The sequence below is a fragment of the Primulina eburnea genome, chromosome 8 (assembly GCF_022965805.1).
Source record: "Primulina eburnea isolate SZY01 chromosome 8, ASM2296580v1, whole genome shotgun sequence".
NCBI classification, from domain to species: domain Eukaryota; kingdom Viridiplantae; phylum Streptophyta; class Magnoliopsida; order Lamiales; family Gesneriaceae; genus Primulina; species Primulina eburnea.
In genome coordinates this window covers 6097192-6167479 of record NC_133108.1, presented here as the reverse complement: position 1 = coordinate 6167479, position 70288 = coordinate 6097192, and the positions used below count along the sequence as shown (strand labels likewise).

Here is a 70288-nt window from a genome sequence, read left to right as displayed (position 1 = left end):
GTAAAAGCCTGAGTAATCTTCATCTCTTTGCACCAGGCTCTGACTTTACTTCCCTGGAATTGCCTGCCATTGTCAGATATAAGCTTCCGGGGAATCCCAAACCTGCAGACAATATTTTTCTATAGAAACTTAAGAACTTCTTCCTCCGTAATCTTGGCCAAGGGCTCGGCTTCCACCCACTTAGAGAAGTAGTCAATCCCTACCAGCAGGAATTTTTTCTGAGCTCGGGCCACAGGAAAAGATCCCACAATATCCAGGCCCCACTGGTCAAAAGGACAAGATGCCCAGATAGGCTTCATAAGGGCAATCGGGTGGTGGTTAACGTTGCTATGCCTTTGGCATCCCTCGCAAGAGCGGACTACCCGGGCAGCATCTTGATGCATGGTAGGCCACCAGAACCCGGCCAGCAAAGCCTTCCTAGCCAGGGAAGTTGCTCCAATATGATCTCCGCAGCAGCCCTCGTGGATCTCCCTTAGAACATAAATGGATTCATCACCGGCGATGCACTTGAGAAGGGGGCCTTGGAAAGATCGCCGGTAAAGACGGTCATCAATCACAACAAACTGAGCTGCCCTCCTCTTGATTTGACTGGCCTCCTTGATATCCTCGGGCAGATAGGATTGGGAGATGTAGTCGAGGATGGGGGTGGTCCAGTTATCCTCCCGGGCGCGAGGAGTCCCGGTATCCACCGAAGATACCAGGTTAGTGTGATAAGATATGCCCGGCTCCTGGAAATCGGAAAGCGAAGCTGCCATCTTCGCCAAGGCATCTGCTTCAGTATTTTCCTATCGGGGAATTTGCTCTATGCTCCAACTTACGAAATGTGTGAATAACTCTTTTGTAGTGACCCGTTCCAGAATCACCTACTAATGAAGAACTAAGCATGCAATTAACTTAATTAATAATAATCAGAGATAACAGCGGAAAAATGGCCAACGACAGTAGTTATACAACCCAATCGAAATCAGAACAACTCAAAATATATATTCGGTACAACCATATCGAAAAGAATAGTACTGAAAACTAAACCAACCAGCCACTCACTGTCCTCCTCCTGCTCTTCCTGAGCCATCCAACCTGAGGTCTGCCCCGTGGGAAATGGGGTGTCCAAGATAAACAAAACCGAGGACGTGAGCGATAAGAACGCCCAGTACAAAAGCATGAGTATACAAGCCTATATGAAATGCACATGCTATGATATGATACCAGGGTAGTCAAGAAACAGGAGTAACAAAGGATCTCAAAATGCTCAGTCTAGAGGCGCCAAGTGGATAGTGCCGCGCGGTACTCCTCTGGGTCACTGCATCCACTACAAGAACAGACGTGGACCTAAAATGTCCCGGATCACCGAAGCCCTCCGGACCCGTCGGCCACTGTGTACTCTCGGTGTCCATGCGTCCACAAGACAAGACAGAACTGAGCGGCCCCACAAGATATAGCTTATCTCGAAAGAGATACAGCTCAACAGTAAAGGCTATCTCGAAGGAGATACGGCTCAACATGAAATGCAACATGCATCATAAAACGTGACATAATAGCACGCATCATATGACATATATCAATGCACCACATAATCATGCAACACATATAAGGATGTATACTCGACCAGGATATCTCGGATAGTACTTTCGTACCTCTATCACAGCAAGCCTAGCCTTACGCAACACCGCTAATCAGGTCTAGAACAAGCCTACGCATCAAAAGCATACCCAATGAACAATACTACCATGCTCGACTAGCAAAACCAGTACTACCAAAAGTTTAGGGTTTACCTTCGTCCGTCGACAGCCCTTTGATGTCGATTGCCTCGTAACTCAGGCGTCACTACGCTACTAATCCTGGCAGCTCTTGGCTAACGCTCGACCGACAAACTAACCCTAGAAACCTTCCAAACCTCTCAAAATGAGACACAACTTCAAGAATTGACAATCCAAAATGAGGAAATCCGAGCACTATTTATAGGCTATGTTCGGATCCACCGAACCCACTTCGGAACGTCCGAACTCCCACGTGTCCATCGGCTCTTGACACCTCATGATCGGATCCACCGAACCTACACTTCGGATCATCCGAACTTGCATGCAAACTGACGTGTCGATCAACTCTTGACACCTCATGATCGGATCCACCGAACCCACTTCGGATCGTCCGAACTCTTCGGTGCTACCGAACCATCTTCGGTCCGTCCGATCATGACCACGGTCAAAATTACACATTAAACCTTCTTAATCACCATTAATCCGTTAATTACCCAATTTGGAATTCGGGCTACTACATTCTCCCCCCCTTAAAAAGATTTCGTCCTCGAAATCAAGTTTATAGGATGAACAAAAACTAAAATAACAACATTGTTATTACATCTCAATTGTTGTTGAATACAACTGATATTTCGATTATAACTGAAAACACAAACATATACAAAGCATAACTCAAAAGAGCTCTGGATGCTCCGAACGCATACGACTTTCTAACTCCCAAGTGGCTTCTTCAGTACCTCTGCGCTGCCACTGAACTAAGACAAGAAGAATGATCTTATTCCGCAATACCTTGTCTTTGCGATCGAGAATCCGCACTGGTCGTTCCACGTAAGACAAATCCGAATTTAGTTGAACTTCAGAGGGATGCAAGATGTGAGACTCATCTGCTATGTATCGTCTCAACAAAGATACGTGGAACACATCCTGAATACTTGATAGGTACGGCGGCAATGCAAGTCTGTAAGCCAAATCTCCCACGCTTTCCAATATTTCAAATGGACCAATAAATCTCGGAGACAGCTTACCCTTGAGACCAAATCTCAAAATCCTGTGAAAAGGCGAAACTCGGAGAAACACTTTCTCACCTGGCTGAAAATAAAGAGGTCGACGTTTGGTGTTCGCATAACTAGCCTGTCGATCCTGAGCGATCTTAATCCGCTTCTTGATTACTGCAACCTTATCAATAGCCTGCTGGACTAACTCCGGTCCCTCAACATGTCGTTCCCCAACTTCATCCCAAAACAATGGAGTACGACAACGTCGCCCATACAACGCCTCAAATGATGCCATACCAATACTACGATGGTAGCTGTTGTTGTACGCGAACTCAATCAAAGGCAAATGATCCTGCCAAGCGGTTCCGAAATCCATAACACAAGCTCGCATCATATCCTCAAGTGTACGGATAGTCCTCTCCGTCTGACCGTCGGTCTCTGGATGATAAGCTGTACTTAAACTTAGGGACGTACCCAATACCGCCTGGAAACTACCCCAAAATCGTGAGGTAAAACGAGGATCTCTGTCACTGACAATACTAACTGGCACCCCATGCAAACGTACAATCTCTTGAATGTACAATCGAGCCATACGATCGAAAGTGAAATCACGGTTATATGGCAGAAAATGAGCAGACTTGGTGAGTCGATCCACCACTACCCAAATAGCATCACTATTCCTCGAAGACAATGGTAAGTGAGTAATGAAGTCCATCGCGATATGCTCCCACTTCCATTCGGGAATAGGTAAGTTCAACAATAATCCTCCCGGTCGACGGTGCTCTGCCTTAACCTGCTGACAAACAAGACACTTGGAAACAAACTGATAAACGCTGCGCTTCATCCCTTTCCACCAAAATCGTGTCCTCAAATCTTTATACATCTTGTTGCTTCCTAGATGGACACTCAACTTGCTTCGATGGGCCTGAGATAAGATCTCTTCCCTCAAAGTATCATCCTCTGGTACCACAACCCGATTAGACAAACACAGAAGACCATTAGACTGATAATGGAAATTGCTATCTCCACCAACCAACCGAGCTAATCTCTGAGTCTTGAGATCAGACATCTGAGCATCTCGAATCCGAGCGAACAAAGCTGGCTCAGATAAAATGGTAGCAACACGAATGCTCTCCATACCTTTCCGATGTTTGAAATTAAAACCCAACGAACAACAATCCTGGATAGTACTAATCATAGCACTGGTCTGAAGTGCAAAGACTCTCACCTTGCGACTAAGAGCATCGGCTGTGAGATTCGCAGAGCCTGGATGGTATTTGATCTCGCAGTCATAATCTTTAAGTAGATCCATCCAACGACGTTGTCTCATGTTCAACTCAGCCTGAGTGAACAGATACTTCAGACTCTTATGATCAGTAAAAATTTCAAACTTAACCCCGTACAAGTAATGACGCCAGATCTTTAGCACAAACACAATAGCAGCTAATTCTAGATCATGAATAGGGTACTTCTCCTCGTGAGGTTTCAACTGTCTGGAAGCATAAGCGATCACATGACCATTCTGCGTCAACACACACCCTAAGCCTTGAAAAGAAGCATCGGTGTAAACACTAAAACCATCAGATCCTGACGGTAACGCCAAAACAGGTGCAGAAGTCAGAAGTCGACGAAGCTCTCTGAAACTATCTTTGCACTCAGATGACCACTCAAATGGAACATCCTTCCGAGTAAGCTGCGTCAATGGTCTAGCTACCTGAGAGAAATTCACGATGAAGCGACGATAATACCCTGCCAGACCTAGAAAACTACGGATCTCAGCCACCGTCGTCGGACGTGACCAATTCAGCACTGCTTCGATCTTGCTGGGATCCACAGAAATTCCTTCCTTGGAAATCACATGACCAAGGAATACTACACGATCAATCCAGAACTCGCACTTACTCAGCTTAGCATACAATTGCTTCTCACGAAGAATCTGCAACACAATCCTCAAGTGCTGGATATGCTCTTCCACACTATGAGAATAAATCAAGATATCATCGATGAAAACCACAACAAACTGATCCAGAAAATCCCGAAAGACTCGGTTCATTAGATCCATGAACACCGCTGGCGCATTCGTCAATCCGAATGGCATAACTAGAAACTCGTAATGCCCATATCGAGTACGAAATGTAGTCTTGGAAATATCATCATCTCTGACTCTCATCTGATGATAACCCGATCGCAAGTCAATCTTGGAGTAAACAGAAGTACCCTGAAGTTGATCGAACAAGTCGTCAATACGAGGTAGCGGATACTTGTTTTTGATCGTCACACGATTCAGCTGGCGATAATCAATGCACAATCGCATAGATCCATCTTTCTTCTTGATAAACAATACTGGAGCTCCCCAAGGTGAAACACTCGGGCGAATATAACCTTTATCAAGAAGATCCTGCAATTGCTGCTTTAATTCTCTCATCTCTGACGGAGCAAGACGATAGGGGGCACGAGAAATCGGTGCAGTCCCTGGCATTAACTCAATGCCAAATTCCACCTCTCTAACCGGAGGAAAACCAGGAATCTCATCTGGGAAAACATCAGGAAATTCACAAACCACTGGAAGATCATCTAGACCAACACTATCTGTGGATGAATCAATCGCATAGATGAGGTAGCCTTCCCCGCCCGCCTCTAAAGCACGACAGGCTTTCAGAGCAGATACCACTGGCATCGGAGGTCGCGCTCCCTCACCATAGAAAAACCAACTAGAGCTCTCAGTCGTACGAAACTGAACAAGCTTCTGGTAACAATCCACAGTAGCTCGGTAAGTAGTCAATAGGTCTATACCTAGAATACAATCAAAATCTTCCATCTCCAGGATCATAAGATTCGCAATCAATTCGTTACCCTCAAAATCTAAGGGACAACCCATCACTAGACGCTTTGCTAACACCGAATGACCCATCGGGGTAGAAACGGAAAGAATGACGTCTACGATCGTCCTGGTCACCCCAACGACCTACACTTCCCTGACTACTCTCATCACCAAAGTGGTCAGCCATCGCTACAAGATAGAATGGGGAAAATGGTAAAATGGTCAACGAAAATCCCAAAACAGAATCTATATCCCAAAATCGTAAGCATGCTCTGATACCATAAATGTAGTGACCCGTTCCAGAATCACCTACTAATGAAGAATTAAGCATGCAATTAACTTAATTAATAATAATCAGAGATAACAGCGGAAAAATGGCCAACGACAGTAGTTATACAACCCAATCGAAATCAGAACAACTCAAAATATATATTCGGTACAACCATATCGAAAAGAATAGTACTGAAAACTAAACCAACCAGCCACTCACTGTCCTCCTCCTGCTCTTCCTGAGCCATCCAACCTGAGGCCTGCCCCGTGGGAAATGGGGTGTCCAAGATAAACAAAACCGAGGACGTGAGCGATAAGAACGCCCAGTACAAAAGCATGAGTATACAAGCCTATATGAAATGCACATGCTATGATATGATACCAGGGTAGTCAAGAAACAGGAGTAACAAAGGATCTCAAAATGCTCAGTCTAGAGGCGCCAAGTGGATAGTGCCGCGCGGTACTCCTCTGGGTCACTGCATCCACTACAAGAACAGACGTGGACCTAAAATGTCCCGGATCACCGAAGCCCTCCGGACCCGTCGGCCACTGTGTACTCTCGGTGTCCATGCGTCCACAAGACAAGACAGAACTGAGCGGCCCCACAAGATATAGCTTATCTCGAAAGAGATACAGCTCAACAGTAAAGGCTATCTCGAAGGAGATACGGCTCAACATGAAATGCAACATGCATCATAAAACGTGACATAATAGCACGCATCATATGACATATATCAATGCACCACATAATCATGCAACACATATAAGGATGTATACTCGACCAGGATATCTCGGATAGTACTTTCGTACCTCTATCACAGCAAGCCTAGCCTTACGCAACACCGCTAATCAGGTCTAGAACAAGCCTACGCATCAAAAGCATACCCAATGAACAATACTACCATGCTCGACTAGCAAAACCAGTACTACCAAAAGTTTAGGGTTTACCTTCGTCCGTCGACAGCCCTTTGATGTCGATTGCCTCGTAACTCAGGCGTCACTACGCTACTAATCCTGGCAGCTCTTGGCTAACGCTCGACCGACAAACTAACCCTAGAAACCTTCCAAACCTCTCAAAATTAGACACAACTTCAAGAATTGACAATCCAAAATGAGGAAATCCGAGCACTATTTATAGGCTATGTTCGGATCCACCGAACCCACTTCGGAACGTCCGAACTCCCACGTGTCCATCGGCTCTTGACACCTCATGATCGGATCCACCGAACCTACACTTCGGATCATCCGAACTTGCATGCAAACTGACGTGTCGATCAACTCTTGACACCTCATGATCGGATCCACCGAACCCACTTCGGATCGTCCGAACTCTTCGGTGCTACCGAACCATCTTCGGTCCGTCCGATCATGACCACGGTCAAAATTACACATTAAACCTTCTTAATCACCATTAATCCGTTAATTACCCAATTTGGAATTCGGGCTACTACATCTTTGATGATAGCTAGATATTTAACAAACTTCTCCTCCCGAACCTCGTACACTCCCTTTACCTGTTGGGCTACCAGCTGTGAATCCGTGTAAATAATGACCTGGTTAGCTTCAACATTACGGGCTGCTTTTATCCCGACGATAACAGCCTCATATTCGGCTTCATTGTTAGAAGCCCGGAAGTCCAACCTAACTGCCAGCCGTATTTTTTCCTCGGTGGGTGATATCAGCCATACTCCCACACCACTGCCGTCTTTGCAGGAAGTCCCGTCTGCAAATATCCTCCAAATCCCCCTGTATCGGGGACAACCATCTCGGTGACAAAATCTGACAAGGCCTGGGCCTTAATGGCCCGCCGAGGCTGGTACTCGATGTCATACTCTCCCAACTCCACAGTCCACTTTACCAACCTTCCCGAGATCTCTGGCTGAGTCATGATTCTCCCGAGAGGGGTATTGGTCAGCACAGTGATGAGATGGGACAAGAATTAGGGGCGAAGTTTTCGTGCTGTGATCACCAGGGCAAGGGCCACCTTCTCTACTTCTGTATATCTGATCTCGGGCCCTTTGAGTGCATGACTCACATAATAGACCGGCCTTTGATCAGTACCTTCTTCTCGGATCAGTACAGAGCTGACAGCATGTTCAGTGGCAGAAAGGTATACCCAAAGCTTCTCCCCGGGTCCGGGCTTCTCAAGGACAAGGAGCCCGGCCAAATGATTCTTCAATTCCTCGAAAGCCTTTTCACATTTTTCATCCCAGCCAAATTTTTGGGCCCTCCTCAGAGCCTGAAAGAAAGGGTAGCTCCGGTGTGCAGATCGGGAAATGAAACGTGACAGGGCGGCGATTTTCCCCGTGAGTCTCTGTACATCCTTGATTGACTTTGGGGATGTCATTTCAGTGATAGACCTGACTTTCTCCGGATTGACTTCAATTCCTATCTCGGTGACCATGTACCCGAGGAACTTGCCACTCTTGACCCCAAATGTGCATTTGGCCGGGTTCAGCTTCACCCCATACTCCCGAAGAGTGGAGAAGGTCTCTTCGAGGTCCGGGATGAAGTCAGGGTGTGCCCGGGATTTCACCAAGATATCATCTACGTAGACTTCGATATTCCGCCCGGCCTGCTTGGCGAATATCCGGTCCATCAACCTTTGGTATGTTGCCCCGGCATTCTTCAAACCAAAGGGCATGACCACATAGCAGAAAGTCCCCCCCGAGGTAATGAAGCTAATTTTCTCCTGGTCTTCCCGGGCCAGGGGGATTTGATGGTACCCCTGGTATGCATCCATGAAACATAACAACTCATACCCTGATGTCGAGTCCACCAGCTGATCAATCCAGGGCAGGGGGTAGCAGTCCTTTGGGCAAGCTTTATTCAGATCCCTGAAGTCAACACACATCCGCCACTTGCCGGCTGACTTGGGAACCAAGACTACGTTGGATAACCAGGTGGGAAACTGTACCTCTCTGATCGGTCTGGCTTTCAATAGCTCTTCCACGTGGCCAGCAATCACCTTGTCCTTTTCGGGACCAAAGTGTCACTTTCTCTGCTTTACCACCCGGGAGCCCGGGATGATGTTTAACCGGTGTTCCGCCACGTGAGGGGAGACCCCTACCAACTCTGATGAAGACCATGCGAAGATGTCCGCATTCTTCTCTAGGCATTGTAGCAGTTGGGCCCGGGTGGCTGGCTCAAGATCCCGGGCTATTTTCGTTGTCTTCATGGGCTGTCCGGGTAAGACGCCTACTTCTTCCTGCTCATCACCTTCCACCATGTGCACCTGTTGGATAGAATGCACCTCCTCCTTCCCTGACCTCCTGCTTTCTCCCTCTCGTCGGGCTCTTTTATTCTCGATCTTGACAGTTTCTGCATAGCACTTGCGGGAGGATGGCTGGTCCCCCGTTACTTCTCCAATTATGTTCCCCACCGGGAACTTTAGCTTCTGGTGGTAAGCCGAGGCCACGGCCCGAAGGGCGTTCATAGCTGGCCTGCCCAAAATGATATTATAAGAGGTAGGGGCATTTACCACGGTGAAAACCGTCGTCACCGTCTTTCTGAGCTCCTCGGCTCCCAGTGTGAGGGGCAGAGTGATTTCCCCTCGAGGATAGACAGTGTGGCCAGCAAATCCGGATAAGGCTGTTTCTACTGGCCGCAACTGATAATCCTCCAAATTCATCTGGTCCAAGACCTCCTGAAAAATAATGTTCACCGAGCTTCCAGAATCGATGAAAACCCGGCGAATATCGTAATTCGCCACTTTTGCCTGGATGACCAAAGCATCGTTGTGTGGGAGGCTGACTCCCTGAAGATCCCGGGGGCCAAAGCTGATAACCGGCCCTTCACTCCTTACTGCATCATCCACTCCAAAACTCTCATGCCGGGAATGTGCTTTCCTGGCCCGGTTGGAGTCTCCATCTGTTGATCCCCCCGAGATCATTTTAATCACTCCAAGGGTTAGTGATCCTCCCCGATCTTTATTCTCCCGGTTCTGAGACGTTTGACCAGGGTTATCCTTCTCTTGCCTGACCGGGCCTTTATCCCCCGGCCGATGCCCCGCCTCTCTATTTACCCACGGTGGTCCCCGGGACTTCTTCTCTGACTGTGCATGTTCCCCAAGGCCCGACTGGGAAGGGGCCCGCTTCAATCTCCGGCACTCACTCGTGCTGTGAGCACACTCTCCATGATAGGAGCACATCTTGGGAGTGTGTGGCAGGCTTGGAGGTGACCGGTATAGCTTGGTTCCCCGATCACCGTCGCAAAGATGGACTCCTTCCCCCCGGTGCGGCTTCATGGGGGCGTATCGAGAGAAACGTCCGAGATTATTTCCCCGGGCGTTGTCATCAACTTTCCCAACTCGGTCACTTCTTTCTCTGCGGGTGGACTCCCTTTTCTGCCGCTGTGCTTCCTCCATGTTTATGTATTTTTCTGCTCGGGACAACAGATCTTCAAAATTCCCGGGCTGCTTCTTCACCAGGGACCTGAAAAAATCTCCTTCCCTGAGTCCTTGCGTGAACGCTGTAGTTTTGGTCTCAGGAGCACAAGCCGGCACCTCCAGGGATGCTTTATTGAACCGGCGAATGTACGCCCGAAGAGACTCATCACCTAATTGCTTTACTTCGAACAGGCTGAAAGCAGTCGGAGAGGCTCATTTACAATCTCCAGGGAGAAGGGGCATCCCTGGGAACCAGCCGGGGTTGAAATATAAGATGACCCGGCCTTGGCTTCCAACTCTTTCACTTTCTTCTTCAAATCTTCTAGCTCCTGGGCCATAGTGAGGGTAGGAGCTTTGGAAAACGCCTGGGAATTCTCCTCTCTGTCTCTCTCTTTCTCGGGAGGAGATTCTCCCATTGCCTCATTTTCCTTTGACTGGCTGGGTTCAGGTAGGGCCCTTTCGGCGAGGGCTTTTTGGACCGCAGCAGCTATTAACTGAGACAACTCCTCTGGGAGGTGACTGGGCGGTGGATTTTCTTGACCTCCTTCAGGATTGTGAGGACCAGAATGGTTCCCGGTAGTTTTACGAGTGGTAACAATATCTACGTCTTTAGCTAAGATTTTCCCACAGACGGTGCCAATGATGTCGACCGGGCAAATTGGGTAGTAGCCGGGTGTGCAATCTGCCAAGTCGGGTGTTTGGGTATGTGTGCGATTTGGATGCTTTATTACAAGTTGTTGGTGGTCTGGGAAGATTGAGTTCCCTGTCGCCTGAGGACTAACGCCCGGGATGACCTGAGTATTAATCCTGAAATCACAGAACGTTAGGGGGCGCCGGAAATTGTTCTGGCGTATCCACTCCGACGCTCAAGTCAGTGATGCACGCACAGGAAGACTTAGAGAGAAAATAAGAATATTTGTGAGTGCTTGTGAGTATCCAGAGAAGAGTTACCTCCTTGTGTAGTACCTACAGGGAGTATTTATAGATGAGTCAAGTAGGTGACTTGCCCGCAAAGTTCGGGTGGTGGCCACGATTCGGGATGGTGGGCCCTATTGTAAAATAGTGGGCCACGTATTAAGTGTTGACCTGGTCATAGAACGTGAGAGGATGGGTTCCGAGATTTCCGGAAGACGTGACGATAAGGGAAAGACTGAGCTTCTTTCCCGGGCGCTTTCCACCCGGGCGCCCCTGAGGTGTTTCTGGGACCGGGAAGCTTTTATCCCGGGTGATGGCTTGCCGGGTAATTCATTGTGAATTCTTCTGACACTTGAGTGCGTAACTCGCCTGGTATTTGAAGATCCGGGATCCTTCTTTCATACCGGCTCTCTGCATGTAGTCGTAATTTGGGATCTCCTCCTTGCTCTCATCTCGCCCGAGTGCAAGTATCCTCCGGGTCGGGAGCTTTACCCGGGCCCGGGTTCCCTTGAGGGCATTACAGATAATCGGAAAAAAGTAAATATACTGACAAATGTGTTTTTGAATACAAAATATTAAAAACTTCAATAAAAAGTTTACAGCAAAAATGCAAGATCGTAATTCTTGCAAATTTATATGCGATGCTTCAAATGTTCACTCAAGCTATTCTGCTACAAATGCTGATTATGAGATTTATAAATTTGTTTTCTGAGAATTCATTCATATATTATTCAATAATTATCATAGAGGTAAAAAGTTTCACAAATACAGTACTGAAAAAGCACATGGAATTCCACAAATAAAGTTGGGTTCGATTCAATTCTTTTTAACCAATTTTTATTACGCTCCAATTTTCGATGAGAGACTAGAAAATTCCGCAATAGCAAGTAAGAAAATCATTGTATGTGATTTGACTTTGGACAAAAACTTGTGTGAGACGGTCTTACGAGTCGTATTTTGTGAGACAAAATCATTGAATATCGATAGAGTTGACCCGTCTCATAGATAAAGATTCGTGAGACCGTCTCACAGAAGAATTATTCTTGACTTTGCTATCACTCTAAAATATATAAATAAAGAATTTATCCATTAATTATCTTGGATGTTACTTATTTCTACTTGATATGAAAAAAGTTAAAAAATACTATGCATGCATCTTTATTTTAACCTTTTGTTATTAGAAAATCTAAGTGGAGTATATTCAATTCAAAGTTTTGATAATTTTTAATGACTTTTTCAAATGATAGATTTTTATGGATTTCATATATTTTTATTGATTTTTACAGAATCTCACATATTTATAAACAGATTTATGTGGATTCATGTAGACTTTTTTGCAAGATTTTTATAGACTTTTGTGAAAAAAATTAATGAAATTTTATAAATTTTGTACTTTAAATTTACTTATTTAAAAGTTGAATAATTTAATCCTTACATGTGTATATATGTGGGTTTGTATGCATATTTGTAAAAATTTTAAAATACATCAATTGATTAATCTGTAATCTTGTTTTTGAATTGATATTATGCATGTGAAAAAAATATTATTTAGTATTATGTGGATATAATTTTGTATAAAAATATCATAGCTTACATATTAATTGAAAATGCTAAAAAAAATTTAAAAAAATCATGGTTCTTGCGAGGTTATTCAATTATTAAGAATTAAAAGATATTTTTTAGATCATCTTTTATTATTATTGAATATTACGATAATTTATATAAATCATAAATTAAAAATCACAAAATCAATTTTAGAATTCAAAATTTCATCTGATATTAAAATAAAAAAATATTAAATGAACAATCAACCAAAAAATGAAAAATTTGAAAAAGAAACATGAAACTATATATAGAGATACACATAAAATTTTGAAAGAGTGATAGAGATATATGAGAAGAGAGAAGATAAGAAGAGAAGTGATGTGAAGCGATAGAGAGAAAAATAAATAGCTTGTGTATAAGTTAGAAGTTTTAAAATACATCCAAATTGTTGATCAAATACAATTTTTTGACAATTTATAGTAGTAACTTAGGCTTTAATATTTGTATGTTAATGAATTTCATGAAATTATTAAAAGTCTATTGAAAATTTGAATATTTATGGACTTTTATAGAGTTTCTAAAAGTCAATGTTGAATACCACTTGACTTTTTAAAACTCTATAAAAGTCTATTTTGAATACCACTATATTTATATAGAATATGTAAAAGTCATAATTGAATACATCTAAACTTTTAAAATCTAACAAAATCATTAAAAATCAATAAATCTCCTAAATTGAATACAACCCTTATTACTTTGTTTTGACACACCAATTACTAGTGAGTACTATAAATTGGTTAAATACTCACTTATAACATTAACTCTAATATCACATGAGAATATATAATATATATATATATATATATCCGTTACTATAATTATCGAAATATTTATGATTAATATAGTACAAACTAAAACCAGTTTAGTATCGATATTTATGATATAAACTGGTTTTGGTTTATACTGTACTACGAGATTTGTTGTTTGACGATTATGTGATTGTTGAATAGCGTCGATGTCGACTAACTTAGGTCTTAGGACATCAGACCAAGTATGGAAAATGACATTTTTGAATTAATAAAGGGGATTACTTACACACATATTAAGAACATGACAGACGAGAGTTTTGACCACTGAGATTGTCCTGTCTGAAGAACGCAATTTCCATGGTCTACTTCGAAGAAATATCAGTCATATACTGCCAGGGATAATACCCGAAATTTGTTTGATAATGAAAATGCATTTATTGTCTTCTTTTCCGTTGATCTTTTGGATGCATGAGAAAAGTCAGAGAGGGCCCCGACCATGATTTGGAATTCATGGTTGTTGGTATTATTATTCAACACAGTTGAGGCGATCCCAACGAGTTTCGAACATCAGATCCGTGTCACTGTATTAATCATGAGGCGATCCAGCCTCACTATTTTCCTTTTTTAGCATTACAACATTGGGTGTGGGGTTTATGGGTTTCGAGCGCGAGATCTGTGTCACTATGTCACTTTGGCCACATAATTGCAGACCGGTTGCTATATGCATGTTTATTTTTTATTTTTTTTGAAAAATAATTTTATCGACAAGCTATGTCGATATTATGCGAGTAGCACTGTTTTTCAGTATGTGTAGCTGATCAAAATATGGTTACAGATTCATAATCTCTAACAGCTCCAGCTCTACATATGTTAGCAATTGCTAGAACCTATAATTTGAGTCAAAACATCAAATCTATCTATACACACAACTAACAGCTAAATCATGATGTGCTTAAGTCAATGAATATCTAGAAACAGAATCAAGTTCTTATCTAAATGTTTTTGGGGACAAATAAACAAGTGAACAATGTAAACATCTAACAGCATCACTGAAGGTCCCACGCGTTGTTAAGTTTATAATATAATATTATACTTTCTGACTCATCTTGATCAGAGTATATAATGTCAGCTTGCATGCATCCGATTTATGAGTTTTAGAGTAACAGGAGATGTCGACTGTTCTTGATCTCCTACTTTCTTTCAGGTACACACTGATCATTTTCCTGTGCATGGAAGCAATATTCATTTCAGGCCAGAGTAATAATCTCCCTGAGGAAGAAAGTAAGTTTCCCTTTCTGATATTTGAAGCACTTCTCTTTTTTAGGTAGCCTCCTTATTTGAGGGTGTGCGTCGATTCATCTTTAATGATATGATCTTGCAGAGATTGCTCTTGTTGAAATAGCTGATCAACTGGGGAAAATGGACTGGGACTTCAACCTTAATCCTTGTGATGGAAACTCGAATTGGACGACGCCACAAAGGGTTGATATGCCGTCGTACAATAATACTGTCATCTGTAATTGTTCATACCCCGATGGAGCATGCCATGTGCAAAATATGTAGGTTTTCCCGGCTGAAGGAAAGATTTTTTTTTTTTCCATTTTTTAACAGTGTTGTTCTGACTTTTGAACTTGAATAGTCACTTTTGACTGTTGAACTGTGTGCAAATCTCATAGAATGCGCTTTCTGATTGGTTGTTTGCTCGACAATCCTAGATAACTATATTTTGCATCTACAGGAATACTTATGAACTTAGGTTAGATATTTCCTCGTGCGTGCAAAATACCATGATTTTTGTGTAATGCATAAAATCATTCACCTTGACATAGTCGTTTACTGAGATAGTCTCTGGCTCTTCCTAACAGATTTCTTAAAGGACAGGATTTAGCTGGTGTCCTCCCTCCTTCCCTGGCAAAGCTACCCTATTTAAAGACAATGTATATCTAGAACTTCCATGTTTATTATTCGACAAAACAATTAGATATTTGTATCGCTGATAAGGACTTCGTCTGATGGTTGCAGCGATCTTACTCGCAATTATCTCAGTGGAACTATCCCTCCAGAATGGGCATCTACCAAATTGGAATATATGTGAGATTCAACAAATTAAGCTTAAATTTTCTCACCCTCTGTTGATATTTAATCTTCGTATTTTCATCAAGAGTGATGCTTCGGCAGGTCTGTCATTGTAAACCGCTTATCCGGCCCCATACCAAAATACTTGGGAAACATTACTACACTTGTATATATGTGAGAAACTTAATCTCATGACATACACAAGGATATTTTGTGTATCACATGTATGTTTAGTTTCATGTCCCTTTCTAGTTTTGAAGCCTATTGAGGTTCTTCAGGAGCCTGGAGAGCAACCGATTTAATGGGACCGTTCCGGCAGAGCTAGGGAAACTGATCAACTTGGCGAACCTGTGAGACATTTTATGTGAGATTGAAAGTTGAATTATTTTTACACAGATGGTGGTATTATGCCTTTCTTATTTTTGGCTAATGCAGCATCCTAAGTGACAATAACCTAACTGGTGAGTTGCCGAAGGAGCTAAATAATCTAAAAAACTTGACAGAACTGTGAGTATTTTAGTTCAATTTCTGTCGAATGAAAAAATAATTATCTTGTATCTTTTTCAATTTATATATTTCATAATACAGTAGGCTAAGCAGCAATAGCTTCACTGGAGAAATACCTAGTTTTCAAAGTTGGACACAGCTCCAAAAGTTGTAAGTTCTGGCTAAACAGAAATATTTCATGATGCCAAATTTATAGACGTTTTCTTAATCGATTGTATCGGTACAAGAGAGATGCAGGCCAGTGGTTTTGAAGGACCAATTCATTCTAGTATTTCAGTTTTGAAGAATTTGACTGAGCTGTGAGTAAAAATATACTACGTATCTTTTACAATTCGGTATAGTTATATTTGTTATTTGTTCTTGTTCACTATCGAACATGAATTGAATAATCTATGCAGAAGAATCAGTGACTTGAATGGAGAAGCTTCCAAGTTTCCATTGCTGAGAGATATGACAGGGATGTATAGATTGTGAGCAAATTAATTATGCCAAAACCATATGGAGATTTTGATAGCTTTCATTCCTGAGAAATATTAATTCAAAAGACATGTATTTTGGCTACAGGATTTTAAGGAGCTGCAATTTATCTGGGGAAATTCCTGGATACTTACAAAATATGTCAGCTTTGAAAGAATTGTAACCTTTCATCCTAGTTCCTATCTGATATCAGTCCATATGTTTTTATTTTGATCTCATTGTTACACTTTTCGCCTTTACTCACTTGCATAATTTTCTTTGTGCTTTTAGATATTTGACTTACAATTCATCTAAAGATGTTCAGGGTCAAAAAATTAAAGTTTTAGTTTTCGATATTATTGTTTCTCATGCATTCTTCTAAAATTCTAGACTCCCCTTTCTGTTCCTGTTACATTAACATTGGCTCATCTTTTTCGTTCATTATGAATTTCACATTAACATTAATAATGTAACTCCTGTAATTTTGATGGCAGGGATCTGAGTTTTAACAGCTTGACAGGAGAGATTCCAGATATTGAAGGCCTAGACAACCTACAAAACACGTAACTGAACACCGTGCCATCTATTATTTCAAACTATAGGACATTTTGTTTAAAAATTTTGTTGTCACAACTCCAAGAAAGGAAAAGCATGGTTAGTTCTTGTGATTTTGATAGAAAAGCTGGGGCACTCCGAACTAAATTCATGGATGTCCAGTTTGCCATAGAATATGTGTTGCTTTCACTGGATCTTATCTGGCATATTTGTATTATCATTACTGATAGTTCTTCTTTAACATTTATGAAATAAATGTATAGATTATTAAGTAAGTTTGATTTGGTGTTACTGGTTAGGTATCTGACGCAAAACTTTCTTACGGGGTCGGTTCCTGAGTGGATGAAGAACAGAGACTCAAGATAGTAAGTTGAATTTGTGCTTTCTGATCCGTGTAATTGATATTTATCCGCATTCCGCATGGTCAAAAAATTGATTGAGATAAACAGTGGCATTCATTTGTGTCATGCTGGTTGCAGCCAGTTTGATCTTTCTTACAATAACTTCACGGAGACCTCTGTGCCCTCAACTTGTCGGGAAACTTTGTGAGCCATTTTCTCTTATACCTTTAAGATATCATTAAGTTTTCCTTATGCTTATTATATTTCCTTGTTCTAAAATAATCAGGAACTTGTTCAGAGGCTATGACGAAGGAAAAACCATGTAAGTTTTGATGTTTCATGTAGTTTTTCATAATAATAACTTTTAACTTTTTTTTGACTCTATATACCCCAACTTCAGAGAGCTTGACAAATGCCTGAGAAGTTCTCCTTGTTCAAAGGGTAATAAACTCTCTCTCATGTTCCTAGTTAAAGTGATTGAATCTTACCCACATACTCTATCTGATAGTTGAATTCTTTTTCACAGATTGGTACTCATTTCATGTTAATTGTGGTGGTGGTGGGATTAAGATTGGAGACACCTTTTTTGAAGGAGATGAAGAATCATCAGGTCCTGCGAAATTCGTCGGCTCTAGAGAAAACTGGGGAACAAGTAGTACAGGAGACTTTTGGGGCCGTAATGCAAGCATTAGTGACTATGTAGCAAAAAATATATCCGTTCTCAGAGTAAATGACTCAGGATTGTACATGACTGCTCGCCTTTCTCCTATATCTCTCACTTATTATGGACGTTGCTTAGCAAATGGAAACTACACTGTTAAACTTCACTTTGCAGAAATAGTTTTCAGGGATAACCGTTCATTTCAAAGTCTAGGTAGAAGGATGTTTGATGTGTATATTCAGGTGCTGAGTGAATAAATTGCGATTTTGTTTTGTTTTTTTTAAGGTGATTTTGGCTCAATTCTGTAATTTGGTGCAGGGTGAACAAAAAATGAAGGATTTTGATATTGAGAAAGAGGCAAATGGAGTTGACAAAACTGTGATACAAACATTTAAGACGACGATAATAAATAAAACTCTGGAGATAAGATTTCATTATGCTGGGAAGGGATCAACAGCTGTACCAAATCGAGGAACTTATGGCCCTATGATATCTGCTATTTCAGTGGAATCTGGTACTTTCTAGCATGTGAATTTTCTAGTACAAAGAAGAAAGGTTTCAGTATGTTTCATTCTGTATTCTTGTGATGTAGATTTCAAGCCCCCATCTAATGAAAGAAAAAAGATTTTAATCGGAATCGGAGCAGCCCTTGTGGCCTTGTTTCTCATTCTCGCAGTTATCTGTTTCTTTTGGTGGAAACGCCGTAGCTACAAGATCTCAAGGGAACAAGGTCATGTGACTACCTCTGTTAAATCTTTCTTACAGTATGTTTGGATGGAGATGCCAAACTTAAAAGGTTTTTAATGCTAAAGATCTCAAACCTTCTCTTTTGCAGAGCTAAGAGGATTAGATTTGCGTACTGGTTTCTTTACTTTTAGGCAAATCAAAGCTGCCACCAACAACTTCAATTCTGAAAACAAAATTGGAGAAGGTGGTTTTGGATCTGTCTACAAGGTATGTGATGTCAAAAGTTTGATTGAAGGTGGAACATATAAGTTAGATAATCTAACTCTCAACTTCAGGGTACGTTATTGGATGGTACATTAATTGCTGTGAAGCAGCTTTCTTCCAAATCAAAGCAAGGGAACCGCGAATTTGTAAACGAAGTGGGGATAATATCTGGTTTACAGCATCCAAATCTTGTCAAACTGTATGGATGCTGCATTGAAGGAAACCAATTACTACTAGTGTATGAATACATGGAGAACAACAGCCTTGCTCGCGCTCTATACGGTAATGGAAGTCTTCAAAACGTTGATACTTGATACCGTAACTGATCAGGAATTTAGGAGATGAAGGGCAAGGTGGAGCAGCTCAAATAAAGTTTAGGTGGTGAAGTTTCCACTAGGAAAATCACATATTAATTTCATTTTTTTCGATCCAGCTGGGACAATCGCCTACCTTGCCCACCGCTAGAACCATTCCTGAATTACCATGTATCTTTTGATGGAAGCATGTAATAATCGCGTCTATCTTATCAAGTATAGGACCAGAAGAATGGCAATTGGATATGGATTGGTCAACGAGACGAAAAATATGCATTGGCATAGCAAAATGCTTGGTTTTTTTGCACGAAGAATCAACTTTGAAAATTGTCCATAGAGATATCAAAGCGAACAACATTCTTCTGGACAAAGATCTAAATCCGAAAATTTCAGATTTTGGATTAGCTAAACTTGAAGAAGATGATAACACTCACATCATCACTAGAGTCGCTGGAACTATGTGAGTTTCTTTCCTTTTCTTTGTGCCGATGTTAGTTTTTCTATTTTTTGGCAACTAATCTGTATCTGTTACTAACCTACAATCTGAAAAGTATATTTTTTTCCTTGGAATAGAAACTTAGCATGAATGTAAAGTACCATTCCCTTCAAAAACTTCACACCTGAAATTCTGAATATAATTCAATGTAGATGACTTTATCCTATTCCACATAATTAGACTTGTACATTTTTATTTGGTTACCAAAGGAAATGCTTTGTGTTGAAGAGAAATAATTATCTATATGATGTGTGTTCGTCTACATGAGCACACCATCAAAATGTGGATGCTCGACGATTTAAAAGATATAAGTAGTCACTGCTAACATTATCTATAATTCTTGTTACAACAGCAAATACCTGTTTTTTTTCACTTGCAGAGGATATATGGCTCCTGAATATGCTCTGTGGGGTCACCTGACCTACAAAGCAGATGTATACAGTTTTGGTATCGTTGCATTGGAAATTGTTGCTGGAATGAACAATACCAGATTTCGTCCCAGTGATGGTTACTTTTGTCTTCTTGACTGGGTAAGAACAAATCAGGTGTTCTAAGAATGGAAAGTTTGAACATTTTCCAAGAATGCTTATGCTAATTCGTGCATCTGTCAGGCTCTTGTTCTACAGAAAAGAGGAAAACTTATGGAGTTAGTGGATCCAAGATTGCTTCCATACATCGATGTGGAAGAAGCAGAGAAGATGATCAGGATCGCACTCTTGTGCACTAGTCCATCACCAGCTCTCAGGCCTACAATGTCTGAGGTAGTTAGCATGTTACAAGGTTATATCAGTATTCAGGAGTTTAACATGGATCCATCCATCTATAGTAGTGAATTGAAGCTTTACGAACTCAGAGAAAAGTACGAGTACATTGATTCAAGCGAAACTGTGGCCCTTGTTCATTCAAATTTGATTGAAGAAAACGCCAGTCCCAGAAATTCTGTCTCTGATCTTCATTCACAGAATTGAACTAATGGAGTACTGCTCGCAAATATGGGTTCACTGGATATTTTTTACTGCAGTTTTCTTGATTGATTTAGGCTTCAGAAATGCAACACTTTGATTATTGTTCTTTCTTGCCATATGACATGTACATTTAAAACAATTGCATCATCGAAAACCACTTGGATAAATAATGTGACAAATGAAATTATTGAATGAATAAAGAACCAAAATTTTATGTTGGTAAAGTCATCCGTTGAGGTTGAATAATTTTTTAAAAAATTGATTTTCAAGAAAAAACTGCATGGTTTGGAGGATTTGTGGCAGTAGCAAAAACATTAAGAGTGAGTCTCATGTGAGACCGTCTCACGGATCTTAATCCGTGAGACGGGTCAACCCTACCCATATTCACAATAAAAAGTAATACTCTTAGCATAAAAAGTGATACTTTTGTATGTGTGACCCAAATAAGAGATCCGTCTCACAAATAAGACCCGTGAGACCGTCTCACACAAGTTTTTGCCAAACATTAAACCTTTAATATTATTCGAGTATATACACAAAAGATAGGGTTTTCGGATATAGTCGCGTCTTTAGTCTTCACTCTCATATTTAGGGCTGTTTTAAAAACTAAATCAAATCGAATCAAACTATAAAATCAAACCAAACCGCATGTTGGATTTGTTTTCAGGTAATTACGGTTTGTATTATTTTAAAATCAACCAAATCGTAAAAATTGGTTTGGCTCTAATTTTGGATGAAAATAAACTAAATAAAAGAGTTGGTCTCATGTGAGACCGTCTCACGGATCCTAATCTGTGAGACTGGTTAACCCTACCTATATTCACAATAAAAAGTAATACTCTTGGCATAAAAAATAATACTTTTTCATGGATAACCCAAATAAGATATCCGTCTCACAAATACGACCCGTGAGACCGTCTCACACAAGTTTTTGTCTAAATAAAATTGATCCAAACTGATTACATTAATATATAAAAAATATTTATTTAATTTTGTGTGATTTTTCTTAGTTATATGAATATTTTATTTAATGTTTATTTCGTATTATATTATTAGCAAGGTTCTAAAAAGCGTGAAGTGCCCCGAAGCGCGGATGTCGACTTCCAAACTTTTCAAGTTTAAGCGAGATTAGCACATGTTTAAGCGTGAAAAAACGTTTTTTACGCTTAGTGTAATTATATTTATCTCAAACCATTAAATAGATAAAATAATACACAAATATGATAAATTTAAGTTTAGTACATTAATTGTCATATTTGTAAAAGAATACAAATATCAAAATTACAATCTTTATTTTTTTTCAACTAGATTACATTAAAAAAATGCTAAATATTTGTCAAATCATTATTAGACATGTTTAATCATAATTAAAATTAAAAAATAAACATCTAAATTATAAAACTAATTTATTATTTTAAAATAAAAAGACATACCTTCAAAATAAATAAAAATTAAAAATAAATATATACGATTAATTGTGCTTAAACACACTTAATTAAACGTCTTAATTACGCTTAATTCAGTCAAACTACCGTTTAACTGTTTTTTTCCGTTTTTCTCCGAACCGAGACGTTTTTGTCGAGCTTCAAGCTTAAGTACGTTTTTTAGAACATTGATTATTAGTGAGCTTTGTAATAGTTCAATTACATCGAGAATTTATTTATTTATGATTTTATCCCAATTTAAAATAACTGCAACTCCAAAAATTTAGTTTTTTTAAGTAAATTTTGTAACATATATAAGTATTTAATATATGATTTTTTTTTTACTTATAATCATTTTAGTCTACAATTAAATAAAATGTTCATTCAACTTTTAAAAACTGTCAATTGCCATTTTTTTTCAGATTATATTCGATTCAGGATAAAATTCGAACCAAACCATAGTGTATGGATTTTACAAAATTTCAAACCAAATCAAACAAAACTATTAATATCTCATGCATTAAATCATTATGAAACATAAAACTTTTAAAAATAGTTATCTGAACTAGACCAAACCAAATCCATTGTATGGTTTGGTTTGGTTATAAAATTTTAGTAGTTTTGTTTGATTTGGTTTGAAATTTTGTAAAATCCATACACTATCGTTTGGTTCGAATTTTATCCTGAATCGAATCAAACTCTAATTGGCACTCTACTCATGAATATTGCACCTAATTTCTAATATAGTGAATTTTACGGTTTTCCATGTAACTTTTTGTGTCTCTTTCATCATAATTGTATCAAATTATTTTTCTTTTATTTTTTATTAAAAAAGGTTATTTTCTTTGAAGCTTGTTGTGCAACAAGAAGTCATCCAAGTTGCTGCATACAAATGAATCCCTCTGAACTGATTTTCAGACGGTTCTTTTGTGAATAGGTCCTATTGAATTTTATGCTTCTAATGACAAGTTCCACCTTGTTTTGCATAAACTAATTATGTCATTTATATTTATCTCTATGTGATTTTAGTTTTTTATGCATTCAAATTTCAGTTTAGTCTGTCTTTTTTATAATTTTGATATTTTTTTCGACATGACGATGATGTGACGTCGAAGTGGTGTTGATCTGATATCAATACTTTTAATGGAAAAGAACTAAAATTGAGTTAAAAGATATAGAATTAAGACTCGCTTTTGGCAACATAAATGATCATAAGTGTAAAAGTTGCAATTTTGCCGTATAAAAATGAAGAACGAGATTACAAGTATTTGGCAACTGCTTAAGTTTACATATTTTGCAATTTTTTGCTGCCATAGTTTGTAAGACTACAAAGTATAATTTTCCGGGTAAAATGAAAGAATACTTATAATATTATTTATCCTGATTTATAACTTATCCGACATCAAAATCTCAAATTCAAGACAAAATATCGGGTTCGAAACTCAATTATAACAAATATTTCATTAACTCAAAAGAAACATCCCATGTTATTTTTAAATGAGCTAAAATTATATGACAAAATTTAAACAACAGATTCTTCTATATATACATCATAACTCAAACCTTTTGCCCCGACAATTTTTACACAAACTTCTTTCAAAAGTAAAGCCCAGCAATTATTTTTAATAACATAAAAAAAAAATCTAGATTTATTTTATTCCTCATGACATTCCAAAAAATCTAAATTATTTCGAAGAGGAGATTGTGCTAAAATCAAATATAATAATTCTTGCTATATTCAAGATTATGCCACATCTAATATCACATAAATATTGTTGGCAAAATATTTAAGCTAAAAATTTAAAACAATACTAATAGCCATCGTTTCCAATCCGGCACTCTGGTAGAGTACTAGCTAGTGTTCAAGTGTTCCCTGAAGCGAACAAAATGAAAATGCATAACGGAATAAAACCACGAAATATTCAAGAGCAAAAGGTTCTAATTTTGAGTCAGGAAGATCATTTTCTGGTTGTCTTTTTGCTCCACAGAAAATGAAGTGCGTCCAAGAAAATGGCTTCTAAATCACAATGATTGGTTTAGTGATGCAGCATATATAACTCACTATATAACTGAGCAGTAGTGATGTTGATGTAATGTTTTTTGTTAACCGAAAATGGCCAAAATATCAAAATCAAAGGGCTTTCAAGAATTTCACATTCGAAAGAGAATGTGTCCGTTGCCGCCTTTTTCCAGTTATCGTCGCCGCTTGTTGACAGTGACAGCAGAATCTACGTCCCAAAGCCGGCAAAATTCCTACATTCTGTACAAGGATATTCGGACAAAATGCATATGTTCATAATTAACTCATTTAAAACGGGTGATCACTGCTCCATAATAACACAACATATTTCTAGCCTTTGCCATTCTTGCTACCTGTATTATTCTGCAAAAGGGTTCAAGAATCACCAATTAGCTAATGGTACTTTCAGTCTGTTCAAACAAATAACATATCCATCAACTTAATTGTAATCTTTCGACTCAGCACTTTTGCCATGTTTCCATCTTATGTTAACTGTACACAGGATAAAGTTGAATTTGTTGAAGGGAAGGTGGATTGGAAAGGAAATACAGCTCGGAAAGACAAACATGGCGGAGCGCGTACCTCCCTGCTCATTCTTGGTACTGTCACACATCTTCTGAATGCGTAACTTTGAAGAAAATTTAATTTCCACTAATCTTGATTATTCTTGAAGGTACATTTGCTTTTGAGAGCATGGCAACTTTAGGTTTGGCGGTTAATCTCGTGACATATATTATGGGGGTGATGCATTTCAGCGTAGCAGATGCAGCCAACAGTCTCACTAATTTCATGGGAACTAGCTACTTAATTACCATTCTTGTGGCCTTTCTAGCAGACACCTACGCTGGCAGGTTCAAAACAGTTCTTTTCGCGATGTCTGTCGAGTTTTTGGTACGTAAATTTAAAAGATAGAAAATTCCTACATCATAATACACAAACTCATCAAACTAATGATTTGTTTAAAAAGGGACTTGTAATGCTGGCGGTACAAGCCCACTTTCCGAAACTGAAGCCACCTATCTGCAACATATACGATCCCAACTCAAATTGTATCAAAGTCACTGGATCAAACGCTACACTCCTCTTTGTGGGACTTTACTTGGTGGGAATTGGGTCGGGAGGCGTAAAAGCTGCATTGCCTTCTCATGGGGCGGATCAGTTCGATGATAAGGACCCAATGGAGGAAAAACAGAAGTCGAGTTTCTTTAATTGGCTACTACTATCATTATGCTTAGGAGGAGCATTTAGTCTCACATTTTTAGTTTGGATCCAAGATCATAAAGGCTGGGATTGGGGTTTTACAGTAAGCACCGTAGCTATGTTCTTTGCGGTGCTAATATTCGCTGCCGGATTACCACACTACCGTATCCATGCTATCAATGGGAAGAGCGCCCTTACTGAAATAGTACAGGTGAGCATAAAAACGTATTCTTTGATTGAGTTTCGGCTGTTTTACATACAAAATCTGTACAAAACAGATGTTTAATTTTTCTCGTAAATAGGTGTATGTTGCGGCTATTCGCAACAGAAAGCTTAAACTTCCTGATGATTCTAAAGATCTATATGAGATCAATCAAGACAGTGAATCTGGAATCCAATCAGAAGTTTTAACTCACACCAATGCTTTCAGGTTTCTTTCTGATTATTTATCTTCAAAAATCACCATATATATCAGATAATTACCGTTTTTGATCATTTGAGGAATTTTTTAATTTTGTTTTCAAGGTTTCTTGATAAAGCAGCAATCCGGGAACCTGATTCAACACAGAACTTTCCAGGGTCAAGTCCTTGGAAACTATGCCGAATAACACAAGTGGAAAATGCAAAAATCATACTTAACATGGTTCCAATCTTCTGTTGCACGTTCATCATGACCCTTTGCCTGGCTCAGCTTCAAACTTTCTCCATCCGGCAGGGTATAACAATGGATGCCAGCATCACCAAAAATTTCAACCTCCCTGCTGCATCTCTCCCAATCCTCCCCGTCATGTTCTTGATTCTCATCGTCCCCTTATATGACCAAATTTTCGTCCCAGTTGCCAGAAAATTTACCGGCATTCCAACAGGCATAACGTACTTGCAGCGAGTAGGCGTCGGCCTGATCCTCTCCTCCTTGTCAATGGCAGTGGCAGCAATCGTGGAAGTTAGGAGAAAACGTGTGGCAAGAGACAACAATATGCTTGATGCGATCCCTTTTCTGCAGCCACCAATACCAATCAGCGTATTTTGGCTGTCGATTCAGTACTTCATATTCGGGATAGCCGACATGTTCACCTATGTCGGATTGCTCCATTTCTTCTATTCCCAGGTGCCAAAAGATCTTAAGTCAATTTCGAGCTGTTTCCTATGGAGTTCAATGGCGGTTGGGTACTTTCTTAGCACCATAACTGTGAAAATAGTTAACAGCGCGACAAAGAATATCACGAGAAGCGAGGGTTGGCTGGCGGGAAATAACATTAACAGGGGCCATTTGAATCTGTTCTACTGGTTGCTTTCCGTGATTAGTTTGTTCAATTTCTGCATTTATCTGTTTGTTTCAAAGAGGTACAAGTACAGGAATGAGAGCCATGAAAGTGCAACGGGTGAGAGTAAATAGACCAAGGAGCTGAAGAATGTTGAAAAGTAGCTGAAAAAGGTTGCATGCATGCATCTCTTGGAGATTCAACCAGCTGTGATTGAATGTAGTTACTGCATTGGTGCTCTCTCGAAAACAAATATATACTGGCTAAATTTTCAAATTTTATTTTCACTGTTTTTCGATCGGATGGCATTGGATTCTAATGCCAGATTGTCGTTTTCAGTTTATGTGGAATGATCCTGCTATTTTATGACAATTTGCATTGAAATATTTGAAGAAAAAAGTAATTCTTGATTCGATCAAGTGCTTTGAAATATGAGTCTGTTAATCTGTATTTTTAATTACATTTTATGTTAGATAACTTGCATATTTTTTTTTTTATCGTACTGTCGATCAATTTACAGTTTTATTTTATTAATTTGTATTTACTTTTCAATTTTAATAATTTTTATTAGAGTACTAAAGAAATATCTGAAAATAATAATGTGACGTCGAAAAATGATGATGTGATGTTCAATATTATTAATGTGTCTGACGTAAAAAAAAGAAAAAAAAATAGAGATGCAAGTTAAGAGAGTAGAAGTGGAATTTTTCCAAAATCTGATCTATTCGGTTCGTTTTCGTTAACAATCATTAGGCGTGTATGTAACGACCCGTATTTTCATACTTAAAATTTACGGAAAAATTAAAAATTTTCTTTAATAGAAACATCTATACGGTCGTCACTCATTATTCATAAAGTATATTTGAAATCAACCATCACAATTAAAATTTGCTAAAAGAAAAAGCTGTCTCAAAATGTATCACAATCCACTCATAAAATCAGAGTATAAATGTTTTCATGCTTAAAATCTTAAAATAAGTAGGCGGTCCTCGGGTCTAGCCTCCCACTCAGTCCAAGCCTTCCCCTTGGTCGCCACCTCCCGTCTCCTCATCAACATAGTCACCTGCATCGATCAAGTCTAGTGAGTCTAAAGACTCAACACGTATAAACTGGGAAGTAACAAGTACTAAATAATAAAGCCACATACAACTTTAAAATAGAACATACATAACTTGAAACTTGAACTTGCGTATTAAAACTTGAACGTACGTACATACATACTTCGACGTGCCATAACTTAAACTTTTCATAAACATGCTGCATATTTGAACATACTTGAACATACATAACTTCATCGTTTTGCGTAGAGGATGTTTCAAAGCAAGTGACCCGTAACATACGGGTCCGTCTAGGTGCGGTGAAGTGATACTCGGAAGGAAGGAGGGACACGGACCCCGTGCCTACCTCCGTGTAGGAGTCCGTGTAGACTCGGGTGAAAGACTCCAGGAAAAAGGGTGGACACGGACCCCGTGCCAGGGTCCGTTTAAGGGTCTGTGCAGACTCTGGAAAGAAAACACTCCGGAAGAACAAAGGCACGGACCCCGTGTCAGGGTCCGTCCCCGGGTCCGTGTACCTGCGGGACCTCGAAGTTACGTAATATTTTGTACATGTTTTGCTCAACTTCCTAGACTCGGTTGCACAGACTATGCAACGACACCCCGAGACCCATCCTAGCACGCTATGACATCAAAACATTATCGTATCAGTTCCCAAAGCGACGACGCTCGCCCTACGACACATACCATTCAAAACGTGGCATTTGACATTAAAACGTTACCTACGACTTCTAGAGTGTACGAGTACCTATCGACACGAAACGACATGTCAAATAACAACCCAACGTCATAACAATCATACCTAGGTGCAACAATGATCGCCCGTCGATCTCCAACGAAGCCTGCAACAAATAAACTCGAGAACACATATTTTCATAAAAGTCGCAGTTTGAGCAGTCCCACGAAAAACGCCATAACTCACTCAATTTTCGTCCAAAAATTTCGAATCATATATCAAATCGAAGGTATCGAAAAGTTCTACAATTTTGTAATTGAAAGTTTTCTCAAACTCTCGACGGAAAAATCGCGGTTTTAAGAAGAACAGCAAAAACGAGTTTTGGATCTAAAAATCTTTCTTCAAAATCGATCCAAACGAATAACCGCTCAAACTACTACACTTCATACATGGTTTTACGCATAAAAACAACGCAACACATATTATGACATGATCGATGCATCAAGAACAGAATATACGTGCCTTTTGATGGTAAATTTACCGAAACGACGATATCGAAGCGGAGACGGCGCGAGGTTTGGTCCGGGACGACGGTGGCTCGATTTTCTTTGAAGGAAACCAACGAAAATCTGCTGGAAATTGCTAGAGGAGGGGCGGCTGCTATGGGGAGAAGAACCCTAGAATTTGCTCTCTCTCAAAATAATACAAATCTGATTTTTAAAACTTGTGTGTGTTGTGTGTGTTTTAGTGTGTGTAAAAACGTGTAAGTGTGTGTGAGTGTGTGTAACGTGTGTGTGTTTTAATTAGGAGAAACTCTAGCTAAATAAACTATTTGAAATACTAATAAAAAGTTAACACACACTAATTTAATCAAACTCTACAATTAAAATAATTACACACCAATTTTAAAGTTTCAAACTCTTAAATCTCTAAATACATAGTAATAATTTAAAAATATTAAAACTTGATAACTTAATAAATTTCCCCATCCTCAACTTAAAATAAAATACCACACTTTAATTTGCCAACACCTTCACCGATCTTTTCCTCGATTCCGCCTCGAATAATCGCCTGAAACATGAAACTCGAAAGGCATTTTAACGTGCATCACATATACATAAATAATTTAAAATAATGCATTTAAATAAATCATGCATCGCTAACACTCATTTAAAATTAATTTAAATGATTTAATAATTAAATAAATGCATGGGTTAATACGTGTATTAAATTTGGACACTACAGTGTATCCCCAACAATTAATCATACTCATATTTATAAATAATTATTTTTTATATAAAAATAATATTTTTTAATCAATAATCAAAATCAAATAAATATTGCATAAAATTAACATATAAAACCATTTCATATAAATTTTTATTTTATTACTTCGACGACGACCGGTCGGGGCTATTTTAAGCGTGGATTTTTAAAATATTTGGATATCTATATTATAAATTAAATGTGATATCTTTAGATTAAATAATTTATAGTGTCTTAGTTTATTTTAATAATTATATATATTAATAAAGTTTTAAAATTTCAATACAAGTCACATGTAATTTTACGGACAAAACATTTGTATTTTAAACTTCAAGTTTTATAGGTAGATTTTCGTTTGACTATAAATCAAATAAATTATAAAAAATATTATTCAAATAAATTAAATAATAAAGTAAATATATATTAAACTTGTTTATAATAAATGAATGGGCAAAACTGTCAAACTCGAAGAAAAGAAATCCGGGAACTCCTTTTAGGATTATTATAAGGGAAACGTGTCCGCCGCGAATGTAGACTACATATATAATCCTCCATGTGTTAACCTCAGAAAGAGTTCTCCTCAATTCTTAGCCACCTCGAAACTCTGCATGTCCACCTGTCATCACCAAATTTCTCCTACTTTATTACGTCAAATCCTTCACGAAGTGGAGCTTCAACAAGAACATTTTTTTTAACAAGAACATTTAGAAGCCAAGGAAATCTAAGCTTTTGTTTTTAATAATTTGGTTAATCCGAATTATGGCTGCAACTGATGGAACTGAGGCGCCTCGGGACCAGGGGGAGCGCATGCCGCCGGGGAAGCCGATGAGCATGGAGCAACACATGCTGGATAAAGGGGCTCAAATGATGCAGTCTTTAAAGCCCGTCAAGCACATGAATCAGCATGTCTGCACTTTTGCGCTGTATAGCCATGACTTGACTCGCCAGATCGAGACTCACCATTATGTTACGCGCAGCAACCAGGATTTCCTCCAGTGTGCTGTTTATGACTCTGATGAATCCACCGCCCGACTTATTGGTCCTCATCAATAATCATCATGAATTAACTTTATATAAATTATTTTCTGGATTAGCCGTACTGTCTAATTAACTGTTTTTCTTCTCTTCTCTCAGTTTTGTATGATTGATATCGTGGCTCGTGCGTGCAGGAGTGGAGTACATAATATCCGATAAAATTTTCGAAACTTTGTCTCCAGATGAACAAAAACTTTGGCATTCCCATGCATACGAGGTCCATTTTAAATCTCAGTATTATTTTTTTTTTTCTAATACCGTTCGTGCAATGGGTATTATCAAGGCCACCATTATTTTACGATTGTATTTTGCGTGAAGCAGGTAAAATCAGGACTTTGGGTCAATCCGCGTGTTCCCGAAATGATAATGAATCAAGAACTTCAAAATATTGCTAAGACCTATGGCAAGTTCTGGTGCACTTGGCAGACTGACAGAGGTAAAATCGATCAACCATCTTCCATTTTCAGCCAGAAAAGTCTTAACAATATACGATCAAGGTGGGATTAATTTATTTTTGCAGGTGATAAGCTTCCGATTGGTCCGCCGGCATTGATGATGTCACCCCAAGCAGTGAATAAGGGGATGGTGAGGCCGGATTTAGTGGCAAAGAGAGATGCCAAATACAACTTATCGAGTGATGCTTTAAAGAAGTCGAGAGTGGAGATTGGGGAACCGGAATGGATAAATCCTCAGGCAGACTATTGGAAGCAGCATGGAAAGGGTTTTGCCATTGACGTGGAGACCACAGAGATGAAGAAAATGGATCCCTCCCCTTGAAAATCAACATGGAATGCATCCTTGGGATCTGTTTTGAACCAATACTACGTACTTTGTAGTATAAATCAGCATCGCAAGGAAATGTATCTGTACATGTTAGTGATCTATGTATGCCGGTTTGCTATGATTTTATACATGATCGGTTTATACATACTACATACGTAGTTTGCTCTGCTATTTCGGACTTTTGTATGTATGCGCGTGATTATTTGCACCTTTATTTTATTTCTCGAATAATGTCATCTTCAGCTCTTGTTTTCTTGAAAATTCAAGAACCCAAGAAAATTTAAAAAAAGGCTATTTTATATTTGAATTTTTTTTTCAGATATAATACAAGCAGATTAAACATAAAAATATTATTAAATTAAAAAATATTTATATTTAAGAAGGGGCCCACTTTAGAAAGCAGCATATTCCTTTTTAGGATGCGTTGCAGCAGACATTTTTTTTATTTGTCCCATTTTACATGATAGTGTGAGGGAACCACAGATGATAAAAATCCGATCTTGAAAGCATTTAGAACTCTTAAATCTCCCAATAAGTTCACCTCATTCGATCCTTCTCCTTTCTTGAGATTCTCGGCGTCTCCCTGTTCACATACCCGCTCTCCATGGAAGCCAGGAAAGATGTTTATTCGGTGTGGGCGCTGCCGCCGGAGGAATCGAGGCCGCGGCTGAAGAAGTTGATGGAGGGTCTCAGATCGGACTTCGGTGGGCCCGAGTTCGAGCCGCACGTGACTGTTGTTGGGTCCATTAGCTTAACGGAGAGCGAGGCGCGTGATAGTTTCACCAAGGCTTGTGAGAGACTCGAGGCATACGATGCCCGCGTGGAGAAAGTTGCCACTGGTACTTTCTTTTACCAGTGTGTTTTTCTTCTGCTTCATCCAACACCTCAGGTAACGTCATAAGTAGTTGTTTATCCCATGCTGAAGATTTAAATCTCGTTTATTTGAATCAAAATTTAATCTTTGGTAGAGAGCATAGACTATGTTTTGGTTCAATGAATTGAAAGTTAGAGCTAGTGGGCTGGGCGGAGGGTCTAATCAAACAGATTATTTAGAATGTTTTGCTTGCTGTAGTATTGAAAAGAGGGATGCTTTGAAGTTTGATTGAAAAAGAAATGGGATTCAAGAAAGGAAAGAGTGTATTTTTCTGATTTTATCAGTTGAATAAAGGCAAAATATTAAGAATGAAATTTAGTGACTATTTCTCTTTCTCGATTTGTTGACGAGGTTGTATTTTGTGCATTCATGTCTTCTAGAGTGTACATGACATTGTAGTCTTTTAGAGGTTTAATGTTGGTTTTGTGTAACTCCTCTAAAACAGGTGGTGGAGGCTAGTGCACATTGCTGTGCTACTTTTGGTTACAAGAACTCAACGCGTAAGTCATGCCAATACTTCTGCTTCTCTAAATTCTGTGTTGTTTAGGAAGTGTTGAAAAGTCATCATTCACTTTTTAGAGGTTGCAAACATTCCCTCGATGGGTTGTGTTTCAAATAAAAAGTGAAGCATCACTTTTTGTTTAGGTTGCAAACACTCCCTTAACGGTCGATTCCTTCCCTCTTCCCTTCCCACACCCTTCTTTATGACTGTTATCACTAACATAACGGCCAGGCACTTGGATTAAGGTCATGAATTGCATAAACAAAAGAAGATGAAAGCAGACAAAATGGAGAAATCATGCGATGAAGTGCATTGTTCTTTGCTTACAACTCTATTACCCTGTCGCGGTTTGATTCCATAACAGGACCTAAAACAGTATTTTAATTCATTTTGAAAGAAAATCTTTTTTGAAGCAGCTAAACTTGATTTTTCTTGAGAAAATTATTGTGATGTATTTGCTTGTGAGTGCAGATTTTGTAAGTTTCCAGCTGACATATCATCATGTTTTCAGCTTATATGCCGCACTTGAGCCTCCTCTATGGGGATATAACTGAAGAGGAAAAGAAAACAGCTCGTGAGAAAGCTTACCTTCTCGATGAAGACATAAGCAGTCTAAGCTTCAAGATAACACACTTAGCATTATACAAAACCGATACTGAAGATAAAAGTTGCAAATCATGGGAGAAGGTGGTTGAATGCGAGCTAAAGGCTTAGGTTTACTGCAGTTGGCCTTTTTTGAGGATTCAAGCAAACTACGAAGAAGCCGCCAACAAGTAATAATCCGCACTGTCTTCTTTGTTACTGCATTTTAAGATTACCACATCCAAATTTGTAGAAGTCATTACGCACTCTTTTATATAGAGTTGGTAAATGGCTAGATGTGTTGCATCCAGTACCCCGGATATTATTCGAAAATGTTGAAAATTAAAGCTAAAACCTGTGTTGAATTATTTCACCTGTTCGTGCGGTTTTAGTCTGCATGCTTTTATGTGTAGGACAAATATCCCTTAGTAGACAAATAAAAAGAAAGACACTCCATTGCCAGAGACACAAAGTGATTCTTGGAGCTGCAGGTTTGGAGTTCAATGTCGCTGGCAATGATAAATTTTCGTTTTCACTGCTTTCAATCATTTTTACATGTAATAATAGGGCTGCTTGCATGTTCCCGTTTAGTAGGCCTCCCAGTTGTTAAATATCGCGGGAGACATACATAAAACAAATTGTCCTGCTATTTATCAGCAATGTCGAAACGAGTGGGCGGGACTGGCCGACTCATGGTCTATCTCGGCGTGTTGCAAATCATCAACCCAACTTGTCTATTTTATATGGCTGGAAGGACCAGCTTCTGTTCGGCGGGTTGGAATATGGTCCAGCTAATCCACTTATTTTATGTTGCCCGACATGCCTAAACCAGGTCTATTATTTGTCCATGACTTTGACGAGATTTCCTTTATATTTTTAAAGCGACTTATTGATCTCGATTACAATTACAACGCAGAAGTTTCAAGTGAATAACATTCGGCAAAAAAAAATTATTGACATAAATTATGGGATTGCATCATCTTATTCAAGGGGAAATTCGATCTGGATCAATCACCAAGATTTAACCAATTTCATGCAGAGCTTACATGAATCCCACATAAATCACGCGTGACCAAATCTTCATCGTTTTCTTACGGTGGGTAGTATACCCTCTGTAGGGTTGCAGGGTCGAAGGACCCCTTATTCAAGTCTGTAAATCAAGTTTTATGTCTACATTTTAATCGAAACATGACGTTTGAGCCGATGAACATTTTAAAATATTTGAGTTGCAACCGTTATTATCAACTATAATTTTTGATAAAACGAAAACACTTAGTCCTTTTATTAATCAAATTCAATATCACAAGTTCGATTCTCATTTATTGCAAGAATTACAATTTTTTAGAAGGAGATTGATGAGTCAAATAATTTTCACTGTTGAGTAAAACAATCGAAACATGACGTTTGAACAGCTATACGGTTTTAAATATTTGAGTAATACTATTACAAATAGTTATAACTTTCGATAAAAGCAACAAACATCAAGCCATACACATACAATAATACTAACACTAAAAAAGTGAATATCGGCTAAATAAATAATTCCCTCACACCAATAAAGCTAAATGGGCCCAGAGATCAATTTAACCTAGTATAAAAAAAAAATATTAGGCCAAATTGAATTCCATTGATGGATCTAAATTACAAATGCATTATGAGTTCAGTACAGTTAATTATTTAATATTGTGATCATCCAATGAGTTTTTGTCCTTACCTCGTGGAAACTACGATTTAAGGTAAACGGTATGTACAGTGAAGCACCTTGAATTATGTGAGACCTAACTCATGTATATTTTATTTTTAGCATTTTTTTTCAAATATTTAACAAAAATAAAAGAAAAGTTTTGCTGTGGTAATCCTCCAATCCAAGCAGAGCGGCGGGAAGGGTCATTCTTTTAATTTTTTTTTTAAAAATATTGGAGCAAGAGGTTTTTTTAATCCCAACAAAATGCCTTTTTTTTTAACACAGCCGTTATTTTTGGTGTGATGTAGGTAAATTCAAAGGTTCGACGCAGTAGTATGCAAATCATGTTGATCAGATAGATCACACTGAACAAATCATGTGTAGCAAAAACCATCTTGCTGCCACCTCGCTTGGAAATAAAAATTGATAAGTTATATGACGAAAGATGTAAAATTTTTTAACAAGATATTCTTATCCTCCAAGGAGGTTTTGTTAACAATTAGTTCAGCTGGATATAATTTATATCCTTAACCCTCGGAAACTATACGTATATCGAGAGACAGAACAGAACTGTATTTATCGCATTTTGACTATGGGATAATCGTACAGCTATCCCACAATAATATTAATTAAATTTGATCGCTAAAACTGATCAATTTTTTCTTTAAAAACCTGCCCTTATTTTTATGAAAAATGAAATGTAACAATATGTTTGGTGGGAATTTTTCTTCTTTTTCAAAGCCAAAGATAAACAGTTATTATTTAAATTCACAACAAATTTTATTCAATTGGGACAGAAAAAAGAACTAAATACAATTCAAATACGACATTCTTTATTATTACAGGGGCCTCCGGCCATTTCATATTCTCACCATGTTTGAATAAGATCAGTGGTGCTATACAACGGAGACATGCTAATGTATGCAACTTTCCCAGTTATCATGGTGGCAGCTTCCGAGGGGTGAACTGCATCCCAGAAAAAATGCTCCTCTCTGTTGTTACACGGGACCGTTCCGGCAATACACGCGCCGTCGCTAGTCGATACATTGCAACATGGATCGGTCAAATTCGTAATATTTCCTGAAATTTGCGTGCGATATCTATAATTTTGATCACTGATCATAGTTATCATAAAGCAATGTTAAATTAAGAAAACATTCCGAGAAAAATAAATGTAACTGACTCAAAGACAAATCTATAGTCATCATTCAATTATTTGCTTTTATTTTTCATTTTTCCCTGATGTAAACCATGCATTATACACGTATAAAAATACACACATACATGCAAACTAGGAAAAATAATTATATTTATATATAATGAAATAAAAAATAATTAACCAAAATTGAACTGTCATCAATTTTATTGAATGCATTAGTTCAAAATAATTAGTTTTTCTAATAATTATCACGTTGATCGGGACAAAAATATTTTTATTGTTTTATTTTTTTTAAAAAATCGTATTAAAAATATTTTTAAACCTCAATCACACTCGTAATTTAGTTTCCTTAAAATTATTTTTAAAAAAAAGTTTCCTTAAAATTAGTTACTTTTCAAAAATATACATCGATCTGTTAAAGTTCTTAAAAATACAAAAATATTATTTGTGTTATATCTTGCTTTATCACCTAAATTAAAACTCCCAGAGTTTTTCTCACTAATTTTTTTCTTGAAACGAATTCCTATTTATATTATATATAAAACATTGATATTATAATATAATATATAAAACATTTATAATCATACCATACGAAGTGACTGTGTCGTTGGTATAAATGAAAGTTGCATCAACGAGACGATTGTTGAGGTCGCTAATAAGACGTTTAAGCTTTTGGTTGAATAACGACGAGACTTCGTTAATGGTTCCGACGCAACCGGAGCTGTCCGTGCCGCCGTATTTCGTAATTTGTAGTGGCACACAGCCTAAAACGCCCGTTCCAAACATCGCAACTTTTCTTGCCCCGTACCTGTACAATTTCTGCAGAATTTTGTGGTTCTAAGATCAACATTTGAGTCGAATATTGAACATTTTCGATTCCGGCTCGAATTCACTATTCTTTTACTTAATTATATAGGATTGAGTTTCTTTAAAAATAAGTTCAAAATGCAAATAATGGGTGCGAGAGAGAGAGAGAGAGTACTTACACGAAGCTGCTTCGAGTATTGGGCAATGAGAAGTGAAGTAAAGTTTTGTGGGTTGTATGGGGCACTGGAGGAGTAGAATTTGGGAAAGTAGTTGAGGAGGTAATCGTTGTTTCCCAGTCCGACGTAATATATGCACTTCCTTAAATGTCGTCTCGCCGCAAGCCTACCGCCGAGTAACTCGGCCAGGCGCCGAACTGTCCCCTTATGATTTGATAGTTGCTCGTTGTAACTTATCACGTCACCCTCAATTACAAACAAACAATAAATATGAACCGGTTAAGCGATTTGCCAAAGCTGATGTTTTGTAAATTAGACAAAAACTTCTGTGAGAGGATCTCATAAATTGTATTTTGTGAGACAGATTTTTTGTTTGAGTCATTCATGAAAAATTATTAATTTTTATTGTGAATATTGGTAGATGTTGACTCGTCTCGTGAGAACGTCTCACAAAACACCACTCCGTAAACTAATTGATCTTTTTGAGCTCTCAATATAATTTCATCCCAATTCTATTTAATTTATAAAGAGGATACATATTTCATTCTTTTATTTCCGTTTATCTAGATTTTAAAAAAAATCATAAAAACAAAATGATGGATTGACCCGTTTGACGATTCTAACGATGAGTTTGAAGTGTAATAAAATTGGAAGGATACTAAAATAAGTCTATATATTACTGACACTTTACAAAACGTGTAAATACATTATATATATATATATATATATATATATATTATAACACGTGGTGTATAACAAGACAGCGCATGCAGAAACATGACAAGAAAAGTCAGCTTCGCCCTTTTTAGAAATTAAGAGGGGAGACAGTGCTAGCTTACAAGTGTTGTTCCAGTTTCATCAAGAATTCCTGCTCCGCCCGACCCGTAATTCACTCCTCCGACGAAATCTTCGTTCGTAGCATTTGCATATCGCGGAATGTGTTTCTCAAACCCCAACAATTCAGCTGTCAAAACAAATTTGGAAAAAAAGGGATGAAATAAACGTCGACACCAACTCTGACTACATCACTAAATTTGAGTGCAAAGTACAAACCAAGGATATCTGCGATGTTTCGTCCATTGGAGAATCTACCCGTCGGCCCCCCGGGAAAATCAATCCCGTAAGGCAAGAAATCGGCCCTGGATGTCGTCTGTCGGAAATTGTTGTTGCCATTGTCGACTATGGAGTCTCCGAAAATGAAGAAGCATGGAACCTGTGGCTCAGCAAGCACCTGCTGCTGCTCCCATTGTGAAAACAGAGATAATATTATTAATATTGGTACAAAAATCTCCGGATGGTATTTCATATTAATTAGTTATATGGTGAAGATCCCAATCCCAAGCAAAGAAAGTTGCCGAATTGTATATGAAACAAGGAATGGCGTATATCGCAAAGCTCTGCGGGTTCCTATATATAAATAGTTTTTTTAAAGTACTTTTGAGCTGGATAATTGCTTCCAGAGTTAAGATTGCAATTTTTGAATGGTAGAGTTTAGAGTTCACTATTTTTTTTTTTTTTTGGCTCATTAATTTTTTATATAAGGATTCTCTTTTTGAAATAATTTATATAATATAAAAATTATTTATATAACCATTTATCTTACGTGTGCATATATATAAATTTCACAAAATTTTGTATGAGACGATTTAACGAATAAATTTTATGGGATATATATTTTTTTATTTGGATCATATATTAAAAAATATTAATATTATATTAAAAATATTATTTTTATTATAAATATGATTAATATTAACACGTTTTATAAATAAAAATTCATGATATTTTTATTTTAAATATAATATCTTGATTCAATTGGGGCGTGAATGAGAGAGAAAGGCCACTGTCCATATTAATTATGATTTTTTGTTGGCAAGCTTTTGTAGATATTGACTGCAATGACTTTTGCTCGAATAATAAAATATTAAATTATTATATACTTTTATTTCATTTGACATCTAATTAAAATTCTAAAAATTATTATAAATTATATTATTCATATTACATCTAATATCACTAATCTAAATCGAGAATCATATAACATTATCTTTACAAGACAGATCAAAAATTAATTTCAAATAATATAATCTTATTGTATATAATAATACACTTTCCAAATAATATTTCAATTTTTCGTTCCAGTACTCATCCACCCATATAATATTAATTATTTGATTTTAGTTCACATTTTTTGTTAATATAAAAAATAATTAATGAGATACAAAAAACAGATATTTATCAACTAAAAAAACGATATTTATTAATTTAGGAGTAATAAATAAAACAATTTAATCATCGACAATAACATGTCCATTGATTGTGGACAAGATTACCTTCAGTACACATTTATTCACGGTAAATTATAATTTTCATATTGTATATTAACCTTTTTACGAATTTGATCTTATATTATATTATACAATTTAAGTTTCAGTCATTTTTCTCTCGAATTTACTTAATATAGAATCCATGTGATATCGTGATATTGATATGACGTCGACATGTGTTGTGTTACATGAGACCGAAGGCAAAAAAAAATTTATTAAAATGTTGAAAATTTTACGATTGAGACTGAAATCACAATCATATAATAGAAGATGGTTGAAATTATAATTTTTATAATTTATTTATATACATAAACAAAATGGATGTTAATTAACACGTGCCTAATCAACATTCGTTCTAAGGCATTTTAGGGTAAGTTTGATGCTACATGTGGGGGCAGTGCTCCACATGGTTTGGATGGACAAGATTTACACACGTATGTGATTTAAAAAAAATTAGTGGACCACATGTATGTGTGGCTAAATTTGAGCCCTTAATTCTATCACGGGGTAGTGTTCCTACATGTAGGATGAAATCAACCGGCACTTTAGTTAATGTATGAAATATTTCGATTTCATTTCCAAGTTTAATTCGTTGCATCCATATCATAGAAAATTCAACTAAATATAAGATGTAATTGATAATCAATATTTCTCCACCGACACTTTCAGAGTGCATTCTTCACTTCCTAATTCTCGAGCAATTTAGTTACTCTAAGTACTAGTTTTTTTTTTTCCGATAACTCGAGTTTAAGATGATGTATCAAGCTCGAGACTTAATTATAACAAATTTGTTTCAAGTTAAAAACAAAATTTACGAGTTTTCTTTTGCAAAATCTAGTTTTCAAATTATTTGTACTGATTTTTAAAATTGAGTGTGTCTCATGTGAGATCGTCTCACGGATATTAATCCGTGAGACGGGTCAACCCTATCCATATTCACAATAAAAAGTAATATTCTTAGCATAAAAAGTAATATTTTTTCATGGATAACCCAAATAAAAGATCTGTCTCACAAATACGACCCGTGAGATCGTCTCACACAAGTTTTTGCCTTTAAAATTTGATTTATATTATTTGAGTTCATTTTGAATTGAATAATAAAAATTTGATGTATATTATCATATTAGTATTTTAAATTGAATCGGAAAATTCATTAATAAATTTGTTATAATTCTGAAGCTAAATTATAATAATCGTAAAAAATGATTAATTGCATTAAATTGTGGGGTAATTAACTGATGAATCGTACTGGTTAATGAGCTAATTGAGGACCACAACCCAATTATTATCGTGTCCCATTAGAAATAGGATCTACAAGAACACCATGATTGTTTTGTCATAATTAATATATATTAATTAATTTATTTTTTTCAATTTTAATCATTTTTTTCACACAATAATGTGTTTAGAATAATTTTCTTATTACACATACATACTCAAGTATTTTATTGAAATGAAATTCATAACCGTTACCTTTAGCCGTACATTAGGTAAACTTTTAACATGACGTAATAATTTACAAATCACGTTATTTAGGTAAACTGCACTAGACAAATTCTCTACAATATGATCATTTGAGAAAGCGTTGATAAGAGAAATATAACTACTGGTAATTGATCAAATACTCACATATTCTACCAACTCGAACACTTTTGATTTCGTGTGTAATTTGTGTTTTGGAATATGGGAAGGGGGGAACAAGCACACTTGGAGAGCGCAGTACAACAGAGCTTTTTGGAAACAAAAAAAAAACAATGTATTCGAAGGGGAAATGAGAGATATTTTGTTTCAGCACAAAAAATTATTCGATTCTTTTCTTTCAAAGAATTTCCATGATACAGCAGAATAATCGTTTATAAGATTTAATGATTCCTAAAAGTGGATGATTATACTGTATTTAGTGCAGTCATTTGATTTGATAATAAAAATAAAACAGAAGGAATAGAAAAGAATAATGGTTTGTTCGTCTATTTACGGCCAATCTATGTATGGTAGAAGAAAAGGTTCCATCGTAACAATTATTTATTTCAGTTCAAAATCCCTCGTTTTCTTTTTTTGAAAGAGGGACGGGGAAAAATGATAAGAAGATATTAGAACATCACCTTGAAAGAGATGGGGTAGTATAGTCGTTTGTCATACCCAATAACTCGTACTAGACTACTAGCTACCATACAAATGAAATAGAAACGAGAGTAGACAAAACGACTACTAGCTACCATACAAATGAAATAGAAACGAGAGTAGACAAAACAATTTAATTGTAGTTAAATGAGACCAAAACAGTACTAACACAAGGCCAAGACCAACCACATGCAGTTGTCGAATCCATCGACCATATTCAAACTGTAAAAATATTTTAAATCTCAATATATTCAAAACTTATTTCAATTTAATTTATTTATACGTACGTATTCTAAATGAAGCAAAATGATTTTGACAGCTATTCTTAAGCATGGTCCACAGATAGCAAATAACTATGTTAAATCTTTGGAGAATTACTAGATATTTTATTCTGGGAAATTCAATGCCTACAAAAGCAAACAAAATCATTTTAGATTAATCTACATTACCTATATATGATACGGTAAAAAAAATTTATTTTAGATGTGATACAAAAGATAAAATTTTGAATATAAGATTGGAACAACAACACAAATATCAATATTTAATATACTTGTTTGTGTACTCAAATATCATATATTAATATTCTATCTGAAAGAGTTTAATTTATATTAAAATATCATATATTAGTACCGCATATTTAATATTTTGTATCAATTTTCAACTGAAAAAACATGTGTCAATAATACAAAAATTTGTTATACATTTTTTGATACTCAAAATCATAATTAGTGACAAATATGAAACTGTCGCCGATTTACTGTCACGCGGGCCCCACGTGTTTTCTGTTATTTTAATTATATTTTATATTTAGTGAATGGTGAAAAAATCCGGACGTTTAGCGACGGTTTTAAAAACGCCGTCGCTATGGGCGACGGATTTTCAAAACCGTCGCTAAACGTGGTTACTTTTAGTTTAAAAACTCCGTCGCTATTGTCGAAGATGAGGGGGTTCACGTGACAAATTGGTACAACGATGAAGGTGACGAACCCGCACAACCCGTCCAGGGCTCAAACCGAGGATTTCGTGAATATCTCCAAAAAAATTCTGAAATACGTGACATTCATGTGCATCACCAACTTCGTGCCGACTTAGTTGAACATATTTGGTCAAAATACAACAACAATCCTTGAATTAGTATTTTGACCTTTTTTATGTTGTATCTTTTTATTTTAGGTTTATAATAAAATTTTAATTTTAAGTAAATGACCCTCATAAAGTTAAATTATTTTACGTATGGAATATATAAAAACAAATTGTTATTATTATATGATAAAAAATAATTTAAATTTCTTAAAAAATTTGAAATTGAATTTATCTATTTATATATAAAAGCAGAGTTTTTGCCAAAAATAGTAATTTTCCGCCAAAATGTCATTACTAAAAAAGGAAAGAGATATAATGAATATTGATATGTGTACTGCAATAAATGACCACTTCAATTATTGTTTACATAGATTATATCAATTCATTTAATTCAAATTTGAATTAAATTAAATTTATATTAATTTAAATTTAATTTATGTATTATATATTTTTTATTTTTTTACTCAAATTAAAACTAAACTCTATCGAAAACGTAAACTATATTAAAATTTTTATATTGATTATATCAATCATTTTAATTAAAAACTGTATAAATAAATTTAAAATACAAATGATCAGTATTATTCATGAGGTAAATCATTCAAAAATAAATTTTGATATTTTAAGTAATTTTCTGCCCAAATTATTTCCTAAAAAAGAAATACGATATTTAATTAGTTTATTTAATTTTTCAAAAAAAAAAAAACTTGGCTGAGTGTTAAGAGTTATCACTACATCAAAGTTTTTCAATGGACATTAATTTACCATTTAATAATCATAAATTTTTTATCTCAGATACATATTATTTCGAAATTACCTCAATTTGAAAGAATTAATACATTGAATTTTTCTTCCAAAACCATACGTATTTTGTATATCTTTAATTGTCTTCTTAAAAATTCAAATAAAAGAGCATAAGAAAATTATAAGAGATAGATTCAAAAGATTTTCAAATGAACATTAAACTACCATCAATAATCAGAAATGTTTGACACCCAATGCATGTCATTCGAGATTTCATAATTTGAAAGAGTTTATGTATTATATAATTCTATCAAAAGCATACAATATATAATTTTTGTCTTTTGGAATGTGTTATTTGAATTTTAAATAATAAATAATGTAATATTACATATTATATTAGAAATCAAGTTTATTATATTTATCTTATTTAATTTATCTATTCCAAAATTGAATTCTGAAATGACTCCTCTTTTTAGCACCATATATGAGTTGAATCATTCCAAGATGTAATATTCGTTTAAATTTAGATTTGTTCGTTGTTATGAACTACGTACATATGGAAACAACGAGAACAACAAATATTAAGTTTGAAGTATGTCTTTCATGATCGAGAAGTAAAAAATATTATTTTTATATTTGTACAAAATTTTAATTATAACGTATTACTGATGTGATAATTTTCTTCTATATTATAAAGTTCATGTATATATGATAGTATAAAATGTCCCGTAATAAAAATGATTAAACCAATTCTAAAGAAGGTAAATATCTTATTAGAAGATACATTATAAAACTTATCGATATTGTTTTGGAATACACATAGTAAATGTTAATAAAATAACTTTTCTGATTTTACATAATTTACTTATGATTACATGTTTCATTTTTCTTTCGAAATAATAGGTTTTTGTGTATATTATGAAGATATTTTGTAAATAAAATCACAACCCATTTGGATAAATATATTGATGAAACAATTATTGTTATCATTCAAATGTGTCGAACACATGTCATGTCACAAAATTGCTTGTGAATGTAGATTTAGACGAAATTACTGAATTTAAAAAAAATTATTTCTCATTAATTTTATTGAATGTGATTTAAAAATATTTTTTTTAACATGTAAAAAATTAAAAATATATTGCTTCTCGAAAATTAAAGAATTAAATATGTATTAAGATTAGTGACCGACATCAATATACTAAATATGAAAGCATCATGTCATTGCCTTAGTCTATCACAATCTACACTTTTGATATATGATAGTGATTATTAGCAAAAAAAAATTAATCGACATGCGTTGTATTTAATAATTTTTTTTTAAAATTAACGAAAAAATAGTTTTATTTTTATTTTTTTAATTATAATATTTTTTCGATTTAAATATCTATTCATTTTTCACTAATTTTTAATAATATCATCCCGTGCATCGCACGGGTGAAATACTAGTTTAATGTAAAATAAGAGTAAGATGAATGAGTGGACATCGGGACCCACAAATAATGAGTGTGAATGTTAAAATGAATGTGGGAGAATAGATGTGTTAATGTAATGTGTATGTGGCATGTGGACCTCACGATTTTTGATGAGGTGGTGGGTGTTATAACACCCACCAATGTGGGTGCCCTGGTTATTATGTACCTAAACCATCAGAATGGTGAGATTTTTGTCATTTATTAATTTCTTTATTGATTTGTTTTCTCCACATTTGTTCAAACCCTCGACCAACCATGGTTAATTTTCTTTTTTCCTGGTCACCATGGCTTCGACTTTATTCTCATGTTTTCATTTCACATGTTCTATTTTTAGGGACTCATATCACCACCAAGGTCGCCGTGGCTGCTGTCGTGGCCAACTGCCTGCACGGGCAAGGTGAAACAAACCGTCACTACACGACATATTGAAAGAATTTTTTTACATAAAAATACAAAATATTAAGAATGTGTTTATCATATTTATCAATTATGTGCATGTGTTGTAATAGCTGTTAACAACATGAATTTGAATATATTAATTAAGCACACAAATAAACTTTAGTGAATAAAATAAGATATAATAAATCACACACAAATATATACAAATATTTGTGCGGTGTCTCAAGACAAAACGATTAATTAGAAAACATATAAGTTTACAAAAAATCAATACTGGTGAACAAATAAACGCTAACTCCCAGCAAAATACATCCAAACATATATATATACGTGAAGCTGAAGTTCTCGAATACATCCAAACAAATAAACGCTAACTCCCAGCAAAATACATCCAAAAAATCAATACTGTATAACTAAAACTACGGATGCAACAAACGTGAAGCTGAAGTTCTCGAATAAATGACATATTAACCAAAACAGTGATTATGTATTGTCATTTGAATGTTATCAACATTTCATAACAACATTTCGATACGCTTTAGACGGAGCTCTTTTCACTTATGTAATTCTCTGTTTTCCTGCGACCTTTTACTGTTCTCCTTCAACTCAAAAAATTTATATACTTTATTTGTACTAAAATTTATTATTTGTATATATTCCTAGACAAATATGGAAACAATGAATAAACTCTTTCGAATAATAATATAATATTTAGAGATAAATATCAATATTCTAAAAAAATTCTAATATAACAAAAACAGAACTCCATATATTAATATCACATTATTATAAAAAAATAAATTAATTAAAAATTAAAATATTTCTTTCACGTACATTATAATTTATCATCCGATATAAATAGATAAATAATTCACGGACCAAAATAAAGTTTGTTCTAACTTATATAATGGTAGCTATGTTCACGTGAAACCTTACACATCCATCGATACCCATCGCCCACTTAATTAGAAAAGTGCCACTAGAATTTCAGATAATTACAGTACCACCCACGGTCAGTCTTCTTATTTTATCCATAGTCTATATAATTACGAAAATTGTCAAAGTTGGATCTTTATTTTTTATCATCAAAGTTAGATTTTTATTTTTTGTTGGTTTTACTATTTATATTTCACATAGTATTTACGTGACGTCTAAAATGATAATATAACAATAAAAAAAAGTAAACGTGATACTGCAAAATTGCCTAATTTCAACTTTATGCCACCACAATGCAAGGGTCCAAGAAAAAAAAAAACACCAAAATATATTATAAGCTCTAAATTTATTTTAGAACCCTTCGAGTTCATACCAAATAATCCCGCACAAAAAAAGAAAAAAAAAATACATATATAAACCCTTATAAACTAAATATATAACAATTGCAAACAATATATTACATTTCATTTTTGCCAAACTACATGCATAAATTAAGAATATTATATAGTCTATTTCCTTGTTCCTAGGCTTGAGCCAAATGGCGAATATCAGTGGGATATGCATCCGATGCCCTTTGAGCACTGTATGATCTCCTCCCGATGATAATATTCGCTGCTTCGGAGGGATGAAATGCATCCCAAAACAAATATTCATCTCTATTCGGGCATGCAGGTTGGAAAGGGAGACATGTAATTTGCCCATTGTTCCTCCCCACACCGCAGCATCCAGCATTTGTCACCCTTAATCCTGGTTTAAAAATAAGGAAATAGAAACTTGTATTATTGGCTGCATCATAATCTTGAAAAAAATGAACAAATTATTCTGTCTTTGTACAAACGTACCGAAAGCCGCTGGATTGTTTATTAAGTCTTGGAAAATTCCATAGGCATTGATGTAGATGAACTTAGCATCGCGTGAATTGCTATTGAAGTCATCGACCAATGCCCTGAGTCTGGCGTTGAACATTTGGTTTGCGCTGTTGATTCTTTGTACACACGTGACTCCGTCGGGGCTGTTTTGTGCCAATGCATTGGGGCTGCATCCGATTTGGCCTATCCCTATCAAAGCAAACTTCCTTGCTCCAAAGTCATATAAAGTCTACATGTATCAACCCCAACGAATGAAAAGGAAAAAAATAGGTCAAGAATATTCGTTAGAAAGATTAAGAAATACTGTGGAGAGCAACTATGAAACATCGGAACTAGATTGTCGGTAAAAAGAACTGATCAACAGTTTCAAAAGTTCAAGAAGATGGAACTTGTATAGAAACAGAGACAAAACATGCATACCCTTAACTGATCGGTATATTGCTCAATGAGAACTTGAGCATATTGTTGAGGCGAGTACTGGCGGCTGGTGGGGTAATTGTTGGGCATGAAATAGTTGTTGAGGTAGTCGTTGCTGCCTACTCCAACGGAGTATATGCACTGGCTCAAATAATTTGCGGCCGTGTCTTCGTCCCCGAGTATGTCCACTATTTGCGAAACTGTGTTCTTGTAGTTGTTTATCTGTCCACTAAAATCTATTCGGTCTCCCTGATCATTATATCAGTGTGAGGCTAGTGTTAATATAGTGATTAATAGCGTGCAAGTTTTTGAGTTCGTGGAATACATTTTCGTACCAGTTGCTGACCGGTTTCTCGCCTGATTCCAGCGGCGGCGGATGCGTAGTTTACCCCCTGGAGAATTTGTCGGCCGCGGGCGGTGGCATATGGTGGAATGTAGTCATCAAAGCCTAGTAGCTCCGCTGAGAGTATTGGAAATTACAAGAGTCATATTAATTAATAATTGATTAGCATGTATATAAATATATAGTAATTTGAATCGTTTATCTATAATAAATTGTCATATTACTTCTTTTCTCAAAACTTGATAAAGAAAGAACCGATGTCAGCAAAGTGTAACACTTGAAAAATAAGAAGGAATTGTGGATCAAGAAAAAATTATTTTTTTAAAATTATAAATAAATCTTATTAATTTTAAAGCAAAATGGTAATCATCCACTCTCATGTACTGCTTACTTTTAGAAATATTTTATTCAAAGATTTAATTTTTATAATGTTTATATATTATATTTATTTTTTATAAAATAATTTTCTTATTTAAATTTTGGGACTTATTTGTCCGGTTATTTGCGTTTTCATGCATGACTAAATATGAATTAATGGAATAAACCCAAAAAAGAAAGTAGGAGCTTACCAACGACATCAACGGTAGTTCTACCGTTCGAGAACCTCCCCGTCGGGCCACCGGGGAAATCAATGCCATAAGGCAAATAATTAGCTCTCGCCAACGACCGAATGTTATTGTTGTTCCCATTATCCACCAACGAATCACCAAATATAAAGTAACATGGCACCTGAGGCTCCGCCGTAACCCCGTTACCCACAAGATTCATGATCGCCGCCACTGCCACCACCACCCATCTCAAAAACCCACAACGCATTGCCATTTATATATCCAAAGGAGGATAAATAATGCGACGGCAGCAGTAAAAGTGGAGTCTAGAAGAGTAGTGGATATGTATAAGGGAATATTGTAAGTTAAGGCAAGACGATTGAAGTGTATATATAGTAATGGAAATTAAGAAGACTCGAGAGATGTCAAAGCGTACTTTTTGTGTGTGCATATATGGAGTTGGTTGGACGCATTGATTTCACGCGGATACGATATGCGAGCTTCAACAGTAGTCAGCAATGCCAATTTGTTGTTGACCCGGTCTTGATTTCTGCTAACCGGTCCATTTACCATCTTCTTAGTGTAAACTTATACGAGGAGCTAAATTTTTTTGTTAATTTATTTTAAACGTATTCATTTTTATTTCGATGAACTTCTTTTTTTCCTTTCCAAGAATTCAACAAGGTGGGTCGGAACTTACCCGACAAATACTTTCACTACCTTAGAACTCTTATAATTATGGCTGCCGTTCACCGAGGCTTCGATCGTTGGCTCTCCTGTGATCAGAACACCAACTTCCCTGACCTTCATATATTGTTGAATGACCATATTACTCCAAGTATGACTAAACAAATTAGTATATCCATTATAATTTATATAATGGTGGCCACCGACTCAAACAAACAGTACATTTCTCGTTCGTTATTCTACACTATTAATGAGTGGGTCTCATACGAAACCGTCTCACGGATCATAATCTGTAGATGGGTCAATCATATTCACAATAAAAAGTAATACTCTTAGCACAAATAATAATATTTTTGCATGAGTGACCCAAATAAGATATCCGTCTCACAAAATACGACCCGTGAGACCGTCTCACACAAGTTTTTACCACTACTAATTGAGGTTAGAGATCGAATAATGATGGATATGCAGATCTCTACTTGACTTTTTTTGGTGGTGTACGTAAAAAATCATGTCGATATAACAATTGTATAATTTTCACCCGTCAATGATAGAATATTGCAACGATCGAGCAAGTGAATTGGTCGAAATCTTGTTAAGCAGGTTCACCTATTAATATTAATCTCTTAGCATATGGATGACGTATAGTCTCTATCGTAACAGTACTTAATGTCCGAAAAAATAATATTATATAAACTAGAAAACCTAAAATGATAATTTTATATCTGGATAAGAGATTTAATTCTGAGTGCATGGTAATCGCCAAGCTAACCACTGGATTTAATGCTCATCGTGTTGTGTTGTGTGTTTTTTTTATATAAAAAATGAATAAAAGAAGAACTGTATTATACATATAAAAAGAAATTATAAATAACTGTTAGTTGATATTTTTGTTTTTTTTTCATTTAATTTGTCAAGAAAATTAAAAATATTAGCTTCAGATGTGAAGATACGTAGATAACTGAAAAAATAATTGTTTGATAATGTGGTGGAGGGAGGTCATCATGAGATTAAGTGTTGTATCATTTGGAGATAGTCTCGGTTGTTGTGAGCCTCTTTTTGCGAAGAAAAACAAAATTGTAATTATTTGTCGCAACATCTGCTCAAACAAGCTACTAACATTTCCACATTGTCATTCTGTTTTGAGAGTTGCTGGTGGTACACACATATTCTGAACCTTGTGATTATTCATTGAGAAAGGAATGTGGTGTTCTCGAAAGATAACAATCCGCAATTTCAAAAAGATATCAATCAAGGCGAAGTTCAGAACAATTGATGCTCGTCAAGTGAAACCTTCTTAAAGTAACCGCATTAAAATTGTTTGTGTTCATATTTTTACTTCCACTTTTACATTTCTTAATTGGATTAATTATGAAAACTAACTAAAACAAGAGAAAACCAGGTCAACAATCTCACTTTAATTCTTCACGTGGTTGTGCACGTAGAAAATAGTAATATGGCGCGTCAATTAATTATTTTATTGCGCTCTTGCCGACTCAGATGGTCAAGATTACCTTCCGCCGGGCCAGTGCAGTAAACGCATAGGATTTATTAGCTTTTTTAGGTCGGCTTACTGCCCGTCGATGACGGGTCTGGTACGTTCGTTTTGATTTTTTTTTTTAAAAAACCCTATTTAGTGGGAAAGTCGAGCCATATTATTATTAATGGTGTAATTGCTTGGTTGATAATAATTAATAATACATATAAGATAAGCATGTATATAGTGAGTATAATTAAAGAGTTAGCATTTATTGCACATGCGATGATAGAATCGGACATTTGGTGGTCCCTTTGCAATTAAATTAGGCAGGTGAAGAGGAACAGCATGCATGCAATACCCATCAATTTGAAAAAGTCTACGCCTCTATTTAATTAATATAAATGCAAAACATAAAGTTAAAACAAAGATGTGAATCTATAAGCAGGGGTGTTCATGGTCAGGTCGGTTCGGTTCGATTTTCGGTTTTTGTTTTCGGTTTTTTCGACTTTCGATTTTACAAATATATAATCTGATATCCGAACTATTTTTCTTCGGTTCGTTTTATTTTCTACCAAAATGGTTCGATTATTTCGGTTGATTATTTCGATTTTGATACAATTATTTAAATTAATAAGATAAATATATTTTAAAATATAATATATTATCTTCTTACGTGATTTTATAGTAAAACATTTAAATATAAAGTCTAAATGAATTATATAAACAACAATCAACTAAATATTATTAAAAATATTAATCATCATTTCTATCATCTCAAAAAATATATAATAAAAATAAAATTATTAATTTAACGAAATTTTGGTTTTTTCGGTCGGTTCGATTTTGACATATATAATCCGAAACCGAACCAAATAAATTTCGATTTTAACATTTATATCCGAATTGTGATACTCTTGTCCCACGTCTGAAAAATTAAATATTTAAAATGAATTTATAATAGGCTACAATGGACTTCTATAGCAACTTGGGTTAATCATTTTCGTAAAGCGAGGACGAATACGAAGTAGTTGCTATAGGAGCTCATTGTGCAGTCACGCAGGCACGGACCTGGGCTCGGGACGTGACATAATTGTATCAGAGCCGGTCACGGGCATGGAACACCGGAAAATAAGTGCTATGCGGGGCAAAGTGCTACGTGCATGGGAGCCACCTCTTGAATATGCGGGGCAAAGTACTACATGACGGGAGCCACCTCTTGAACCTGTAGGAGCCACCTCTAGATTCTCGGCGCTGTGGATCGAGTGGTCAGGCCGCGACGAGGACGTCGCGTTCTGAAGGAGGGGTGATTGTGATACCCTTGTCCCAAATCTGAAAAATTAAAGATTTAAAATGAATTTATAATGGACTACAATGGACTTCTATAGCAACTTGGGTTAATCATTTTCGTAGCGAGGATGAATACGAAGTAGTTGCTATATGAGCTCATTGTGCAGTCACGCAGGCGCGGGCCCGGACTCGAGACGTGACACAAATTATAAAATTCGGCTTTCGGTTTGATTTAGTGTTCGATTTTTTCGGTTTGGATTTTTACGTTTTTCGGTTTATACGAAATTTGAATACCTCTGTCTCTAAGAAAGTCAAGTCTCCATCATTCACACCCGGCCCGGCCATCAAATAGAGACAAGTAATGCTGTTCAAAAGCAAAGATGGAGGGATGCTAAGGCCAGGGCCCCCTTTATCAAATATGTTGTATCCTGCCCCGTTCTTGCATTACTGGCTTACAAATAAAGATTTTTTAAAAAAAAAAAACTATTTACAAAACACAGAGTACAACTCAACGAGGCATTGGCAAAAGCCCAGCTGGTCGGTTTCTAGAGAGTTTCAGGGATATACATACATATTATCCACAACTATTTGGTAATATTAAATGACAAATGTTAGCTGAATTAAGTTCATGAAAGATGTATATATAGATTTGAACAATCGTCTCCTATGGAGCTAGTTTTTGAGGTTGAGTTATGTTAAGTTTCAATAATGTGGTATATTAAATGTCTCAAATAGGTTGGATTAAGTATATGAAAGTTGAAAAAAAAGAAAATATTATCATATTTAAATTTTATATTTTATTTATTGAAATGGCATTGGTTTATGCATTTATTTAGTATAATATAATTTAATTGAATTTCAAATTTTATAATTATAAAAAATAATATTACTAAATCTATGGTGTAATTAAATCAAGAATTTGAGTTCAAATAGTGTGCAAGTGTGCATAGTCCTAGTTAATGTTAAGCAACAACTAAATTGCGAGTGTGGAAGTGTTAAGATTGGAACTTGGACCTAACTCAACCCCAAAAGCTAGCTCAAGGGGGAGGATTTTCTAATTCCATATATACCACTCAAAGGTTATTTATCCAACTGATGTAGGACAATTAACACACCCCTCTCACGCCCAGGAATGAACATCTGGAGCGTGGAGTTTACAAATGACCCAATTATGGGCAGAACGGGTGGCCTAATTATAGGCAGTCCAACACATAACGATGAAACCCGGGCTCTGATACCATGTTAAGATTGGAACTTGGACCTAACTCAACCCCAAAAGCTAGCTCAAGGAGGAGGATTGTCCAATCCCATATATACCACTCAAAGATTATTTATCCAACCGATGAGGACAATTAACAAGAAGGAAATTGAATCAGAAATATCTCTTTTAAATCTGCATAAGTTTGAATTAAGATTTAAGGTTGCATGAATGATTGAATTCTAGAAGATTTGATGTGTGAAATCATATAACATTACTTTATGAGATTTTGGAATCTATTACATGGATTCCAATCTAAATTTTTGTTTAATCTTTTAATTTTGTCATGTTTTTTAGTAGTAAAATTTAAACAAAGCTCAAGTCAATTTCGTGAGACGGTTCTCCGACCTGACTCGACTCATGAAAAAATATTATTTTTTACGTAAAAAAATATTAATATTTTTTACGTAAAAAATATTAATATTTATAGATCAAGTCAACACGTCTCACGGTTATATACTTATGAGACCGTCTCACAAAAGACTTAGTCAAAAATTTAAACCATTTATCATTCATTCATGCGAAACAAGATGATTTATTTGCAAATCTTAATAGAATCAAATTCGGGTTAGAAATCAGAACCTAACATTAACGGGCTTCAATTTGGGCTCAAATGTAGAAACCCCTCCCTCAGAGAGCCTGGTCCAGCAGACGGATGAACCAAAAAAATCTGGAACCTAGAAAAGATAAAAAAAAAAAATCTTGAAGATTCTGTGGAGTTTCCATATCCCACTGACGTTGTACTCACACGTAGGACTCTACGAAGCTTACGTTTGGCTTCGCTTTTTTCGGTGTTAGGTAAACAAACTTATCATTTACTCTAACGCTCATAGATCCCACCTGTCACACAAAATCTGCATGGCGGGATAGTAAAAAACGCTGTGTTCACATCACATTTCCGAAGATTCGGCGATCAAGAAAGCTGTTTTGCTGTCATCTCGTATCTATATATGGTTAGATAAATCTGCGCCTGCAAGATTTTTTTCTTTCTTTCTCTTTTTTTGCTGTATATTTCTTGGTCACAGCCAATAAAAATATCCTTATTTTCTTGCCAACTTGCGTTCTTCGTCTCTTTGTGGAGGAGGATCGATGGCCATGTCTGTTTGAGAAAAGGGGAGATGGAGTCTTCGCAAAGAAACAGCAGTTCGCTCAACAATTTGGTAAAATCTTGAATCTTTGTGTTTCTTTGTTGGGTTTCCACAAGCCTTTACATTGAATTCTCGATGTTCGGAATGGGCAATCAATCGTTTATTGATTTCAAGAAATGCGACGGATTCCTTGATATGATTTTGACTGTCCCTCGTCTTAAAAATTGAATTGTCTTTGTTGAATTACGCGGGCATCAGAATCTAAATGTGATCAAGTATGTAATAGAATGAAACGCTTTAGACATTGTTGATTTGCCTGTTCTTCACTGTCCTGACTTTTTTTATGACATTGAATGGCGATTGAATTTTGTGTTTACGTTATCACTCATTGAATGACAATTGATTTACTTTTGTAAGAGCTCCATATATAACTAATAAACGCATTACTCTTTTGGTGGACAGCTGTTATTGATGACTTGGTTTTGGTTTGATCTCATTTTGATTGCCCTTAGTTTTGTTCATTGCCATCGAATTCGGGTGGGCCATATGAAAAAGATCGAAATTTTACGGAAACTTCTGAAATACAAGTTTCACTCCTGATCCATGTGCATAAATACTGATCACATGGATTTAGTTTGTCTTTTGTAACTATGTCTGTTCATAAATGTCACTCTTGGCTATTCGCTGTGATTTATCTTGCTTTTCGTAGAATCTATCACAAAGACGCTTACTATGAACCGATATCAAAATGTTAGTATAAGAATGCTCATATTTGCATGAATCTACTATTGAGAAATTGGAAAATCTTGTTAAGACTTTTGCTTTGTCGAGCAGGAAAGTCATGTATCAGTAAATCTCCAACGATTGTAAATTCTAAACTAAGTCCTGTATGTTCGCTAATAAAACTAGATACAAATGACTGTGAAGTGGAAAGTAATATGGGAAGTGATTTGTACTTGATTATTATGTTTGTATACTAAAATTAAAATAATTATGCGAATTGTTGTGTCTGAATTTTTGCTGCAGGATGAATTACTAATCAGACATATTCTTAAAGACCATTATAACTCTAATCCCTCCATGCCCACGAGTAGATTGGAACGTCTACTTAGAGAAAGAGAGCTAAGAAAGTTCACCAAATCTTTTCATTCCACAGATGAGTCAAGAGACAATGAAGGGGACATGGATGTTTTTGGAACCATAAATAACCTGTATTTGTCCGAAGATGATAAGGCATCTCGAGAGTTGGATTTCTTCAACGGGATGGATTCACCAAAACCCCTGAATGATGGCAGTGAGACACCAGATGCCCGAGTCCCAAAACAGAGGCTACTGGTAGTGGCAAACCGGCTGCCCGTTTCTGCAGTTAGAAAGAGTGAAGACACGTGGACGCTTGAAATCAGTGTAGGAGGCCTAGTTAGCGCTCTTCTGGGTAAGAACCAAATGAGAATGCCTATTTGCATTTAGCCATGGGTCAAAATGATTCAATGTAATGTTGGCTGTAAGGTTCTAGTTTTATACTTGTCTTTTTGTATGACTTGTGTTTCAATTTTTACTACACAGTTAGGACATCTATCTGCGATCAGTCTTAGAATTCACATTATGTCCTCTTAAAGGTATCAACGAGTTTGAAGCGAGGTGGATAGGGTGGGCTGGTGTAAATGTTCCCGATGAAGTCGGACAGAGATCACTAACTAAAGCTCTTGCCGAAAAGGTTCGTGAACTTTTTGTTCTACGTCAATGAGCCATCGATTTCTCGAGTTGTGCATTTTTCTTTTGCAGATATTGTGTTATATCATCATTCACATGAATTAATGGGGGATGGGGTTAATTGGGCTATTAGCCCCCTCCTTTGTGGATTTTTTGATCCTGTATTTTTTTCTATCTGTAAAAACAAGAACAAAGCGATGCCAAGCTCCGCTCCTGTATCTAAACAATTTTTACTTTTAGCTTCGTCCCCCAATTTTTTTTGTATCTAGCTCTGACATTGCTAACGTCTTTCTTAACTAACTTTTCTGACACTAATATCTACCGCTTATCATCGTACCTATAACAGAGATGCATCCCTGTGTTTCTAGACGAAGAGATTGTCCATCAATACTATAATGGCTACTGCAACAACATATTATGGCCTCTTTTTCACTATCTCGGGCTTCCACAAGAAGATCGTCTTGCTACCACGCGTAGTTTTCAGTCCCAATTTGCTGCCTATAAGAAGGCAAACCAGATGTTTGCCGACGTTGTAAATGAACATTACAAGGAGGGAGATGTTGTGTGGTGCCATGATTATCACCTGATGTTTCTTCCTAAGTGCCTTAAAGATTACAACAACAAAATGAAAGTCGGTTGGTTTCTGCACACACCATTTCCCTCCTCTGAAATTCACCGGACACTGCCATCAAGGTCAGAACTGTTAAGATCTGTTCTTGCTGCTGATTTAGTCGGGTATGTCCCATTTTACGTTTAGCCTAATAGTTTCTGTATTTCTTGTGTTATCATTTTACACCAAGTTATCACCGCAAGTACATGCCACTTTTCGTAAACGACTAGTGTCTATCTCACTTATTTATTGTCCTTAAATTTCCTCTTAGATTCCACACATATGACTATGCAAGGCATTTTGTAAGTGCGTGTACTCGTATTCTTGGACTAGAAGGCACGCCTGATGGTGTGGAAGATCAAGGAAAGCTAACTCGTGTAGCTGCGGTATAGTCATAATGGAATACCAGAATTATGTTGTTGTGTGGATAATTTGAAAAGAAATGCAGTGCTTCACATTATTTCACATTATTAAGTTAATACTAATTTCATTAGGACTTCCGAACTACAGTTTCCCATTGGTATAGATTCTGACCGATTCATTAGAGCCCTTGAGCTTCCTCAAGTGAAGGATCACATCAAAGAATTGAAAGAGAGATTCGAAGGACGAAAGGTAAATATCGCACATGAAGGATCCATAAACACTTATGAATTTTTTACTGTTCCCAGCATTAATATGTGTTCTCTTTATAACATCTACACAATCTAGTGTTGTGCACTTGCTCTTTGATTTTCAAATTCGAAATGATTGTTTTTTTTTACTTTGATGTGTTGGTGTATTCTTCAATTTCTTAGTTTCTAATACCACTCGTGCTCATTTCAAAAGGTAATGCTCGGGGTTGATCGACTGGATATGATTAAAGGAATACCTCAGAAGATTTTGGCATTCGAAAAATTCCTTGAAGAAAATCCAATTTGGCGTGACAAGGTAGTACTTGTACAAATTGCAGTACCAACAAGGACGGATGTTCCAGAGTGTATGTATCCTCATCCTAATGCTCAATTTAAATAAGTTGGTAATGATCCTAACTGATGTCCTCACCATCATTTTCTACCATATTTGGGACATTTTCAAGGTTTTTTTTTGAGGTTTTTCATGTCATTTTATTGCTTAGCTCCATGAGTAATTTAGTTTGTGTCTATTTATTTATTCTAGGTAGATTAATTGCTAATATTTTATATATTTAATTGCTTTTTACACTTAAAATTTTATTTTTTTAAAGTTTTTATTAAATCAATTATTTAACAATAATAGAGACAAAAGATAATCCGATAAATCTCTTAAAATCAATAAGAATAATTTAGAATAAAAAACTCAATGAAATGTAACATAGATCAATATTTAATATACTTCATTGAATTTTTAATCTGTGTCCATTTATTTATTCTAAATAGATTGTTTGCTAATATTTGATATGTTTCATTGACTTTTTACACTTAAAATTTTATTAGTTATTAGCATTAATTAATTTAATTATTTAACAGTTATAACGACAAAATATAATCCAAGAAATTTCTTAAAATCAGTAAGAATAATTTAGGATAAAAAGCTCAGAGAAATGTAACATAAACTTAAAATGTTATTAGTTAAAAGATAATCTGAGAAATTTCTTAAAATCAATAAGAATAATTTAGGATAAAAGCTCAAAGAAATATAAAATAAACTTAAGATGTTATTAATTAAATTAATTATCAATATCAATGATAAAGGCAAAAGAGAAACCGAGACGCTATCTCACAATAAAACTTAAAATTTTATTAGTTATTAATATTATTGATTATTAAATTAAATAATTTAAAAATAATAAAGATAAAAAAATACCCCGAAAAACTTTCTTAAAATCAATAAGAATAATTAGGATAAAAAATCTCCATGAAATGTAGCATAATTAATGTATATTAATTAAATTAATTAACAATAATAAAGGCGAGATAGAAACCAAGAAGTGTTGGGTGCAATAATTGTCCCTATTTGGTAGAACGATCGAACCGTGGTGCTTGAGTTGTTGTGCGGTTTAAAAGATTTGAGTTGCACCATTACCACTAGTTATAGCTATTGGTAAAGCGGTAAGCGTCGGTCCTACAGGTAGGGGTGAGTATTCGGTTAATTCGGTTACCGACCGAACCGAATTAACCATAACCGAACCGAATTATTTAGCCATAACCGAACCGACCGAATTAATTTTCATAACCGATGAAAACCGAACCGAATTAAAATCGGTTAATTCGGTCGGTGACCGAATTAACCGATTAGTTTTGAAAAAATTTGTGATTTAACTTTAATTATATATGTAATTTTTTTTTAACACTACACTTTACACAAATGCATAAAAACATAAAATCACACATATCACAAATGTATAAGTTTTATTCGAACACAATTAATACATATTATATCGATTTTAAAATTAAAAATTAAAATATTTATAAAAATTGATAAATAAAAAAAATTATTAAATAATAATATTTATTATATCGGTTAATTCGGTTAACCGATTTCAAAATTTTGAAAACCGTAACCGAACCGAATTAACCGATATAACCGATTTTTTTTAAATTGAAAACCGAATTTCCGAAATATCCGAACCGAATTTCCGAATTGGCTCGGTTCGGTCGGTTAATTCGGTTTAACCGAAATCTTGCTCACCCCTACCTACAGGAAGTTATCTTAAAATCTATAAGAATAATTTAGAAGAATAAAAATCAATAAGAACAAAGATTTAAAGTCAAACTAAGACAAAAGAAAAATACAAAGGGAAAAACATATAGTGTGTCACCAGTTGATATTTGCAGCAAATGCTCGGTCTGCAGGACCAAGCGCTTGTCGCTTGACCAAAAGTTATAGTGGGTGGTAACAGTGCAACTCAAATCTTTTAAACCGTACATCAGCTCAAGCATCACGTTTTGATTGCTCTACCCAGGAAAGACAATTATTGTATTCAACAATCTTCTTCTCAATAGTTGCTATGTTGATTGAAAATATTAGTGACCCTGATATATACAAATACATGTGATTATTATTATTATTATTATTATTATTAATTTCACGGAAATAGATGCTTGTATCATTTGAATAATTATCGGATTTAATTTATAATATCGTGATATTTGTTGATAAACGACTTATAGTTTTTGGTCTGATACTTAAGATATGTCTAATTTCTTTATATGATTGATTATGAACGTACTGAGCATTGACTCACTTTTTTATGAGCTTTGTTTTTTAGATAACAAGATAAAAGTTGGTACAGATAGGTGTTTGCATAAGAGAAACCAAGGTAGTTTTATACTAAGTGTTTAGTATAATAAATGACGCTAAGAATTTGTTTATACTTCATATTCTGTGATACAATTAGTAATAAATATTTAAACATATATGTATATATATATATATATATATATATATATATATATATACGTATTGTGTGAGAAATATAGCAAGATTAAAATTAAAGTATTTGTTAAAGTAACATATAAATGATTAACATTGTTTATAACTTGTAAGATATGCAATTATCATGTTTATTTATTGGATTAAATAATTTTATTTTAAATTGAATTGGTTCGACGTGTGCACGTTTCTAGTGAAGATAAATGTCGTACTTTTGGCTAATTCTAATAAGTTGTTTTATCTCTGGCAGATCAGAAGCTTTCATCTCAAGTTCATGAAATTGTGGGCCGGATAAATGGAAGATTCGGAACCCTTACCGCTGTTCCCATACATCATTTAGTGAGATTGAATGCCTTATTTGATATTGGAGTAGAAACCTTTTGCTAGATATACCTATATCTTTCTTTTTGGTGTTAAATGGTGGATTAATACTATAACTTAATTATTTCAGAGCAACTGCAAAAAGAAAGAATATAAATCTGGTCCGTTATCTTGTATTATAACTGATAGCATTGTTGTGTGAAACTTGGTTGATCACAAGTTAAAAAGTATAAAGTTTTTTTTCCTGAGATAGATCTTAGAATAGAACTAAATAATTATGTTTTGGCGATTTTCTCATAAAACGTTTATTCCTTTATTCTAATACTTTTTGTTCTGTGTTTCCAGGACCGGTCTCTTGATTTTCATGCATTGTGTGCACTATATGCTGTCACCGGTACACTTTTCTTATATAGTTCCAACTATGTCATCAAACTTTTGAACTGCATCGCAAATTTTCCCACCTTTTACCATTGTAGATGTTGCTCTGGTAACATCTTTAAGGGATGGAATGAATCTTGTCAGCTATGAGTATGTGGCCTGCCAGGCCTCAAAGAAGGGGGTTCTCATTCTAAGTGAGGTAAGTATGTATTCTCTGCCTCCTGACAAGTTGTATGGCTATTATATTTCCAGAAAATTTGATGGCTTACAGTTTGTTCGGATGGTATATAAAATGCAAGTTATGAATGTATCGAAGTTTGATTTAAGTAATCTAAACGATTAGTTTTGCACCTCAAGCATGTATTTTTGTTTCGGCTTTTTAGTTTGCTGGCGCTGCCCAGTCTCTTGGTGCTGGAGCAATATTGGTGAATCCATGGAATGTCACGGAAGTGGCTGCCTCGATTGCTTACGCTTTGTCTATGCCAGCAGATGAAAGAGAAAAAAGACATCGCCACAATTTTACTCACATCACCACTCACACGTCCCAAGAATGGGCCGAAACTTTTGTAAGGTATAGTGCAGACAAACTTGGGCTCTGATATCTTTTGAACATTAAAATCTATATTTACCCTGCTGTAGGCATCTCCTATTGTTCCATTTAGTGTGTATGAGCAGGATTTTCCCATTGAAGTAATGTTTTCTTTTATGCACGTAGTGAACTCAACGACACAGTCGTTGAAGCTCAGCTGAGGACTCGCCAAATTCCGCCGTTACTTCCTAAAGAGGAGGTTATTGAGCGTTATTTGCAGTCAAATAATCGGTTGCTTATTTTGGTAATCATACTGAGTTTTTTTTCCCACGATCTATGTCATACCCTTTTCTAATAATATTTTACTGCACTTGGTGCAATGAAATCATGTCAAAAGCTTAGAGAAATCATGTTATCTTGTTAATAAATATATAGATTATCCATGAATTCTATGTATTAATTAATAGTCTAAGCTATAACAAAAGAAATAATAGTGGACTTTTAATTGAACATAACTCCATAATAAGATTTCTTTGTTATCTCCAATGTTGATAAATGATTAAGACTCCGAATCACAGGGATTTAATGCAACACTAACTGAACCTGTGGATACTCAAGGACAAAGGATTGATCAATTCAAAGAAATGGAGATCAAGTTACATCCAGATTTGAAAGAGCCCTTGAGAAGACTTTCCGATGACCCTAAGACCACAATTATCGTCCTCAGTGGAAGCAATAGAAATGTTCTTGACAAGGTTTTCTGTTTTCACAGATAATCAACCAGCTTTTATATGTATCAGCACATTCTCTACATGTTGACTGATTCATTCTGCAGAATTTTGGGGACTATAATTTGTGGTTAGCTGCAGAACATGGAATGTTTTTGCGTCTTACAACAGAAGACTGGATGACTACGATGCCTGAAAATCTAAACATGGACTGGGTTGACAGCGTCCAGGTGCATATGTTATATTCACCATTCAGCATCCGTTACTCGTATTTATGAAATCCTCATCCCAAATGAAAATCTTTTCAGCACGTGTTCGAATATTTTACAGAGAGAACTCCACGTTCTCATTTTGAACTTCGCGAGACATCACTTGTGTGGAATTATAAATATGCAGGTGATCTCAAAAGCAATATGCTCGGAATTTATGTTTAGTTTCAATAGTATTCTATAAATTAATTTTCTTCGAATGAATAATTAGATGTAGAATTTGGGAAGCTTCAATCGAAGGATCTGTTGCAGCATCTGTGGACTGGGCCGATTTCAAATGCTTCTGTAGATGTAGTCCAGGGTGGGCGATCGGTTGAGGTCCGTGCCGTTGGTGTAACAAAGGTAAGTCGCTAATTATATAACACTAAAGTTTTCTATGTACAATTAAGCGAAGTTGAAATCTTGTGCTTGTCTCTTTAGGGTGCAGCAATAGATAGAATCTTGGGCGAAATCGTGCACCACAATGGCATGAAAGCTCCAATTGATTATATTCTCTGTGTCGGGCACTTTCTTGCGAAGGTGAAATATAACTTCTTTTTTCAGGAGAAACTTCAACTAGGTACAATTCTTAAAGCATCATGCTATTTCTCTTACCAGTGGAAAAATGTTGTAGGATGAAGATATTTACAAATTTTTCGAGCCAGAGCTTCCTGCCGGTCCAGCACCTACTGCAAGAGCCAAATTGCCCAACTCCCTCGGCAGAAGTACTTTAAATTCAACAACAAAATATGAGTTTTCGCCATTCTGCCGCAAGTCTCCTCTTCCTTATCCAATGCTAGACAAGAAAGATAGCAGCAGTAATGGAAATGGGAACTGCTGGTCTAGTACAGGGGACAAGATGACAATGCAGGAAGGCTCATCAGTTCTTGATCTCAAGAGTGAAAATTATTTCTCATGTGCGGTGGGAAGAAAACGTTCCAATGCGAGATATCTTCTGGGATCATCGGCTGAAGTTGTATCATTGCTGAAAGATCTTGCATATTATCAGCAGTGAGATTGTTGCTGTAATGCATGGAAATCAAGAAAATGGGTCAAATCCTAACATAAAGACACTTGAAGTGATGCTAAGACGATGAGAGGATTAGCATGGTTATTGGTTTGGTTCTCCAAATTCCCTAGAGGTAAACTCGGATTCGTGATCATGAAAATCTAGTTTTTTTTTTAACCATAGTTTATTTTCTTCAAACTTGCTAGTTATGAGCTTCTTTCACGGTAAAGTTTGAAGAAAACAACCATAATATTCGTGAACTTTTGATTTGGAAATTGTATGTGAGCGTACAAATGTACCTGCATTACAGTTGGAATTCGAGCTCCAATCTGAGCCTTATCCAGCAAATATCAATATCAAATAACTAAATATATCATGGTTCCCATCTGCAGTATTTTACAACATGATTGAGCTTGTCTCGATAATTTCGAGTAAAACTTCAATGTTCGTTGAATCGTGTTGATTCTTTTGGAATTCTTTGTTTTTAGATACATGTAATTAAAATCTTGAACCTATGCATGAGATGTTTGTCCTTAGGCAAAAATTTGTTAGAGACGGCCTAACAAGTCGTATTTTGTGATACAGATATTTTATTTGGGTCATCCATAAAAAAATATTACTTTTTATGATAAGAATATTAATTTTTACTGTGAATATCGATATGGTTGACTCGTCTCATAGATAAAGATTCGTGAGACCACTCGCAGGAGACATACTCTTGGTCTTAAGACCAGATCCAACGATCCCAAATTAATCGGGGCGGTGTCCCTACTCTAACATCGAATTTACCTAATATGTTGGAATTCGAAACGTATTACACTCGACTCCCCTTCACATTCTTTCTTTGAATTCGGACAAAGTGACAATTATAAAATAATTCACGTTTAACAAGTACCAAATATATCATATAAAAACTTTTTTTTTTCGGGTTTTATCATTCGAGCAAATTAAACAATGGAGTTTGAACTAATAGGCTGATAATAGCCCATGGAAAAAAAACAAACACATTATGTGGTATGGAAACTGCGATTGGTCGATGTTGGTTACTGTCAAGACATGGTCCCTTAGAACGCATGCTCTACTATAGCAAAATCATCGTTAAATATAGAAACAATTTAAAATAATCGTTGTTGTTTGTCTAAAAAACACGATAATCCACATCAGGTTTTTAAAAATTGTCGATTGTCTAAAAAAACACACTAATAGACCAGCATTAGACAACTCTCTAATTGACCAACTGCACATCTGATTTATGACAGTTCTGTCAAAAAACATATGTACACAAAATATACGTGAAAATGTTTTCAAAGTTCAAACACGTATCGTATCAAAATAATGTCGCAATAATTAATAATGAAATAAATAAAAACTTGAAATGGTTGTCGTTGATAATGGAAGTATATTCGGAATAATGAATTGACCTCCCATCCTTTTGTACTTTCATACCCCGAGTGGGTAGATAGGAAATGGTATACTATGGATGTTGAGAGCCCGATGATTATGACATTTGACACTAGTTAAACAAGTTGATTATTATTCGTTAATACCATTCTAAATTCAAGATTTTTAATGAAAATTGTGCAACATAAATTGATACTTGATATATACCATAAAATTCAAATTTTTGCGAGCAAACCGGAAGCTGTATATTCGAAAAATTCGATAATTTTATGTAATTATTTTTGGAGATGAGCGTTGGAAAATTGAGAGTAGTAATAATAGGGCCGGCCTAAAGCACGCCATTAGGAATATGGTGGTCCTTGTTAGCCCTCCCATCTCCTTTTACCTTAATCGCTTGTACAAAATAATATTTAGATTACTTAAAGAGACTGTTTGGTTCGAATATCGAGATAATAAAATTTATGAAATATATAAACGATAAATCTATATATATGGTTAACATAATGATTTATAATTGTTATTTTTTTTTAGAATTTAACTGAGTAAAACAAGTGATAAAATAAAGATTTGTAATTAATCAATGTTCGATCATTCGTCTCAAATGGTGTCATATCTTGCATTTGTCAACGCATAATTCAACTGCTAAAAGTTGTCAACCCTTTCGAAATATTCTTGTCAAATACATTTTATTCTCTCTATATTTTCATCAGTAGTTGGTGTAGACTTTGTTATGGTGTATTGCACGGGAATGATATATACTTTCGGTATTGATGTTAGAAACTTGAAATAGATGGCAAAAATTAAACATTTCAAGATTTCTAAATCATGTCGTGATGGGAAATTAAATTAATCGCGTCCTAAATCTAAACACGACTACGAATCAACGATTATTAAGGACTTTTGGTCATTTTATGTATCTTTTCTCTGATTCTGTGAAAACAAGAATCATGCATGTGTTAAATGGAAGATAATTTTTGAAAAATAATTTATGAAATTCTGGCTGATTTCTAATTAATTTGACTTATTATTTAACAGTAAATTTGTATTTATATTTTCGTCTACATCGTATATCGACTCTTGGTAATCGAACAAAAGACACCAATCTCGAGTAGTCCAACAGCAAAAATTCACATATATATATATATAAAAATAGGGTGAGAAACAAATATGAAGTTTTTTTAATCAGAAGTATTAATACAAATAGTCAAATATACATGTATATTTTCATTAATATATATAAATATTAGTGTTGAATAAAAAGAAAAAGAATATGTCTAATCAATCTACAATAACTGTTTTACACCTATATGGCCTCAAATTTGAAATCCAACCGGCATTTTGATGTTGTCTTTTGATAGTTTTAGCATGTATTTGGTAGTATAATAAATGTAAACTTACAAGATCTTGATATTCAGTATAATCCGACTATGTTCTTTTGTGGTTTTTTTTTTTTTCCGATGCAGGAATTCATACCTCAAATTAACGCAGTTGCCTGCCTGCAAATTATGTTAGTCATGTAAAACATCAGTATTTAATTAGGGCATGATATTTTTTGCATTTATATTTTGCAGATTAAGTTAAATAACAAATTAATCCATTCATTATTAATTCGACCAAAATAGCACCGATTTTTGTGTGTATGTATGTATTTTACCTCAACATTAATACAGAGGGAAAATACAATTTTGTTCCTATAACTTTGACCGTTTTACATTTTCAATCTTGGAAGTTTTCAAGTTTCAGTTTTAATCCTGTAAATTTGTTATTATTTTTAATTTTAATCGTTTTTCGCAAAAATAAAATAAGAATATGTATCTTGTGAGACGGTCTCGCGAATATTTATCCGTGAAACGGGTCAATCCTACCGATATTCACAATAAAAAGTAATACTCTTAGCACAAAAAGTAATATTTTTTCATGGATCACCAAAATAAGATATCCGTCTCACAAAATACGATCCGTGAGATCGCTTCAAACAAGTTTTTGCCATAAAATAAATATCGTGTTATGAGACGTAATTTTCCATTAATATAAAAAGAATCCAAAAAGAGCACTTGAATGTAGAGTATCTTCTGAATATCAACAAAGAACAATATATCCTTATCTTGAAACAAAGTTCTTTTATCTTGAATCTTGAGTACAAAAATCCAGTCCAACTTTCTTCTTCTTTCTTAAAAATCGAGGAAGGAATTCAAGGAACCTACAATTAATGTTCTCGATTAACTCATGTGAAATGTACATCAAATACATCGTACACAATGAAATGTTTCAAATAAATTAATTTGAAATTTACTAAAAATCGCTTCCAAATGAATAGGCAATTAGTTTTTTTTCTCCCCGATAAATCTTGGCAAATATTTTGAACGTATATTTCTTTATTAATAATAAGGATAATATCCAAATAATGTAGTATTTTACCAAAACAATCAGGATACTTAAATGAATCGAGCCAAGATTGTTTTCGAAGAAATCCCTATAAATATTCAGCGTATCTGCCAAATATTCTGAGCCCCTTTCAAACTTTCGACAATGGAGAATTTTCACATATTTCTCTCGATTCTTCTTCTTCTTCTTCTTCCAATCCTGGGATCATGTACTGATCAAAAACAGGTTCGACCCACATGGCAAGGGACTCGTTTTTGTTATAGAAAAAATTAGAATTGAAATATGAGTTTTCTTCTTCATGTGATGCTGCAAATGAAAGTGAATATTGCAATATTTTCACGGATTATATGGAACAAATTTTGATCATTTCAGGTGTACATAGTGTATTTCGGAGAGCATGATGGTCAAAAAACGATTCAAGAAATCGGTGAATCCCATCACTCATATCTGTTCTCTGTAAAAGAAACTGAGGAAGATGCAAGATCATCACTTGTTTACAGTTACAAGCACAGCATCAACGGCTTCGCAGCGCTGCTTACGCCGGAAGAAGCTTCAAAACTTTCCCGTCGGTGAAATTTAGCATAAAAGCATGGAATAATGATTGGGTTTTCTTTGTGTGAATACTTGTGGATTTTGTGTGTATGATTCTTGGGTTTTTGTTTTGAATTTTTAGAGATGGAGGAAGTGGTGTCAGTGTTTCGGAGCCACCCGGGGAAGTATTCATTGCATACCACAAGGTCTTGGGAATTCGCAGGTTTACAAGAGACGACAAAAGTCACCAGTGTGAAGAATGGAGGTTTATGGCTCAAATCAAGATATGGAAAAGATGTTGTTGTTGGCATGCTGGACAGTGGTATGTCCATTTTCGGTATTTCGAAAATATAAAATCCTATTTGTCTTTCAAAATATGTATTTTTCTTCTTTTTTTTTTCCTTCTGTGAAGTACTACCATTGTTCGTAGCCTTTACCTAAAAACCATTTAAATAAATACAAGAAAATGGTTGATTATGTCTCTTCATTAGGTATTATAGAGTGTGAGCCCCAATTCAAATATAAAGAAAAAAAGTAAAAGCAATACTTTTTCTTGAAATGTAAATTTCAGTGCCTAAAACCCTGTATTCATGGGCATGTATGAGATGAATTTGTTGTTGATCATTCAGGTGTGTGGCCTGAATCGAAAAGCTTTAACGACGAAGGGATGGGACCAATTCCACCATCATGGAAAGGAACCTGTCAATCTGGCGATGCCTTCACCTCCTCAAATTGCAACAAGTGAGTTTTCATTTACCCTTTTCCGCCATCCTTTTGGAACAAACTCGAGTCAGTCTTTCGGCTAGGCCTGGCAGACGCATCTAGGGAGCGAGGGGTCGAGTTTTCCATCCAGCAAAAAACCATTCATTTGCCTTGCATGCTTTTCTTTTCAATCAAAAAATCCCAAGAAATCATGATCGATACAACGATTTTTTTTTTCTATTTATTAAATAATGAAAAAGATCAAAACGGAAGCAAAGGGCATCTATTGGCCATGTATAATTAATTAATTAATTAATTAATTATGTGTGGTTCCAAAATATATTGCCATCTTGTGAGCTGCTTCTATCCCTTCGATGCCTGTAGTATTTTGTTTTTTTCTCCATCGTCTCTGTACAATTATACCTCATGAATAATTTTTTGTCAGCCCTTTTCATCCATGCATTCTGCGCATTACAGACAATGGCAAATGCTAAATAGAGTTGTATACTATAAGAAATTTGACCGAATTAAACTAGCTAGGTTTATCATTATAGCCAAAAAAATTGCGTTTGATTAATAAATCAAGAAAAAAATGATGAATTTTGTCCTCTCAAGTTATCATATTTTCTATTTTTGTGAACAAAGTTGGATCTTAATTCTGATATTTTGTTTTTGTAGTCATTTTTATCATAGTGTGACGTCTGAAAATAATGGCAATAATAAAAAAGAACGATCTAGATTATTATATTGAATATTTTCTCTTAAAATTAAAATATATTGATATAATTAATAAACGCCTTTACTAGTTTTTCTGGCTACGATTATCATAATAATTAACATTGCAAGAATAGTCGTTGTTGATACGAGTATCAAAGAGTTATGTTTAACATCTTAATTAGTAATTTTTTTTTTCAAATTTTAATTTTATTTGATCTTTGTCTTTATCAGATAATTTTTTTTTGAAGCAGTAATCCTTATTAGATAATTAAAGGTATCATAAATAAATAACTAAAATGTTTGGCCAATTCTGTTTATATATTTTATGGCAAAAACTTGTGTGAGTTGGTCTTACGGGTCGCATTTTGTGAGGCATATTTCTTATTTGAGTAATCCATTAAAAAGTCTCATTTAATTGGGTATTATTTTAATTTTGTAAAAATAGTTGTTTGTAAATACAAAATATATCTAATTTTTTTATTAGTAATATTAAATTTTGACGTGCACATGAGATTTCCCCCCAGATATCGAGCATTTAACTGAATTTAATTAATTAATTTATTTTAATTAATTAATTAATTAATCGGTGGACTTGCATTTGAAAAATAAATATTAATATTTTAATTAAAATATTAATAAATTTTGATATGTTATTTTGATCGAAATTAAAAATTTGCTTAAATACAGAAAAATTATCGGCGCCCGATATTACATCAAAGGCTACGAAGCCTACTATGGGCCACTGAACAGAACACTCGACTACCGATCCCCCCGCGACAAGGACGGCCACGGCAGTCACACGTCTTCAACCGTCGCCGGCCGTATAATTGACAATGTCTCCGCCCTCGGGGGTTTCGCCAAAGGTACCATCTCAGGCGGCGCTCCGCTGGCTCGCCTGGCTATATACAAAGTATGCTGGGCGATTCCAGCTCAGGGAAAAGAAAATGGCAACACCTGCTTCGAAGAAGACATGTTAGCGGCCATTGATGACTCCATTGCCGACGGAGTCGACGTTTTGAGTATATCGATCGGGACCAAAGAACCCACTCCCTACACTGACGATGGAATTGCAATCGGGGCTTTACATGCAGCGAAGAAAAATATTTTGGTTGCATGCAGTGCGGGAAATTCCGGGCCTGCCCCGGAGACGCTGTCTAATCCTGCTCCCTGGATTATCACTGTTGGTGCAAGTAGCGTGGACCGGAAATTCTTGTCGTCTGTTGTGCTCGGAAACGGCA

At 35.7% G+C, this 70288-nt stretch overlaps 8 protein-coding genes across 13 annotated transcripts in view; 6 read left to right on the top strand and 2 right to left on the bottom strand.

Moving 5' to 3' along the window:
* The first annotated feature begins 14621 nt into the window (after positions 1-14621).
* Positions 14622-21045, top strand: LOC140838725 (probable LRR receptor-like serine/threonine-protein kinase At1g07650). 3 transcript variants are annotated; one of them, XM_073205238.1, is made up of 24 exons: positions 14622-14780; positions 14881-15058; positions 15365-15436; positions 15522-15590; positions 15678-15749; positions 15854-15925; positions 16011-16082; positions 16164-16232; positions 16310-16381; positions 16481-16552; positions 16647-16718; positions 17033-17101; positions 17393-17458; positions 17573-17638; positions 17721-17756; positions 17835-17875; positions 17961-18337; positions 18414-18609; positions 18688-18825; positions 18931-19049; positions 19118-19328; positions 19583-19820; positions 20236-20386; positions 20468-21045. In XM_073205238.1, the coding sequence occupies exons 1-24, from the start codon at positions 14669-14671 to the stop codon at positions 20822-20824; spliced, it is 2997 nt and encodes a 998-aa protein (XP_073061339.1). In that variant the 5' UTR covers positions 14622-14668; the 3' UTR covers positions 20825-21045. The 3 variants fall into 3 exon arrangements, with proteins under 3 accessions (XP_073061339.1, XP_073061340.1, XP_073061341.1); XM_073205239.1 differs by lacking the exon at positions 16164-16232; XM_073205240.1 differs by lacking the exons at positions 20236-20386; positions 20468-21045 and adding an exon at positions 20066-20176.
* Positions 21046-24772: 3727 nt separating this feature from the next.
* Positions 24773-26901, top strand: LOC140837735 (protein NRT1/ PTR FAMILY 4.5-like). Its single transcript, XM_073203848.1, has 5 exons — positions 24773-24864; positions 24939-25156; positions 25233-25676; positions 25768-25895; positions 25991-26901. Exons 2-5 carry the CDS (start codon positions 24959-24961, stop codon positions 26859-26861), a joined length of 1641 nt encoding a protein of 546 aa, XP_073059949.1. The 5' UTR covers positions 24773-24864; positions 24939-24958; the 3' UTR covers positions 26862-26901.
* A 3408-nt stretch (positions 26902-30309) lies between these two features.
* Positions 30310-31778, top strand: LOC140837734 (oil body-associated protein 2C). Its single transcript, XM_073203847.1, has 4 exons — positions 30310-30763; positions 30894-30976; positions 31081-31195; positions 31280-31778. Exons 1-4 carry the CDS (start codon positions 30484-30486, stop codon positions 31534-31536), a joined length of 735 nt encoding a protein of 244 aa, XP_073059948.1. The 5' UTR covers positions 30310-30483; the 3' UTR covers positions 31537-31778.
* A 240-nt stretch (positions 31779-32018) lies between these two features.
* On the top strand, positions 32019-34193 carry LOC140838723 (cyclic phosphodiesterase-like). Of its 3 annotated transcripts, XR_012119649.1 has the most exons (5): positions 32019-32431; positions 32862-32916; positions 33430-33691; positions 33914-33991; positions 34092-34193. XR_012119649.1 is itself a non-coding variant. In XM_073205237.1 (3 exons), the coding sequence occupies exons 1-3, from the start codon at positions 32147-32149 to the stop codon at positions 33630-33632; spliced, it is 543 nt and encodes a 180-aa protein (XP_073061338.1). In that variant the 5' UTR covers positions 32019-32146; the 3' UTR covers positions 33633-33868. The 3 variants fall into 3 exon arrangements, 1 of the variants encoding a protein (XP_073061338.1); XR_012119648.1 differs by having other exon boundaries at positions 33914-34193; XM_073205237.1 differs by lacking the exons at positions 33914-33991; positions 34092-34193 and having other exon boundaries at positions 33430-33868.
* Positions 34194-35939: 1746 nt separating this feature from the next.
* LOC140838730 (GDSL esterase/lipase At1g29660-like) lies at positions 35940-38705 on the bottom strand. The gene is made up of 5 exons (XM_073205248.1): positions 38380-38705; positions 38166-38290; positions 37330-37572; positions 36931-37162; positions 35940-36264 (listed from the first exon to the last, which is right to left on the bottom strand). Exons 1-5 carry the CDS (start codon positions 38630-38632, stop codon positions 36053-36055), a joined length of 1065 nt encoding a protein of 354 aa, XP_073061349.1. The 5' UTR covers positions 38633-38705; the 3' UTR covers positions 35940-36052.
* An 8018-nt stretch (positions 38706-46723) lies between these two features.
* On the bottom strand, positions 46724-48964 carry LOC140838729 (GDSL esterase/lipase At1g29660-like). The gene is made up of 5 exons (XM_073205247.1): positions 48613-48964; positions 48036-48160; positions 47704-47949; positions 47257-47512; positions 46724-47161 (listed from the first exon to the last, which is right to left on the bottom strand). The coding sequence occupies exons 1-5, from the start codon at positions 48863-48865 to the stop codon at positions 46938-46940; spliced, it is 1104 nt and encodes a 367-aa protein (XP_073061348.1). The 5' UTR covers positions 48866-48964; the 3' UTR covers positions 46724-46937.
* Positions 48965-54039: 5075 nt separating this feature from the next.
* On the top strand, positions 54040-63697 carry LOC140838722 (alpha,alpha-trehalose-phosphate synthase [UDP-forming] 1-like). Of its 2 annotated transcripts, XM_073205236.1 has the most exons (18): positions 54040-54463; positions 55418-55823; positions 56008-56105; positions 56448-56836; positions 56983-57097; positions 57222-57323; positions 57537-57687; positions 60352-60440; positions 60768-60816; positions 60899-60999; positions 61184-61371; positions 61516-61633; positions 61908-62084; positions 62165-62287; positions 62366-62453; positions 62538-62668; positions 62747-62845; positions 62940-63697. In XM_073205236.1, exons 1-18 carry the CDS (start codon positions 54422-54424, stop codon positions 63318-63320), a joined length of 2847 nt encoding a protein of 948 aa, XP_073061337.1. In that variant the 5' UTR covers positions 54040-54421; the 3' UTR covers positions 63321-63697. The 2 variants fall into 2 exon arrangements, 1 of the variants encoding a protein (XP_073061337.1); XR_012119647.1 differs by lacking the exon at positions 62940-63697 and having other exon boundaries at positions 62388-62453.
* Positions 63698-67109: 3412 nt separating this feature from the next.
* LOC140838721 (subtilisin-like protease SBT5.6) overlaps positions 67110-70288 on the top strand; it is a 5114-nt gene continuing 1935 nt past the window's right edge. The window contains exons 1-5 of the mRNA XM_073205235.1: positions 67110-67325; positions 67473-67665; positions 67774-67953; positions 68261-68372; positions 69738-70288. The exon at positions 69738-70288 is cut by the window's right edge and continues 11 nt beyond it. Of these exons, the coding sequence (XP_073061336.1) occupies positions 67245-67325; positions 67473-67665; positions 67774-67953; positions 68261-68372; positions 69738-70288 (1117 nt within the window). The 5' untranslated portion in view covers positions 67110-67244. The remainder of the gene's footprint in view (positions 67326-67472; positions 67666-67773; positions 67954-68260; positions 68373-69737) is intronic.

Bases quoted from the DNA above. Each gene is read 5' to 3' on its own strand.
- LOC140838725 (XM_073205238.1), top strand. From the start codon at position 14,669: ATGTCGACTGTTCTTGATCTCCTACTTTCTTTCAGGTACACACTGATC. The intron at 17,876-17,960 runs GTAATAAACTCT...TCTTTTTCACAG, and splicing joins AAGTTCTCCTTGTTCAAAGG to ATTGGTACTCATTTCATGTT. The intron at 19,050-19,117 runs GTATGTGATGTC...TCTCAACTTCAG, and splicing joins GTTTTGGATCTGTCTACAAG to GGTACGTTATTGGATGGTAC.
- LOC140837735 (XM_073203848.1), top strand. From the start codon at position 24,959: ATGGCAACTTTAGGTTTGGCGGTTAATCTCGTGACATATATTATGGGG. The intron at 25,677-25,767 runs GTGAGCATAAAA...TCTCGTAAATAG, and splicing joins CCCTTACTGAAATAGTACAG to GTGTATGTTGCGGCTATTCG. The intron at 25,896-25,990 runs GTTTCTTTCTGA...TTTGTTTTCAAG, and splicing joins ACTCACACCAATGCTTTCAG to GTTTCTTGATAAAGCAGCAA.
- LOC140837734 (XM_073203847.1), top strand. From the start codon at position 30,484: ATGGCTGCAACTGATGGAACTGAGGCGCCTCGGGACCAGGGGGAGCGC. The intron at 30,977-31,080 runs GTCCATTTTAAA...TGCGTGAAGCAG, and splicing joins GGCATTCCCATGCATACGAG to GTAAAATCAGGACTTTGGGT. The intron at 31,196-31,279 runs GTAAAATCGATC...TTATTTTTGCAG, and splicing joins CACTTGGCAGACTGACAGAG to GTGATAAGCTTCCGATTGGT.
- LOC140838723 (XM_073205237.1), top strand. From the start codon at position 32,147: ATGGAAGCCAGGAAAGATGTTTATTCGGTGTGGGCGCTGCCGCCGGAG. The intron at 32,432-32,861 runs GTAACGTCATAA...CCTCTAAAACAG, and splicing joins TGCTTCATCCAACACCTCAG to GTGGTGGAGGCTAGTGCACA. The intron at 32,917-33,429 runs GTAAGTCATGCC...TCATGTTTTCAG, and splicing joins TGGTTACAAGAACTCAACGC to CTTATATGCCGCACTTGAGC.
- LOC140838730 (XM_073205248.1), bottom strand. From the start codon at position 38,632: ATGAAATACCATCCGGAGATTTTTGTACCAATATTAATAATATTATCT. The intron at 37,573-38,165 runs GTAAGCTAGCAC...TTTGTAATTGAG, and splicing joins ATGAAACTGGAACAACACTT to GGTGACGTGATAAGTTACAA. The intron at 37,163-37,329 runs GTAAGTACTCTC...AAAATTCTGCAG, and splicing joins AATACTCGAAGCAGCTTCGT to AAATTGTACAGGTACGGGGC.
- LOC140838729 (XM_073205247.1), bottom strand. From the start codon at position 48,865: ATGGCAATGCGTTGTGGGTTTTTGAGATGGGTGGTGGTGGCAGTGGCG. The intron at 48,161-48,612 runs GTAAGCTCCTAC...CAATACTCTCAG, and splicing joins AACTACCGTTGATGTCGTTG to CGGAGCTACTAGGCTTTGAT. The intron at 47,162-47,256 runs GTACGTTTGTAC...TTTTTAAACCAG, and splicing joins AAACAATCCAGCGGCTTTCG to GATTAAGGGTGACAAATGCT.
- LOC140838722 (XM_073205236.1), top strand. From the start codon at position 54,422: ATGGAGTCTTCGCAAAGAAACAGCAGTTCGCTCAACAATTTG. The intron at 56,106-56,447 runs GTTCGTGAACTT...TACCTATAACAG, and splicing joins CTAAAGCTCTTGCCGAAAAG to AGATGCATCCCTGTGTTTCT. The intron at 62,288-62,365 runs GTGCATATGTTA...AAATCTTTTCAG, and splicing joins ACTGGGTTGACAGCGTCCAG to CACGTGTTCGAATATTTTAC.